Here is a 72,089-nt window from a genome sequence, read left to right on the forward strand (position 1 = left end):
CCTTTGTCAGTAGGTACTGAGAATGAAACCAATTGGATCATGTTATTCAGTCTTTAGTTACTACAGATTTATACAACCTGATGATACTGGCAATTTTAGATGTTTTCACAGTGCTTTTTATAATAAATGGTGTGAGGGGGAAGATATACAGCTATATTTTTGCAGTGGAGGGAGAATATTTCTGTGAAGTCATCCCTTCAAGTCAAGTTTGCAAATTCCTACACAAAGAATAGAAAAACAGGAAATGTTAACATTGGTTAACATTCTCTTCTAGGAGGAAATGTAGTTCATCAAATTGTATTATAAGGAGAAAAATACACTATTTTAATGTGTTTTTCAGAATTCAAATGAATAGAAACAAAGCAATGAAAACGCCAGTCAAAGATTCTGATAACTTTGTGATCAAATTCATGTTCAACACAGGATATTATACAGTTTATCTGAGATATTGTATGTTGAATCACAGCCTGAACCTCTGATTGATCACCTGAGGCAAGCAATGAGTCAGCTGTGGGAGCACAGGTGAAGGCAATTCACCTGTGTAACCAGAAGGGGTGGAGCCTGGCTCCACCTCTCCTAGACCCCATTTAAGGGTTGATTGTCCCTGAGGAAGGCTATCTCTCTGGAGATTGCTCCTTTTGGAGTCTTCTTCTGTGAGCCCAGGACACGGGTAAGCTTTTCCATTCATTCCCATTTCTTTCCAGTTATATATAGATATGTCGATAGCCCTTTCAGCTGTATGCTCTCTAAAAGACCAGCCTAACTTCTCTATATACTTACTGATTTTACATCTGTATATTTGTTGATTATGCAGATACAAATTCAGTTTGAATTCACTGCCTCAGTGAAATACAATGATCTCTTTGTGACTGATGGCCTATGTATAATTTTAATGTGACACTATCTTTCTCTAACCTAAGAAGTGCCAAACTTGTGTGTACTTTCTTTGCAAATCAAGATACTTTCAAGAAAATATTGGAGCTTTTGCTAGAGATATTCTAAAGGACTGTTCAAATGTGTTTCCTGCATACCTGTATAAAAGGAACAGTTGATATCATTTGAAAACAATTTTCTATTTGTCTGCATCAAAGGAAACTGATTCCATCCAGCTTCAGCCATGGAAGGACTCAGCTATGTACTGTATGCAAATTCCAAAGCAACAGTTCTGAAAACATTCCTGCAATATGAACGTGTTCACAGTCCAGTAAATTTATTGCTGAATAACAGATGGTAATGGTAAATTTAGGCACTGGGGTCCAAACGGATTTAATCTACTGGATTATATCCCAAAACCAGTCTGCAGTGGAGTTCCTGCTAAGTCAGTGAATTTATCATATGCATTTGGCACGTGCTCAAGTTTGTTACTGTGTGAATGCCAACAATCCATGTCAATCAAAAGACTGATAAATAGGAAAATGGTGTGGCATTTTAATTTGATGAAAATTTGGAACTGAATTCTGATGTCTAAATTATGCATTTACCATTTTAAGGGAATATAACACTGAACACAAAAGCATTAGTAGGAAAAAAATATGTACCCAGGTCATAAGGAATAAAAACTCCAAGCTATGTAATGATATCTTTCAAATACCACCTCATGAAGAAATCTGATGTTCTAATACAAGGAGAAAACACACTGAAAACACTTTATAACAGATTTGACAGCAGTTTCACAAAGACATTAGGTATCATACTGTTTTGTTTTTTTTTTTTCCTCTTCCCCAGTTGAGAACTTGTTATCAGTCAAATAATCATAATTTTGCTAACTCACACATCCATACATTAGTATAGGAGTGCATAAGGTAAGAATTTTTTAGGATGGCTCCAGCCTAACTTAATTATCTCAGTAATATATTTGCTTTTTTCTAATGTAACCATAATTCATAAAACCAATGGTCGAGGAGGATCTGGTCAAAGAGTGTCCAGCTAGAACCAACTCACACAAATCCATGGGCCCTGATGGGGTGCACCCGTGTGTCCTGAGGGAGCTGGCAGAGGTGACTGCTGAACTGCTCTCTATCATCTTTGAAAGGTCCTGGCAAATGGGAGATGGGCCTGAAGACTGCAGGATATCTGGTGTCACTCCAGTCTTCAGAAAGGCAAGAAGGAGGATTTGGGAAACTATGGGCCAGTCAGCCTCACCTCCATCCTTGGAAAGGTGATGGATACCCTCTCCAAACAATTGGAAGAATAAAAGGTTATCAGGAGTAGTCAACATGGATTCACCAAGGGAAAATCATGCTTGACCAAAGTGGTAGCCTTTTATGATGTCATTGCTGGCTGGGTATATGGGGGAAGAGCAGTCTATGTTATGTACTTTTACTTCAGCAGCACTTCAGACACCGTCTCCCATAATATCCTTTTTATGAAACTTAGAAAATGTGGGATAGATGAATAGACAGTAAGGTGAATTGAGAACTGGCTGACTGGCAGAGCTCAGAGAGTAGTAATTAGTGGCACAGAATCTGGTTGGAGGCCTGTAACTAGTGATGTCAGTGCTAGCTCAAAACTTGTTAAACATCTTTATCAAGTGCAAGAGGTTGTTTAAGGAAATATTCGTGAAAAGTCTTGGTGTAATGATTAAGCTATTTTACAATAAATAACCAACAGCAGTGTGCGTGCTTGTTTTAGAGCTATTTCATCAGAATGTTGCTCTAAAATTGAGCTTCTTAAGAAACCTGCCTGTAGTTACTAAAATGAATGAAGTCAAAGAACCAGATTTTGAGTCAGTTCTTTATGAACAATCCTGAAACTCAGCAAGCAAAACTGGTGGTTTCAGCACACTTCAGATCAGTGTGATCATATCAGTGGAGCTACTGGTGACAATCTGGAGCTATTTAAAGACAAAATTCACTACTGTAGATATGCCATTCAGATTGTCTTCAGTGAATGTGATACAGCTACAGACTGTAGGCAAAACAATCCTTGACATAACACTCAGTACTGGAGTCCCTGGGACCCTGTGGAAGTGGTGTGTGAAGAAGTGGTGAGCTGCTGTAACAATTCTCCATTCTTCATGGCGCTAGGGAATCTTTCAGCCTTCACAACAAAGACTATATTAGGGATCATGCACAAACTTACTGAGCACAGCTATGGAATAAGAGCTCTAAATGGTGCATAATCAAGGAGGCAGAACTTGCTCTTGGATTTCTCACTGAGCCCTGAGCACCAGCAAATGTCATGTTACAATTTAGTTGTTACTGCTCTTTGTGGCTTAGCTGCGTTAGACATTGCGCTATTCTTGCCAAAAATTCCATCTGATCAGCTGCTAATATTTATTATTGATACTTCAGTAGAATATGTTGAGCTGTAAACAGCTTAGACAAATGTATTACTCTTCTCTTGAACAGAGGTAGAACTAAAATATATAGAGATCACTCAACTGCATATGATTTGTTCTCTCTGCCTGTCTTGAAATGGACCTGCATGGATTTTCTTAGTGATGGTTCTGAACAGATAAAAGCTTTTTAGAGCTTGTCAGTATCTCAGTGAATGTATTAGCTCAGATTTTTGTGTGCTTTTTGAGTGCTTTTCCCCTTTCTCTGGCACTGGGAGGAGAAAGGGGAATGGCAGAAGATGAAGTCTGGCATTTGAATGTAATGACAGAGAGTTAATTCTCTCCTTGCATAAGATTTCTTGCTTTATCCTGCTTCAAGTCACATGCTGAACCACTCTGTTGTGGTATCAGTTGATATTATTACAATATCAATTATTTCTCCCTTATTTTTTAATTGCCTATTGCCATAAATATTGTATCTGACTTGATTTTCATCTTAGAGTGCTGAAACGGAATTCTGTTTCAAGAATCTTTACCTCACCTTGGCTGTATTCAAAAGGCAAGTTATCTTGACAAGAAGACATTTTAAAATAATTTTGCTAAACACCTGCAAAGCCCTGCAGATTTTTTTTAAAGGTATTTACAATACCAATTTTAACTGGAACTAAACTAAGTTGTGTTGATATGACCTATTTAGATCAAATCAAAATGTTTATACAGGTTTCCTTGTGGTTTAGCAATGCATTTCTCAGCTTATATAAAAAGTAAATTAGTTCAGCTGTGAAATCAGAGAAGCATAGTTTAAATCCATATATGCTATGAAATTTAGGTGAGGTGTTTGTACGCTTTGTTGTTCTTAGGCAAACACTTTCCTCAGCATATATACCATCACATTTCCTAAATTTTCTGCTTTGTAAATGAATATTGAGGAAATACTTCACTAACAGGTCTTGGAATTAATTTCAGGGAAAAAAAGTGATTTAGTAAAGAAGCCATTGTGGAATAATTCTAGGGAACTTGATAAAAATAAGCTTATGGCTGTTCAAATAAATTATTGCACAAGCCTCTGTAGTTGAAAAAAATATTCATTTCTTTGTAATTTCTCTCACAGATTTATAATAAACACTACAGAAAAATCATCACCCAGCTGAAAATACCATTATAAATCCAGTATTTCCATTAGTGAAAAAATATCTTAATGATTTACATTGCTTAACAATTAGGAAGAATTAGCAGTATTTATCTTACAGCACTTCTAGGCCATTTATTCTTTTAATGTTTGAGATTGCTTGGCTTCACTTCTCAGTTTAATCAGTAGCTTCCTTTTAAAATCAGAAACAAATTTATACATTTTTAAATTACTGTTCTCGTTCTAAAATAGCTATTGATTAAGATTAAAAAACAATGTATACTGGATTCTTAATTGATGTGATAAAAATGTAAAAATAATTTTATCACATAAATAAACATATGTGTTAGCAAATCCTTCTGAATGTGGCTATTTATAAAATATCATACAATTTATGTTCCTTTTACTGGAATTCACCTGGAGTTCTACATGTGAGAAAAGGAGCATTGCAGGACAGGGGTAAAAAAGACTGATATGGAACTACCAACTTGCTTGTTGTTTTTTTACTTCTAAATTAATGTAGCTAGTGATGCAGTAAGAATCTCTAGCTCCAGAGCAACCTAATATACAGACTACACCTGTTAAAATTTCCTGTATGCCTGTATTATCTTGAGAATACCATACAGAGCCCAGAAGTTTAAAGCTAAAATGTTGAAGTGAAATTCCAGTGTCTCTGGGTTTCCTATTGCACGGCTGGATGCTAGGTCACTGTTGCTTAGAATTTATGTTCCCTATTCCACAGAAAAGAAAGGCCTTTTTCTAGGTGAGTCTGCTTCAAGCTTTTTGACAAGGGAGGAAGGGAGACCCGGGGAACTGCAGTGCAGTGATCTTCATGCCTGTGCATAGGAGATCATGGAGTGGATCCTTATGGAAGAGATGCTGAGGCACATGCAAGATCATAAGGCGATCCAAGACAGCCAGCACAGCTTCACAAAGGGTAGGTCATGCGTCATTAACCTGGTGGCCTTCTGTAATGGAGTGATGATGGTGATTGATGGTGGGTCAAGGAAGAGCAACTGATGTAATTTACCTATACTTGTGCAAAGCCTTTGACATGGTTCCACACTATATCTCTAAATTGGACAGATGTGAAGTGTGGACTGTTTTGTGGATAGAGAATTGGCTGGATAGTTGTAACCAGAGGCCCATGGTCAATTGCATCCAGGTGGAGGCCAGACATGAGCAGTGGCTTATAGTGGAATTATAATACAAATTCGTGGACCTGGGAGAGATCTCAAGAGGTCGCATAGTGCATTTTCCTGTCCCAAAGCAAGACACAGTAGTTGTCTTGCTGCAGGTCAATCTTTGTTTAAGGATCTTTGTTTAAACTTCTTTCCACGCCCTCCCTTGATGGAGATGTCACAGGAAGTTATTTGTGTTTTTATCCTATCCACATTGAACACAAGGAACAGATTTTCTCTGATAAAGTAATCCTTTTTGCATTTGGACACAGTTACCATATTCTGCTTAGTGCCCTGAAGGAGATAATGATTTCAATATTTCCCCACACGTAGTATTTCCCTGTTGGCTGTTCCTGGTTCCCTCTAGATATTCATGAAATAGGCCAAATCTTTCTGGAAATGAAATGTGAAGTACCCCGCTTTATATACTCTCCTCTGACTGAAACGTTTCCCAGGAGTAAGCGCAGCATCATTTGCAGGTTACACAGGGTATTATGGGACTTATCTTTCTGACAACAGCGTGATGTGTTGATTTGGGGATTCTTACAGACAAGCACCACTTTTTCTTGGCTGAATCTGTACTTTCCTAGCCAGGGGATGGAGGAGGACAGAGATAAATAGATGCAGTATCTCGCTTAATCTTCCAAAAAACAGCGAGGTTGCAGGAGCATGGAGTGCTGTTGGGAATCCCACAACCCTTCATTCAAAATAATAAAGCATGAAAGCAGTAGAGCTATTTTTACTGTAAGTTTAGGTGGGATGAAAATGTGATCTCATAAAGAAATTTAGTATTGTGAAAGTAATTTCACTATGAGGAAGTAGTTGCTTTCATAAATGAATTATTGTTATTGTGACAGACATCAAAAGAATGTCTAATATGGAATTTATCATTTCCATTAACAATTGTGAGAATTTAAAGGTAATGACAAATCCTATACAGTAATGCAAATGTTGCTAAATGGTCACCTACTGTCAGTGCAATGGTTGGCATCTAATCAGTCATGCGTTTCGTTTAAGGAAGCCATTCTGAGTCCGTTTAGTTTATGGATTTTGCCCATAATCTGATTAATTTATTCAACTTGTCTCATAATCTAGAGATAAGAATAACCTATATGGTGCAGTATAAATCTTCTACATCAAGTAAGTATCTATTTGAAACAAAGTTTCTAGCCAGAATTACTGACCATTAAGACATTTCTGCTGTTGGAAATGACCATGTCTTTGCCCTGCAGAAAGGAACTGTAAAGAACAGGTTCTGGATGTTGTGTTAGGTAGTGAACCTAGGTGCCTGGAAAATGTTAAACCAAGGAATTACACTTTCACAATTTTCATGAATACATTCTCTTTAGGTCAGATCTACCCTATGATAGATGCACATGTCTGTCTTGTTTAACCACATCTTGCTATTTTACCTTCATTTTGATCCACTAATTTCTCTAAAAATTTAATCTGTGAGAAGATGGTACTCTTACCTAAAATCTTTCCTTTGGGCTCAGTCAGGTGCAACATTAAATAGAGACTTCTTTTCTGTAATAATCAGTAACATTCTGTGCATTTAAACTGCTATGTTTTAGCTGTAGTCACATGCTAATATGAGTAAAAAGGTATTTTAAGACAATTTTTGGAAATAAAGTAATAGCGGGACATCTAATCCTGGTAATTAAGATTCTCCCTGTATATCTACTTCTTAAGAAGTGCTACCTGTCTGAAAAAACAAACACTTGAAAGTTAAGATCTATCATATTACTTTTTAAAATTGTTTTCTCATTTTCTTCAGTACACCCTATTTTTCAAGGAAATACACAGGCTCACTTCCACAGGTCAGTGTTAATTACAGTTACAATTAAACCTATTATTTATCTAAAGCAACAGAAAACTCTAAGGTAAGGTAAAACACTCCCAAGCAGCATTGTGAAAGGACAAAGTTTGTGCTGCAAGTAGATTGGAAAGCAAAAAATTATGAAATATGTTTGTTCAATTAAATGCTAGGTATTCAAAGTCTGTATAAACTAACAGTCCTTGTCGGTGTAAAGATATACATTAAGAAATCTATATTCACATATTTTTATTGTGACTTGTCACCACCCGAGTAAACTACATTTCACTGAATTTCGACTGTTCTCTATAATACAGCCTGCTGATGGTAAAGTCAGACTGTTGTAGGACCTACAGGTTAGATCAGTTCATTCTTTTGACTATGAATTTGTTTGCAGTTTTGCTTTCTGCTTGCAGCCGAAATGACCATCTTTCTTTGCAATTGCTATTCTGAATAAAAGTTTTGACGTTTCCCATATTCTCTTCTTCTCTCTCCCAATTCAAGTTGATGAAGAAAGAGAGCAAGAACTCTATTACACTTCTTTTCTAATGTAGCTGCATGAAACTTGATTCAGTAACTCCTTTGAGCTTGATACCAATGACAAATGAGCTCATCTGAAGCTCATTATCAATACCAGTTTCTACCTGGTCTGGATAATTAAAGATCCCTGAAATTGCAGACCTATTCATAACATCTTCTACCCCAAATATCCTGAGTGGGTTAATAATTGTCTTGCTAAAATACATGTAAGTACATAACACATTCTTATATAATGTTAGCAAGCATATACATCTCTCTTCCAAGTGTACACTTTCCCATTAATTTTGTTTCACTTGCATTTCCCTCTGGTCCCTGGTAATAGATTCACTAGAGATGACTTTTTTGTACAGCAGTATATTGAATTTTTTATCTGGTGTCTACATTACTTCACTCTTCTGTTTGTATTAAAGGATTTGTTATATTTTCAGAACTGCTTTCCTCTTATACTTTATTGACTTTCTTTCACAGTCTACAGGAAATTCAGTAATCCTTGTCACTGTTAAAACTTAGTTTCTTCAAAATATAGAATTTCACTGAACCAGAAAAAAATGGAAAGACAGCTCTATTTATAAAGAACAGTCATAAATATACTGCATAAGAAATACCGTGTATAAAGTATGTAAGAATGAATGTAGAGCTCCAGTCCGGACGTTTGTTGGTTTTTTCATCTTTTATTGCCCTTCTGCTTGCTTAGAAGAAATATCTGCATTTCATTTTGTTTTTGTGCAAGCAGAGAGGAGCAGAACTGATGAAGACTCAAATACTTGGATTCTGTGCTATTGAATCAGGCTGAAGCGGTACCAAGAGCAAACATCAAGACATCAAAATAAATGTTGTGTGCATTCTTAAAATACAAGCAATTGAGTGAGATTTTTGGAGCCATAAAATTAGAAGGTAAATATCTCAATAATGAGATTTTGTTTTTTGAAGGCATTTTTCATGTTTCTGTCTGTGTGTGTGAGAACTACTGATTCTGTGTGTAGAGTGTACACGATACTCAGAAAAAAACTGATGGCTATGCAGTGTAAAGCAACAGAAAAAGAAGTTAATATTTATGCTTCAGAGATATGATGTTCCTCATTTTTCAGCAACATCTTGAGGGCTGAATATTCCTGTGTCCATAGCTTATTCTGATTGCCCCTTGCAAAGAACTGGAGAACATAATGAAGCTGAAAACGACTCTGAAAAGTAGGAACCTGAAAACATACACCCTTGACTATTTGTGAAAGCTGAATGCCTTCTTCAGAAGAAAGCTATTATCTGTTCCACAAGAGGTGGCTCAGAATAATCAAACTAGTACTCAAGTATCCATTCTACTTGTAAGGATGCAGGAGAAAGGAATTATGACCAGAGAATAAGGCTAGGAACCATTTACTTTTATTTGTGCTATCTCCTAGAGTGACAGAATATCTTCCTCCAATTTTGTATTAATTTTCCTGATGTAACTACTATCTTTCTCATCAGTAGGTACAGCATCTCAGAGGTCATGTCTCTCCATGTTGCCCCTGTAGAGTTATGATTCTGGATGAAGAGTCTTCACATCAGCCTGCACTGAAAAATGTTCAGTATATTTCAAAATAAATTAGGGAAAAAAAAAAACAAACACAAAAAAACTTTCTATAAATATAATTCAGATCTTAAATTTTAAAGCAGAATGAAATTAGTGTCTTAGAGAGTCAGTACTGAATGACTTCTAAATAATACAACCTTTAAATTTATTTTGATTGACTTGAGGGAAAATTCTGAAAATTCCGAAAGATATTTCTAGTTCTGCACGTAGAAATGCTAAGTCACAGCCTGAATCAGTGACTGAGCACCTGGTGGGAAGGCAGAGCCAACCCAGGGGAGCTCAGGTGCATGCAATGAACCTGAGGGACTTGAAGTTGTGGAGCCAGGATCCACCCCTTTGCAGACCTCATTTAAGGGTTGGCAGTGAAGGCAATGGTATTTCACTGGAGATTCCTGAATATCTGAGGGCTTCCAAAGGTAAGCATCTCTCTTTTTTTTTTCTTTTTCTCCATCTACAGCTGCTGTATTTGTACTTGTCCTCATTTGTTGCAGCCAAATACTTTGCTACCTTATTATTGCTGTACTTTCCATCATATTATAGTGTTACAGTGTGCTTTTTTATTTCCTGAGACATCAGTAAAGTTAGCAGTTGAACATTAACAAGAGAAAGACATGGCATAATTTAGTTCTTCTGGCAAGTATTTTGCCATGAATTGAATGTCAGGCAAAAAGCATGGGAGAAAGAATGATCTTGTTGGGATAATGGATAAAATGGATAAAAAATGGACAACAAATGGATAAAAATGACTTATAGGTCTTGTTTAAGTGAATATCTAATTACTTATACAGCATGTAATATGATCAGAAAAAGAGAAAGAAAGTTTCTGTAATAATTCCAGATTATCCAGTTAAGACTATTGCACTCATGGGAAGCGTAAACCATGTGTTCACATGCTCACGTACAGAAGAAGAAATTGGGTATGGATTCTGTTTTCTATACAGGCGCTTCTTTAAACTGATCTCTAAGATGAATGCAGAGGAAAACATTCTAGTCTTGTGAAAACTCTGTCATAAACTGTATGGTAAATGCTAACCAAGCTCACAGTCTTGCGATTACTAAAGCAGTATTTCTCAACAAAACTGTTGTTCACCTTCACTGAAATAGTACCAGTAATACTAAGTTATGTAAGTAGAATTGTACTATACAAAGAAAACTTTGATTGCTGTGTTCATATATAAAAAGTACCAATTATACTTTAGATGATATTGAACAGTACAGAGTATACATGCATTACTGAATATGTATAAAATAGTGATGTTAGATGTAACAAATGTTACTTAGTGTTACTGGTTTAGGCTTAAGCATTAAGATTTCAGTAAGTTATTCAATAATTTTTGTTATAATATCTTCTAAATTGATATTTCAATGGTATATTATAACAGTAATTAAACATTATGTAAAAGCAACACACAGAACTAGAAAGTCAAATATATATTTTGCCAATTCTATAGGCATGTGATGATAACATATACAAAGCTTCAACTGCTCATCTATGTATACCACCACTAATGAACATCTGTTCTAAACGGTTAGGATTCTCTTATTTCTGGGTTAAATAATGAATTCTAATGTTGCATATGAGCAAACTGTACATTATCACTTGCGTGTGTATTACTTGATGTAAATGGGAATCTTTGTGCATTGCTGCCATTAAGCTGTAAATTTGTGAACAATCTATTCCAGGTTTCTGTTATGGAAACTTTTGAGTGGTTTCTATGTTTTCTAAACTTCCTACATAAAATGTTTACAAAAATTCCTTAAAAACACAAACACCCATTGTTTCTGTTACAAAATAAGCTAGATTGTGTTACTTATCTGTGTAATCAAGGTGTTGTTTTTTTTTTGTTTGTTAGTTTGATTGGGAAGTTCTTCAGGGTCACTCTAAAAAGATAAGGACAGCTGGCAATTTACAAGGCAAGATCACTGGGATTCCTAGACCACATGCGAGGAGATCTGTCTCAGAAATCTCCAAACCATGGTAATTCTGCCTGAGATTAGAGGTTTCCACTCCATATGGAAACGTATCTGCTTCCAAGAAGGCAGATAACTGAGGTTCGATGACTATTTCAAGCACAATGTACTCTTATGTATTGATTTAACCAGCTGTTAGATCAGAGCAACAAAAAAGCAGCTATCATTAGATGAGCTACTGACTTTTAATGAAATGTGTCTTGCTAGTAAAAAAGGAAGGAAATTTGGACTTAACTGAAGCATTAACTGAGTCCAGCGGAGGGTTGCAGAGATGATGAAGGGCCTGGAGCACCTCCCTTATGAGGAAAGGCTGAGCAACCTGGGTCTGTTCAGCCTTGAGAAAAGAAGTCAGAGAGGAGATCAATGTCTTTAAGTATCCAAGATGAGGGAGGCAAAGGGATGAGGCCAGACTCTTTTCAGTGTTGTGTGGCAATAGGACAGGGGGTAACAGCCATAAACTGAAGCATAGGAAGTTTTGCACAAATTTGCGTAAGAACTTCACAGTAAGGGTGACAGAGCACTGGAACAGGCTGCTTGGGGGCTTGAATGTCTCCAGAGAAGGAGAATCTTCATGACCCACCTGGATGCCTACTTACCTAGCCTGCTGTAGGGAGCCTGCTTTGGCAGGGGGGTTGGACTTGATTCTAGAGGCCCCCTACAATTCTTTGAAGCCTAAGAAAGTTTTATTTCAGCGCCTTAAGATTTTTATTCTTAACTGTCTCCCCTCAACACTTTCTGTTTATTACAAGATACTAATGTTTTGTAAAAATAAATTCCCAGGTTTTTATAAATTGTGTGAGATATTTAGTATGTTGGAACTTAAAATGCATTATTATGGTTAATTGGTAGACACTTAAGACTGAATGAGGTCTATGTAGCTATTTCACCTGTCTAGAAAAGAATGTCTAGTGACCAGTTACTTGGGATGTGCCATTAGCTACTATTTCACAAAAATATCCTGTGGTACTACACAAACTATTAGGCCCACAGTGAAGGTACATGTGCCAGTTTATTTTTAAAGTTAGGATGCTAGTACTGCCTTGCAATTCAAAGGAAGACAACAGATATAACAGTAACATTTTAACAATATCTGTTTCAGTAATTTGTTGTTATTTGTAGATGAGGACATATACATTATGTGGTAGAAATAAAGAATTGTGGTTGCTAAAACAAGTAATGTTGTAGGTAATCATTTATTTACTCATTGACGTCTTATGCTATAATGATGAAGAATTTAAAAAAGCAGTTTTGTCAGCTTTCAGCTACATATGCAAGTTTCAGAGGCCACTCCTAAAATTCTTTCTGCTAGCCAATGCAATCAGCAACTATAATAGTAACTTTTTTCTTTTTTCCCAGTACTGATCAGAGTAGTTCTTTAAGGGTTAAAGAATGATATACTGCAAATTGGATTTCTTGAGTCCAGAAATTTAAAATGAAGATAATGATCAAATTCTTTCCTCTTCATGTTCCAGAAATACATCAACTAATAAAAATAATAGTCAAATATCACTGCAATGAGACTAACTTCCAATGAGAGTACATAATATTTGATGGTTGGACTGTTGCAGCTGTCTCCATACTTTCTCCTTGCTTCATTGTAAGTCTGCTGCTATCATCCAAGTTTTGTTTGTTTCTTAGTGTAAACAAAATTAATCACATTGTGACAGCTGTCATAAACTCATTTGGTCATATATTGTAATAACTACAGGAAGTGTATCTGCGGTTCTCCAGCAGGTCTAGATATTTTTCCAGAACAGCTGTTTAATATATAAAATAAGAAGAATATCCAAACTATCTGTTAGTTATGGAAATTATTCAATAGCCTTCACAAGGAGCAACAGGTCAGTTTACAGCCACATCTCTTATCAATTTTACTTTTTTTGTTCAAGATGAATATAATCTTCAGTAGCTGACAATCCAAGTTATTTATAGCACATAAAATACCATATCTTCCATGAAGTAATTCTTAGTTCCTAAGATCAAAATCACTACTTCTATTTTTCAAAAAGCAAGTTATTTTGGAACAAATTTATATGAAATGACTCATTGCTAAATTTTATCTTATGTAAGGTGGAATGCTTTCAAAAATGAGAAGCAGTAGCTGAGGGTTGGAATTATGCAATTTATTTTTAACTCATTTTCTCCTAATTTCTTCTCCCACACTTCTCTGCTCTGTGTATGCACTGTCACTTTTACACCATACAAAATGGAATTACTAATGTTTAGATTTGACTACTTTTTTAATTAGAAATGCTCTAGAATTTTAAACTCTGTAGGATGTAGATATTAAAATAATTGACATAGGGATTCAGGAAAAAATTCTTAAAGAGGAGCACAAGGAACACTATCATACTATGCTGTCCAAATAGTAACTTCCTGTTCACTTGTTTAAGTAATGACTATAGTCTTGAGCTATATATTTTAATATCTGATCTAATATCTTTTTAAAGATTTTTAAAAATTAAGACTAGCACGGAAATAGTGTACATTGAATGATGCCTGTCTTGTGCCCTATGCCTAAAAGCCATGTGTTTCCCATTCCCTTACTGTCTTCTGCTTGAGCAGCTTTGGAAAGAAATATTGCTACTCCTCCCCTTTTCCCCATACAATATTTTTAAGACCTCATTATTTTTTCTCTTTTCCTCCTTCCCTGCTACGGTACTGAAGTGTCCTCCCACCTCTAGTTTGAATTCTTTCATTGTACCCTTTTTATGGAAGCTTGCGTACAAATGTATCAGCTTTTTATATATGTTTTGCTGCATCTAAATATTAACTTAAGTGCTCTCGTGTTTATGATTTTTGGAGTTTAAAATCCTCAGCACATTTTTTGTATGTGTGTGTGACCTGCTGGACTGTGCTATTTTTGCTTTCCTGTTTGTACCTTCCCAATGGCTCACCCCCAGCAAGCCCTATAGCTTGATCCAATTAGTTCTGCATCCTTCTGGGTGTTTCCTTTCCTATTTTTCAGAATTGATGAGCTACCAATTTCTGCTCCACCAGCACTAAAAAAAAATAAAACAAGCAGCAGTTCCTTTAGTCCTTTGTACCTACACAGGGAAGTAGAAAGACAACTTGCTTTTTTTTTTTTTTTTTTTTGGTGATGTTGCTGTTTTGGTGATGTAACCCTACAGCAGCTCAGCACCACGCAGCTCACTGCCCCCATGTGGGATGGGGGTGGCTTCTGGAAACAAAACAGAATGTGTGTATTGAAATAAGAACTGAGACAAAATGGAAATAAAAATGAGTGATAGATCAATCAATCCACCATGCAAGACCTCGTGCCCATCAACTGTCCTACAGCACCACAAAGCAGAAGCTATGCTCCCCCAAAAATCTATACCCCTCCATGCAGTGCCATGGTATAGAATGACCTTGGCCTCATCCAGGCTCCTTTGCTGGCCCTGCCCTGTGCCATCGTAATGGCAGCTCTGCCACCAAGCAGCCTGACCCAGCTCAGGTTTGCTCCCATTGCTCAACAACAATGAATGTGTTGGTATGCTATCAACTGTCTCAGCTGAAACAAGGAGAGATTTAATGGTTTAAATTTCATTTAGAGAAATGGATATTTCAGCTGATAGTTCACAACTTGTGAAACTGAATGGAAAAACTTACATGTCATCATGGCAAGTGTTTGAGCTTAACTAAGGGTAACGTTTGTATGTTCTTTGGAAAGACCTCTTTAAATCACTAACTACAGCTGCGAATGGTATTTCATAGACCTCACTTTACACCTCGTCCTCTCCTTTTGAATGCTGGCCAGAGTTGGTCAATCAGAGATAAATAAGGCCACAAGGAGGTGGTCAAGAATAGTACCAGTTCTAACTCCAGTAATTCCCGTGATCCTTTGTCACATAAACTGGTGTAAGCACGAAGCCCACCCTTGTTCTGTAGTGTTGAGTTTGTAGCTGTGCTGTCCTACTAGCTGCAGAGCAATGCAAGAACAAGAGGTGAACCAATGTCTCTTTTTATTATCTTTATTTCTGTTGGTAATTCAGTATATAAAAATTTGTAGCTTTTGTCCTACTATTAAGTAATGGGGAAGAGTCATGCTGAAAATTAATTTTCTTCTCTGATATCAGGATTATCTATTTCATGTTGCTATGCTATAGATCCTTGATTCTTTTACTTAAAATTGGTCATGTTGCAGTCAGTGTATGCTGTCTTTAATTCAGTAGTTATGTCTAGGCTTGTGGCTATACTACTTTATCTGTCTTCTGGAATTAAGAGGCTTTCACAATGTTGCTCTTTAAAAGCCTGGTTGCTTTATAGGCAGAAATTTCTCATTTGTAAACAGCAAGTAATTCTATCTGTGCCATTGATTAGTTGATTAAGGGTCTCAATCACATGGCATACCCAGTGACGTATCTCTTTGAGAATCACTTTCCTGGAGATTCACTTGGCCTTCAACTCTTACCTGGCATGAAATAAGATTTTGATGGTTTGCAGTGATCATGACCAGTTTATAACATAGCTCTTATTTTCAGCTGTGGTACATATCGCATCTTAAGAAGTTACTGGAGATAGCTGTTAAATTACTGGTATCCAGGAGGGAAGGAAACTTAAAACCCTCTATTAGATGTGTAAAAACATAGTTAATCTAAAATCATGGTTATTCTAAAATATAGCCTCACATCTGTTCATATTAACACGTGAAAATAAGAAAAATGATAATGCGCTGTCACGGAGTTGACCAGATCAATCTATGTCCGTGACAGGGGCGACAGGCCTCTGCCCTCCCCCCCACCCCAGTCCCACAAAAATGGGAAGGAAGGAAGGGAGGAAAAGAGCAGCGGCAACAATCTATGGAGGAAAACTTATTTTACTATAATATCGGAATACAAGATAACACAATATATACAATTTAATTGAAATTGAGATTAATAAATCAGACAAGATGAGAGAGAGAGTTCCCGGGACCGATTCAAACCTGAAAAGCTTGGAACGGCTAGGAAAGCACCCTCCAGCACCCACTGCCAGGCAGCAAGAGAGCGCCCCCCCCACCCAGAAGGGCCAGATCCTGTGACTTCTGTAATGTACAGGGATAGGTAGCTGGGATTGGGCAGTGACACTTTAATGCCCTGTACACTACATGATGTTTTGATGTGGAATACTGAAACCCAAAATAAAATAACAAACAAACAAACAAACAAACAAAAAACATAGAACCATGACATGTGCTCAGAATTTCCCCAGTTGCACCAATCTAGGCTGATAAAGTCATGCACTACTTACAAAAAGGATGTACTATTTCAAAGCCTACTCTGTTGCATGGGCTCAGGTACTTCTGCTTTATCTGGGCAAAGCCTGTGCGTTAAATGTCCACGTAGACCCAGGGAAATTGAATAGCAGAATAACATGTCTTTTTTCACAGCATTCCTCAGTGTTTATATTTCACTATCACCAAATATGCAGTTGAGCGCTTTAAGAGACTAAATGATTAACTTCATTTAGTTTAATGGATTTAGGACAAGAGTTTCAGTGAAGTCTGTAGCAAAGAAAGATAAACCCAGTCTGATTTGTCATCTTGGAATGGTAGAGAGGCATATGATAAGAGTGTAGAATATACTGTCTGAAGAAAAATGGTGTGCTTTCAGTGAGAAGAAATGCCAAATCTATGAATGGAGATTCTGTACTGTCTAACACTTTTGAAGACTATATTTAAAAGCACAGTCAAAAATTTCACAGTGGGGGAAAAGAAATGCTTTGATGAATGGGAAATAATTCTTTAGAAAGTATACAACATCTGCTGGCATAGAAGATGGTTAACATCTTTTACTTTAATAACTTTAGTGTTTGTTTTAATCATTGTATGGAAAGGGGAGAAAATTCCTTTTGGATTTGAAGAAGAAAGTACTGAAATAATTCAGGCACAGGTTTTTAGCTGAAGCATCAAAGCACATTCTTTTTCAGTGCAATTGATTGTCTGTTTAAGTTTTCTTAATTGTTATTTTAATAATTTTTGTAACTGATAAGGTGGAAATGATGGTGCTAGAAAACTTGCAAGCTAACTAGGAAATTAGATCTCCTTCTGCAAAGTCTCTTGTATGTATATGCAACATTGTATACACAGATTTTGCAGGCTTTTTTTTTTTTTTTTTTTTTTTTTTTAAAAAATTTTTTAAAAAATTTTTTTAATTTTTTTTTTTTTTTTTTTTTTTTTGAAATCATTGATCTGAAAATGACAGTAACTTTTCTTTTTCTAAAACTGTTAGATATTCTCTGTGTTGCTGATATTATTGTGATTTTTATCTAGAGAGAGAGAGAGATAAATTCACCCAGCTGTCTCCTGACCTTGTTCTTGGGTATAAAATTCTGAAAAAAACTTACAGTTTCTTGTACTATCTGAGAGTTTATATAATGAGAGAGGAGATCCCTTTTAGTCCTCTGCTTCACTGTTGCTTTTATAGTTGACCTCTGCTCTTCTTGCCTGCATTACTTCTAATGAAGAGGAAGCAAAAGAGTTCTGTAAGAAAAGGAGGAGGTTATCTTAGAAAATTGAGTTCCTGAGTAAAGTCAGAAATATTGATGCAGTTTAGAACAATTGAAAAGGAAGGGAATCTTGTAAGGAATCTGACCGTGGAGTGTGAATTTTTTTTTTTTTTTTTTTAAAGGAAATTTTATTTTCCCATTCTACAGGGAAATAATGCTCATCTTATAATTGAAATAAGATGTGAACTTTCAATCTCATTTAGATTAGACTGAGTATGCACATTCTTTCTCCTTATCTCTTTCTTAATCTAGTTACTTTTTTTATATATAAATTCCAGTTATCAGGAATGCTTGTATCCCATACGTTTGGGTTCGTGTAATCACTTACGGGCAATTACAATCTGAACCAGGCAGATCAGCAAGCGGGAGAAAAAATGTCTTCTGTTCTACTGGGGAATTTGTTAAAAAGGAATTACACTCCAGCAAGTTGTAGTTCTGATAATCCACTGTATTCTTACCATTCAAGATTCCAGCGTGCTGTAAACAAGACATGCTTCTTATCACAGCTTAGTGGAAGCCTCTGCCACCAGGTGATCTCTTTTCCTTGTGTAGAACACAATCAATAAAGAGCTTGTAGAAATGGTTGGGGATTGAAGTGCGAAGCAGAAGTATCAACCAGTTTCATAATTCTGAGAAGTTATTATTCACAGAAAATAAAGGTCTTAAGAAAACCCAAGGTCTTAAGTTAGTGTTTCTCACTGTCTCTTAACACTGGACTAATCCACCAGTGTAATACAAATAACATGCAATCCACAATTCAAAATCAAAAATCTGTATTTACATCTCTTTCTGTAGAATTTTTACACTTACTGAAAAAGCTATATTTTTTTCATAAAAGCAGCACAACTGAGTTTTCTGGGAAAGTTGTAGTAAAATCCTCAGATGCTAGAAGAAAATCCACTCAAACTTTTTCTATGTAAGTGGCTGCTAAGAGGCATCTTGTGGCTCTTGTAGAGTAGCAGTGTATTTTGGATGCCTCTTTTGCATCTGGAAGTGTTGGTTTGTTATGCTCCCAGTAGGAAAAGCACTCAGACTCTGTAAAGTATCACTTAAAATTCTAGCTCTTCTGGTTAACATTATGAAGGGGGAGTTGTATAGGCCATTTGACACGTCCTCTGATGCTGAGAATCTCAAGTCAGCTTCGTCAGATAGTCTCCTGATCAGTGCTTAGTATGTATGCAGGCCTAGCTGTAGAAAGGATTACTTCATTTTTGATCATTCAAGTCATTATAGGATTTTTCATATAGAAAACATCTCTATTCATCTCTTCTACTGTCAAAGAGGAAACATGCTCATATGGGAAATTCTTGCTCCACTTTTAGATAAAGGCAAAGAAACATGGAATGTGTAATTTCCTGTGCCAAGTGGGGGATGCCTGTATTTCTAGTTTTGTGTATTTTCATGGCAGGGCTAAGGTTTGGAAGGGCATTGCCCAGAGCATGAGCTGCTATGTGCTGAGAGGAACTGTGAGGATCCTGTGGGTGCCCAAAGAGCTTTTGTGTCCAGACCTGTGTTAAAGGTAAATGGAATCTTCTACAGTGAAGAAGAGTTAGACAAGAGTTAGACAAGTTTTATGGTAGGTGAATGAATTGTCTAGTTGTCAGGCCAGAATTCATTGGGGATGGAACTGGAAAAAGAAACTAATTCAAAATCTGTTTCACTCTAATTTATGTATGTGAATGCCCCAGAAATACAAGACTTCAAGGGATTTTTCTAATTTAAAACACTGATTCTGTTGCCCTGTATTATTGAAATAGCTATTGTATTGAAGCAGAGCGTGAAGTAGGATGTGAGTGGGAGTATCAGTGCAGCATGAATGTCCAAAAATGTTAGGGTTTGCTATATCTTGGGATATTTTTGTAGTCAAACAGGAAGCAAACACTGGGATACTGTACTTACTGCACAGCATAAATGTATTTGAAAGATATGGCCCAATGGTAAGTTTGTGAAACATAACAATATGTTCCTGGAAATACTGTGAAGCTGGTTTAGCTTTGGCAAGTCTGTTCCAAGTTCCTGCTCACAGATCTGTTTGAAGGCTGTGCTGTTAGCCTTCTCTAGTAGAGCTTCTACGGCAGTGCTAAGAGCAAGTGCTAAGTTTGTGACCACTTAAAATGTTAAATGTTAACATTTTCTGTAAGAAATTTCTTTTCTCAATTGCTTGTTTCAGATTTTAAATTGAACGTGTACTTGTCATCTGAAATATAGAGAATGAGCTTCTTGTATTAACAACTTCCTAAATAAATATCAGGATGTAAATAAGTTGCATCTTAAAATAATAATAATATCTTATGAAATTTAATTAAAATGTTATAGTTTCCTACCAAACTACTTTAACCCTATGGAAGAACTGCAGAACAGCTGTAATTAGTAATAGTAAACTAAACAGTCATACAATCTACTAAAAACTATTAAATTACTACTGAAATCAAAATCCAATTTATGGAATTTCAAATAAACCAAGTAGAAATTGTTTATCGTCTGTCAGGCATTGTTTTTAAAATAGTGACAACTCCAGGTAATTTGTGAGGAGATTTTTGACAGAAATATTAAAGCAATTAGTATTTCACTGCCTGAGTAGGTGTTGAGGGGAAGAGATGACAAAAGGGAAGAGCTTAAATAAAAGAAAACAAACAAAAAAGCACACTCAGCATCTTCAATTGATTTCTCCTGCTGTATTTATGTATATCACAATAGGAATTTGGAAGTGACATCTCTGTTGTTCTGCCTGATAAGAGAAAATATCTCTTAAACCATATAAACAGCCACGTGAGTAGAAAAGAATTGAAGAAAGCTGATAAGAAGACACTACAAATAATTTAACCTTAATCTACAGCGTAGGTAATTTGGGAAATGAGTTCAGATTTGATAGAATGAGAGATTACAGGTTACATTTAATGGTAATACCTAAAGGATTTCTCATTTTAGATTAATAATTTGGTAGAAAAAGGCCATTCAGACATTCTTTATACACTGTATGTGATCCATAATACATAAATGTGGAGGTTGTGGATGCCCCATCCCTGGAGGCATTTAAGGCCAGGCTGGATGTGGCTCTGGGTAGCCTGGTCTAGTGGGTAGCCACACTGCACACACCAGGGGGATTGAAACTAGGTGATCATTGTGGTCCTTTTCAACACAGGCCATTCTATGAATCTATGATATAGCATAGCCTGCGTGTCTAACATTCTAAATTTTCTTGATTTTTGACGGAAGCTTTAAGGCACTTAATTGAATCTCAAGTAATGCAGTGTAGAAGATAGGCAAATGGATGGTGTCTTGAGTCATAAAAAGGACTATTTGTCACATGAAAAAAAGCCAAATAATGATCAGAATCATGTTTATGCAATAATGGCACCTGCCTGAACCCATTGTCTTCAGGGTCTTGGTTCAGACTATGGTACAGGATGATAGTTGGCAATGGGGGATGATCTCTGATAACTGAAGATGCCAGAATGTGTATTGGTGAATACATCATGCAGCACTGAATACTTTCTTTTATGCAAATGTCATTTTCAAATATGGATGATGCAACATTAAATAAATTAATGATATGTTGTAGTGTGGCAGTTTTCCAATTTGCCACCTTGTTCCTTTCTTCTCCATTGCATAGTGTAATCAGCAGGAGCAGGAGATCTTTCTGTTTCACCCATGCATTCCTTCCCCCCAGCAAATTTTCAGTGGCTTTGCTTTGGTGAACAATTTTAAATACTCATCTACATCCATTGCCTTGCTATGTAAGAGCCAGTGTCTGATTCATTTCCTTGCTTTTACAACTACTGAGTGGCATTTTAGCCCAACCCTGTTAGCCCAAGCTTTTTCTTCTGCCTTATCGTTTGGTCCAAGCTACACATGGCCTAGTTTAGCTCTGACCTACTTGTAATTAAATTGACAGCTTACTCTTTGCATAGGCTTCTTTATTAAAATCAGACTGCCCTCAAGCCACCAAGATTTGAACTAACCCCTTAAGCTGTTTTAATATTGTTGGTGGAATTGCAGGGCAATTGCAGATATGTAGCATTTCTAAAGTATTTTGTAAGAGAGTAAACTGTAGCCAAGTAAAAAAGCCAGTATACATACCATAAATATTAATATAGGAGTAATTCTCTATGGAAGAATATTCTATGTAAGAACATCAATGTGAAATATGTTGTAATCTTTCTTTTAAATGCAAAGTAAGAAAATATCCTTAATTAGTGTGGTTGGTTTTTCCTCCTAGAAAACATGACTGAGAATTTTACATAATAGAAATGGCTAACTTTCAAAAAATAATTTTAGTTTTCGTCTTGCTTCAGAAATATCACCTATGATATTTGTACTTCATTTGTTTTCTTAGAGAATCTTAATTGCTAATGACCAATAAAATAATTTCCTTACATCTAGTTACTATAATTTTTTGCACGGTAGCAATGCTTTTTCTATTGTTTCTCATTGTTTATGTTGTTTTTTTTTTTTCCCCTGAAAAGTTACTGATGGGTGAAAAACCAAAAGTACTGTACAGGGCATCCAGTGTAGTAGTATTTTTATCACTATTTGATTTTTCTAAATTGCATAAGCCAGAGGATTTTTGTACACAGATTGATTGTTAGGATTTTGTCTTTAGTTCAGTTCTCATTAGCTTTTTTTAAGTAGTTAACCACTGGCAATTGTACATTCACACTCCTGTCAAATAACAAGAAAATAAAAACACTTCCTATGTAATTTTTTTTTTTCTTAAGTGTTTCCGTGTCACCTAAATTTGTGTATGGGAGTGTCTCAGTTACTAGGTGGAAAGAAAGTCATTTTAGGTATCATATATATGAAATATATATGACTTACTCTGTGTGTATGTGTGCGCATGTCTACAGAATAGACTTCCCAGGGAGGTGATTGTCACCATCCCTGAATGTGTTTAAAAACTGCTTGGATGTTGTGCTCAGGGACATGATTTGGCAGAGGGTTCTTAGAGTAGTATGGTGAGGTTGTTGTTGGGCTTGCTGATTTTGGAGGTCTTTTCCAACCTGAGCAATTATATGATTCTATATCACTCTCACTACTGTATTCTCTCACTTCTTCCCAGGAATATGTTGAACTGTGTTAATTATATTTTTGTATATATTTATTCCTTTATACAATTCTGGGGAAAAAAAAAAAAAAAAAAAAAAAAAAAAGGTACATGTAAGTACCATGTCCAGTTTTCAATGTGAAGGGTTACAAGTTTGATATTTCTTTAAATTTAAGTGGGAGAAGGAAAGAGCAGAGAGAGATGTTATCCCCTTGAATTGATGAGGTTTTTGTGCTCCCTGACTTCTGAGTGGGTTGCCTAATTAAGCTTGCATTTGAAAAGACAAAATTTCTTATTTTGCCTACTGGCAAAAATCTTATTATGAAGAATCTTACTGTACCATAGAAACACCAAAAGCCAATGGTTTTTATCTTGGAGTTTCCACACAATCTTGATAGGCTGTGGTTCTTCCTCTGTCCATCACTTTAGAGGGTCCATGAGGAACAGTATATCTACACTGCGCTGTGATTTCATTACTAATGGAGAGGAGGTGACACTGAAGAATGTTAATATCTTGTGTGGTAGCATCTCCTTGCTTCTATAATGAGCTGAAATGCAAGAATTTGAATGCAGAACTGCTGCTTTGCCCTGCCTCATGGAGACTACAGGGGGTGTGGAAGCAAAAACATCTTGAAGTCTGTCTTACGAGAAATTGAGAATATCTTTAGCTTTTTAAAAGCTCCAACCTAAGCAGCAAGCATAAGTGTATTGATATAGATGGGAGTGTCTGATGCGCCAGGGCTTATCAGCCACCTGCTTTGTAACTGTAGGGTGTGCTAAGGCTCTCTGAGATTTTTAAGGACTTTAGGCCATCAAGAAAGGGAATTTGTAGATTTCAAGTTGTAGGCAGAAAGGACCTGAAAAGAACACAGAAATTAGAAATAATTCTTATTCCTGCACTGGTGACAATAGTGTCAGAAGACAAGAAGAATATTGCAGCTGTCTGTAATTTTAGAGAACTAAGCTAAAATCAGCTTCAGTGATGTTTCTAGTGCGAATTTTATTTTTGCTTTTCATAACAGATTCCACTTTATCTAATTTTGAGAGTAAGGGAATGGTTCTCTTTTTATTGTACCATCTGTTCATGACAAGGGAGGGAAAGGCTTCAAGAACACACAGCTTTTGTTGTAAATGTCAACGTAATGCTACCTTAGGGAAAAATAATTTGAAAATATTCTTGATCCTACCCTGATGGATCAGAATCCTAAGAAGCGCAAGGTTACATGAGACAGCTGACAGGCTGTTGACCTGCTTTGCTGAAATAACAATTAGAGAAGCTATTTTCAATTGTAAATTTAAGTTTTCTGACGAGTACTGATGTTGAGAAATCCAAGGTCAAAGTTGGATAAAAAGTTACGATATACTGCTTATTTTCAGAGATCCACCAGCAATTACAGATCAAACTCTAATGTCTTTCTCTTCAACTGACAACTGTTTTTCATTAGTGAGATTCCGCTTATCTTATAAAATTATTCTTATTTGCACCTCAAACTTATAGATCTAGTCTTCTGTTTTAGCATAGGGGCACTGAAGTTTGCCCTTTTACAAATCACTACTGATGTTACTTTATCATTAAAACTACCATCATCTACCTGAAAGCTCAATTTATTCCCCTACCAATTAACATGACTACTAATTAAAAAAACATAAAAGATCTTTTCATTATTTTTCTCATTTCCTTCATAAATGCACATTCTCTGATAATCTTTTTCTTCCAAATTTGTAGGAGACAGTTCCATTTCTGTTTGTAAGGATGTTTTTTACTGTTGTTTATTTATTTATTTTTTTTTTATTATTTTTTGCATACACTGCTTTCATGCCATTCTACTGAGCAGTCAGATGCAGAATTTTGCAGTCGGATTAGCTTTATCAAGTACTTACATTTTTCTCCTAGTCACTTTTCCCCCTTTCCCTGTTTTGTTCACTGCAAATTCGTATTCTTTTCAGTTCCACTTTTGATTATGTACCCTTTCTTCACCTCAATTTTTTTTGTTTCTCAAAATCAGGCTAAACTTTTGGATAAATGTGCTGAAATCTTTTCATTTGAGATTTTCTACTTGATTTGAAAGGAGGAGATGACAATTTTTATTCTTTATTTACAGAACTTTACCTTTGTAGTAGGTAGGAAATATGACTCACAATATCCAAGTCTTCATCATTCATCTGAAAATCCTTAGGTGCTCTGAATTTAATTTTTTTCAATCTTATCTTTATTGTTTCATTTCCAAGACAAATTTGAGGTTTTAAAGAACTTTAAATAACTATGTACTGCATCTCTTTCTCTTTTTCTTCTGTTTGTTATGCAAATTCTTAATTGCACTGCAGTTTGAACCAGCTCCAGGTGTTACTTAAGAGGGAGAAGATTTCATAGAATAATTGTGATGTCAGGATGCAGCTGAATCGAAACAAATGTGTATTACGTATGTATGTTTGGCATTCTCTAACTTTTATATTAACGAGATTCTAAGTTTTGTAAAACTACTTGAGGACCTGAAAATACCAGGTAACTCTCCTTGACTTTAGAAAAGCAAAATGAGAATAAGTATAAAAACTTGTGTAATAAATAACTAAGTGGATTTCTGGATAGTGCAGTCACAAAAATCTGTGTGGATGAGAGAAGTTGGATCTGTTTTCCTTTTCTCCCCCTTCCGCCCCCCCCCCCATACAAAATTTTTAATGTGTTCATACATAAACAGTTTAAATAAATTTGACTTTATGCTTAGGAAAGGGATTAAGACTGAGCATCCCTTATCTGATCCATTTCACAACTCTAAAGCGAAGATTTAGGAATGGATGTTAAAGAAGCTCAGGCTTTCCTGCCCCCTGCCTCCTTTTTCCTGGGTTTGACTTCAGATTATATATTGTAAACTCCAATTTGGAACTGCAAAGACATTTACAACTGAATGCCCAGAGATGCATCATTAGCACTCCAGTCTTCATTCTATATATTGCATATGAGTTATTACAGTTTATACTGAGTCAGTACAAAACACTCAGAAAGCTGCATCAATAAGCTGTCCCAAGCCTGCACAAATCTAGAAGGAAATTGCATTTCAAATGCAGTTCATTGTTCTGGGCAAGAAATAACTGCCTCTAAGCCTTTACTGCTGAAGCTGGTTTTATCTCTATATACTGGTTCAACTCCATCAAGAAAAGAGCAAAGTAAGCTCCTTTTTTTCTGTATGGGCATATTTCTCTATTGTAAGGCAGATTGTGCTGCAGGCTTCTATTACAGAATGTCTTTGACTCTCTAATTAAATTCTCTCTAATTATCTGACTTTTTTGAATATAAATTTTTCAAATGTCTTTGAACATCTGGAAAGAGTTCAACAATTTATTAGCAGTTTAGCTGCAAATTACCAGATTCTTAACATTAGAAATAAATATGGCTTGCAATACTGTAGGTTAAATGAGTAGTTTCGTGATATACTTGATACAGAGTTAGGAAGAGCATTGCAGTATGATGTTTTTCCTTATTCGTTGCATTTTCATTGTTCATTTCAGAGATGATTTGGCTACAGTTTATTGTATAGACATAAGGTTGGTTATATATGGAATACCTTAATACAACAGAAACAGTAATATTGCAGTAATTTTCAGTGACTAAAATTATTAAGATGGTGAAACTTCTTGTAACAGTAGGAAAAAAAAAAAAACACAACAAAAACTTCAAATAAAAACAAACCCTACAATCATTAGGTCAGAACAAGATCTGTTTAACCTACTCTCCTGTATCTGTCTATAAATAAAAGTAAGTATCTTTCGAAGAGCTTGGTGACTTTTTGGTAATTTGAGCTGGAGTGCTTTATCACCAGGTAGTCTGATTTGAATTTTTGATTACGTACTCATTCAGCACAGGTGGTGATGGACAATGAGGTGGTGATAGGAAATAATGACTATTTCCTATCTACTTGTTCCAAGGCATTGTTAGCATGATTCCACAATTCGCTATTTCAATGCTGGGATGGTCAAGAACTCTTTGCTAAACACCTTTGATTCTACTGACTTTTGTTATTCATTTTACCACTTAGAGTTTGATAGGTTATGTATTAAAATCCAAGTGCAAAGAGCTGCACCTGGGTCAGAGCAATCGCAGACATATGCAGACCAGGAGAAGAACTCGCTGAAAGTCCTGTGGAATAGGGCTTGGGATTTCTGGTGGAAAAAATACCAAACATGAGCCAGCAGTATGCACTTGCAGCCTGGAAAAGGCCAAGTGTATCCTGGGCTGCATCAAAAGAAGAGCGGCAGTAACGAGAGGGAGGGGATATTTCCCCCCTTTGCTCTGCCCCTGTGAGTCCTCACTTTCCAGGCCTTTGCTCTCTAGAACAAAAAAAATGTAGAACTGCTAGAGCAGATCCACAAAGATGATCAGAGTGCTGGAGCACCTGTCCTAGGAAGAAAGTCTGTGAGAGGTGGGCTCCTTCAATACAGAAGAGACACTTGAGGTAGTGGAAATAGATCATTAGTAAGATCCTTTCCAACTCAAACCATCTGATTCTATGAATGTCTGATTGTCGCTTTCTTATTTGTAGATGTGTGTATATTTTCCCAATATATGTGTGGGTGCCTGTACTTACAGTTACATATTAAAAACACTTATCCTGAAGGAGCCCTCCTCAATTCTAATAACTTTTCTTTTCTTGCTCATTGGCCATAGTGACAGTTCATAGAATCAGAGAATGGCCTCTTGGTGTGCAAAGTTTTTCTGGAACATGCAGCATATTTACTCAGATTCCAATATCTGGTCAGAAAAAGTCAAAAAGTCTGTGAAGGAATAACAACTCTACTGAATTATCAACAGTAAAAATAATTTAAATATTTAAAATATTTAAATATTAAATATACACTGCAAAATGCTGCTTCAGGAGGGATGTCATGAAGGCACATCATCCTTTCTAGAGTTACAGAAGTTGCTTCAGAAGAGCTTATTTTAAAAGAAGGGGCTATGTAAGATTAAAGAATATTTCTGTAAGAGAGACTGCAGCCAAAAGGGTGAAATTCTATCAGATTTCTGGGATGCTTTTTAATAAAATTATACAGTATGTATCATGGTACTGGCATACAGCAGTGCTATGAAGAAGTTTATTTGTGAGGAAGTAAAGATTTCTAAGGCTACTTAGATGGTTGGTTGACTTGCTTATCAGGGGTAAATGCATGAGAAACTGTAGAACAGAAAAACAGTAATCCCTGTTTGAGTTCAGTGAGAAGCAGTCTACTTGCAGATGCAAATCTCTGTCTGTAGATGAATAGAAGAGCTATTAACAAGCTATTGTTGTTGGTGGTGCAGAGTCCGGTTGGAGGCCTGTAACCAGCGGTGTTCCTCAGGGGTCGGTGCTGGGTCCGGTCTTGTTCAACATCTTCATCAATGACCTTGATGAGGGGATAATGGCCACCCTCAGCAAGTTTGCTGATGATACGAAGTTGGGAGGATTGGCTGACACGCCTGAAGGCTGTGTTGCCATTCAGCAAGATCTGGATAGGCTGGAGAGCTGGGCAGAAAAAAAACGGATGAGGTTTAACAAAAGCAAGTGTAGAGTCTTGCATCTGGGGAGGAATAATTCCATGCACCAGTACAGGTTGGGGGATGACCTGCTGGAGAGGAGCTCTGCGGAAAGGGACCTGGGTGTCCTGGTGGATGACAGGTTGGCCATGAGCCAGCAGTGTGCCCTTGTGGCCAAGAGGGCCAATGGCATCCTGGGGTGCATTGAAAAGAGCGTGGCCAGCGGGTCGAGGGAGGTGATCCTCCCCCTCTACTCTGCCCTGGTGAGGCCTCATCTGGAGTACTGCGTCCAGTTCTGGGCTCCCAGTACAAAAAAGACAGGGATCTCTTGGAAAGAGTCCAGCGGAGGGCCACGAAGATGGTGAAGGGCCTGGAGCATCTCTCCTATGAGGAAAGGCTGAGTGAACTGGGTCTGTTTAGCCTTGAGAAAAGAAGACTGAGAGGGGACCTGATCCAGGTCTATAAATATCTAAGGTGTGGGGGGCAGAATGGCGAGGGCAGACTGTTTTCAGTGGTGAGTGGAGACAGGACAAGGGGAAACGGCCGGAAACTGCAGCATAGGAAGTTCCGCACAAACATGCGCAAGAACTTCTTTACAGTGAGGTTGACGGAGCACTGGAACAGGCTGCCCAGGGAGGTGGTGGAGTCTCCTTCTCTGGAGATGTTCAAGACCTGCCTGGATGCCTACCTGTGTGACCTGCTGTAGGGAACCTGCTTTGGCAGGGGGGTTGGACTCGATGATCTCTGGAGGTCCCTTCCAACCCCTACAATTCTGTGATTCTGTGATTCTGTGATTATATGTTCATATGCATGGATTTATTCATCGGTGATCACTTTAACCATTGTAACCTTATCTGTAACCTTATGCATCTGTAATCCATCTGTAACCTTATCAGTAGAGTAAAAAGAAATGAGAGCATCTCTATCACAGCTTATGCTGTGGAATTAGATGCAGGCTACTGAAATCATTTACTGTCTATACGAAAAAGGAGGTAATATTGTTGGATATGGAAGCATCTTCAATTAAACTCAGATTTGATGCTAAGATTATTTCCTTTTATTAATTATTAGTTCAGTTGCAGTTTATTGTGGAATTAAAACTTATATGCATAAGTACAGTAGTTTTAAATAGTTTTAAAGCTATATTTCAAGATAGAAGCTAATTCCATTTGTAGTGATATTTAGTAGGTGCTATTTAAATAGAATGGCAGAAAGTTAGTTGAATAATATGTGCAGAAGATACTTTATAACATTACTCAATACATAAAAGCTTTAAATTATGGCACAAATAACAATATCAAATTAATGAATGGAAACCAATATGTTTCCTAATATGGGCTCACTAAAATAATTGCCTTTATGGTTATTAATGGTCTTTAGATTAATTATTGTTTAGTCATGTCACACTGACAGTCTGTGTAGTGGTTCTTCCTCTATTATTTAGTGCTTCTTAAATTACAGGTTTAGAAAAAGACTCTTTTCTGCCTGTTTCTATTGCAATATGTCATACAGATAACTTCTGTTGTTGGTATGAGTCACTTCTACCAACATATTACGAACTATTTAAAATCTTTGTAAATTGCATATACATTTGTTATGAAAGTATTGAGACAAGACATTAGTCTTGTAGAAAAAAAATTTCTTTCTGATTTTCCTATTAATCTTTCTATTTCAATCATTCTCACTTGGTAAGCAATTTGACCTCTCCTTACAATGAAAAACATTACACAATAATTGGAATATGATGATTTCAACTTATTAAGTAGGTAGTGTAAGTATGAGAAGAAAAAATGTTGCCAAGATTTTTAATTTTTTTTAATTTTATTTTTTAGGTTATTATTCTGCTAGTTTTGCTGTTAGATATTCCTGGCTTAGCGTCGCTTTTCAGGGCAAAATAGAAGTGGGAAACTTATGGTTATGCGTTTTTGCTGCTCTTCACTTGGATTGAAAGTGAGAAAGAAACGGTTGTTATTTTGGAAAAGAATTGGAGTGACTGAAAATCTAACTGATAGAGAAAGCCAATAAGATACGGTGCTGTTAAATATTACTAAAATTGTGTACATTTAGATTTTTATTTTTTTTTTAGTTTTGCTAATGCTTTAAATCTAGATGTAAAATGTGGCAGTGAGTTATTTAGCCTGATAAATTCTGTTTTGAATTATTCCTTCTTTCACAAGTCATCGTTTGTATTGAACTTCTCCAGGTTTTGTCTAATGAAGAAAAAAGTCCTGTTCACTATGACTGGACCGTTTCTCAACTTTTGTGTTGCTGGTTTCAAGGAAGAGCAGACAAAAAAAAAGAAAAAAAAGGAAAAAAGAGAAACTTAATGATTTTGTGCTCAATAGATTTTTATTACTGGTTTTATGTGTTGACTGCGATACATCACTGGATGCTGAGCAGGAGTATTGCTATATTTTGCTCCCGTGTCTAGAAATGTGCCACTCATGATCTCTAGAGACATGAGAGTGGGCTGGATACAGCTTTGTTCTATTTGGGTTTGTAAGCTTGTGTGTTGATGGCAAATATTTACACACTTTCATCTGTTTTTTGTATTCCCAATATCAGTTGGAAGTGTGTCTGTGAATAGTGGAATCTGGTTCTTTATTTCTCTCATATTTTATTGAGATTAAGTTGTTGAAAGTTCAGAAATGGACTTAAAAGACAAGCAGGTTTAAATAACAAATTCTAAACAGTGCCATTGTCTGTAGTAACCACTGAAATGTCTCAGATTCCTGCTGTTGGTGTAACGCTGGAGTATTCTATTTCTACAGAATCAAGTTGTGGATATGGGGGAAAAATAGAAAATGTAATACCCAAACTTTTCCCTGCTTAGCACAGCAAGATATTGCATGTTTTATTTCTTCATTGAGTTAATTTTTTTTTTGTAGCTCTAGTTTTAACTTGAACTTGATGGTGAAAGTACAGAAGCAAATTTAGCTGTTTTGTTTTTGTTCTTTTTTTCGCTCCAACTAAATTCCTTGGCTAATGCTGGAGCTACTGTAATACATTTTAAAAGGGGAAAAAAATATCTCGGCCCAAGAATAACCATGCTTTCCTCCCTCCACACCTTGTTTGGTCTGGCATAAGTGCTTTATCTGAGTTTAAAAAGCAGTTCTTGAAAATCTGTTACCTTTGAAGATACAAAGAATGATTTAATTTTTTTCCTGTATATTTTCTGCTGTGGATTATACTTAAAAAGTATCTGTCCTATTTTCCTTGATTCTTCTGGAGTTGTTCTGACTTATAACAATGACAATATTTTAGAAATAAGAGGAGGAGGCAAACAACTATCTCATCCAAAATAAATACTCTGACAGAATAACCACCCCATTGATTGCTGTTGTTTTGTGAAGGTTTTTTGTCTTTTTGGTTTTTCCCTGGTTACAATATTAAATGGTCTAATAAATTACTTAATTTGTTCACACAGCTTTCTTGTAAGTTCAGGACATCTGTGTTTGAAACATATCTGATTTCACTGTACCTATATCTCCACAGATATTCATGGAGATAAGAGAATCATAGGTGTTGAAAGGAACCTCTGGGGATCATGAAGTCCAACCCTGCTGATAAAGCAGGTTCCCTAAAGTAGGTTGCAAAGGAATGCCTCCAGGCAGGTCTTGAATATCTCCAAAGGAAAGACTGTAACCTATTATTGTTATTATTATGGGTTTTTGTATACCAGTTAATTAACAGTGGGGGTGTGGGAGGAAGTGATCTAACTGTTCAATTTATTTGTTTGTTTGTTTGTTTGTTTGTTTTTACTTTAATTGGCTTGTTTTCATATTGTGATAGTGTTACAGTCTTAAACGCTTACTGTACCTGTCTTGCTTTAAAATTGAAGCGGGTTTTAAGGCTTCAGTAGTAGATACAATTTATCCGCTACGTGCCCTTCTGTAAGTGATATGATACTTTCATCCCAATGCGGAGAGATGATATAAACTCCCTTGAAAATACTTCAGATGTTCATGTCAACACCTGCCTTGGGATGACAGGAAGACTTTGAGCACAGCAGCAGATTGAGATCTTTGAATATCAGGGATTCTCAAAGTGCTAAAATACATTAGTGTTTATTTCCACACTAATATTTTGATGTTTCATTAAGAAGTGAAGGACCTGAATGTGGTAAAATTAAAAATGTAGCTTTGAAAGCCTTACCTCCAGTCTCAGCTTCATAATTTAAACTTAACTACTCAGTGTAACAACTCTAAGTCAAATTATCCCATTATGGGCTAGTTTATTTTCTATATAATGCTTTAGTGATTTACTACATTCTGTTACTTTGAAGGAATTAATGTAAAGTATCTTTGTTAAAATTATTGGTATCGTGCACCGAATTTTGCTAAGTGCTTACATTATATTTTGAAATAAGTCATAATAGCTGCTCTACAGTTATTTTTTTTTTAGTCCACCACTCTTTCCACATAGTTAATAAAGGCAAAGTGCATATAAAGAGAAGCTGATCTCTGTACTGTCATGTTTGAGTTATAATTTCACCATTTTTTAACAAAAGTTTTCATAGAGGCATGTAGAAAACTGTATCAGTTAATAATTTCATGGCCATGCTCTTACTGCCTTTGACCAATTAGGTCATTGTTTCTAGCATGTTCATTATGTAATATTCAGTCTGTGAATACTGCCAGATCCGACTGAGTGATGTTGAACACCTGGGCAAAATCATGTTGTGCTCGTCTGTTGCACAACATGTTCAGGGATGTTAAGTAGCAAATAAATTCTGCTAATGTTGATAAGGGTGTACCCAAAGGAGCGTGCACACTTTTAGACTCAGTTTTTAGACTTGGTAACATTTCCTCATTAGAGCATTGCTGTGTTAATTGACAAACCTTCTTATGGCAGTGAGAAAATAAAAACAAAAACAACTAGTAATCTGTTAGGAAAATCCCTCCACTTAGAATTCCCATAGTGAAGAAATTGTTCATGTTATGATTCCCAAATAAGGCTGGCCCAATTATGCTTTCTGCTTCTCTATGTTTCTCAAGGTATCATGTTCCTTGCAATTCTAATTCCATTGACTATGTTGGTTGAGATTAGCAAGAAGGATGAGAGGTTACTACTACCCTGATTACTACAAGTTCTATAATTTTAATCATTCCGGTAGAGAAGAGTAATTAATAAGATTGAGCTCGTACTGAAACCTTGCCTTCCTTAAGCACTCAACTTTTTGTGAGCTGGACCCAATGAATGTCCTACCAATAATATTTCAGCACCTACTAAGCGCACATTTAAAACCTAAATCATGTTTCCCTTTATAGTAAATCAGTCATTCTTATTTCTTTTGCTTGCAGAACTACTTGTTTTCTTGGAAATTTTTCAGTGTCCAATTTTTTTTTTTTTTTTTTTTTAATAATTAGGAAAAATGTTTTATTTTTAATAACTAGGAATATAGATAAAGAAGTCTCATGCCTTTAAACTCTTCCAAGATTAATGCTGTTTACCTTCATGGTTTCTGGAGCTTTATTTGAAGGGGTGGGAGGACTGCAAAAAAAAAAATGATGCTAGCAGGTTCCTGGGTACTTATGAACATCCCAGTGGAGAATAGGATTCATGACCAAAATAAGAAGCCAATCTTAAAATTATGTTAAATCAGTCAGATTTAGTATGTGAACTGCAGCTCCAGGCCCCTATAAAACTAAGGGAAAAAATTATTTGAGGGAGTGTGCTCTATTCCTCATGGGAGGGATGGGCCTGCCTTGTGATCCCAATTATCTATTAGATTTGTATCTATATAATTTGCTTTGTCTGTATAATCAGCAGGAACTGCACTGCCTAAGAAGAATGAAGGTAAAGTTGTTCATTTTTAGCAAATGTAAGGTATAGTTATTACGTTTAAAATGTGATTTTAGTATACTTTATTTTTTCTGTTTAATAAAAAAAGTCGTATAGCTCTCTGCACTACAATTATGTTGAACAGGTTTTAAAGCATGCACTTTCAGAAAGGAGTTCTTAATCAGTGTTGGCAGGTGGAGAAATCAAATAGCTAGAACTTAGACCTCTAACTTTTTTCTATCATGCTAACAATATTATCTGTTCTATTTTTTTTTTTTTACCTTGAAAGGCCTTTTTTTTTTATAATGCTCTCTTTCTAAATTTCTGTACTTGCTGCTCTCTGCTGTGTACATAAATGAGAATGTAAGATTCCCAAAATAAGATTCTTCTGTTTTCAGAAAATTAGCAGTTATAGAAATACTTAGCAGTTATACAAATATCAACAAATTAAAAACAGCTGTAGATATGTTTACTGTTGTGTTCAAAGATGATGTGCTGTATGCTGCAAGATACAAATACAATATACAGAGTTAAAATTGAGCATCTTCAGGAGAAATATGTGAATTGTTTAAAAAAAAGCTTTCTTCCAGTTCCTGATGTACAAAATCTTCTGTCAGCACAACATATATGCGTATGTAATTGTGTACGTACATAGATGCACAGATTTATGCACATGTTCAGATACATATATGTGCATTTATAGGTAAAAAATATATAGTTTACAAGTTTCTGAAACGTACACTTTCAATTAGAAAATCTGGGCTCAAAATATCTTGCAGGTTTGAGACTTTATGTCAGGAATTTGTTTCAAGGGTGGTACAGCTACCTCGTCCTTTAAAATAAAGTTATTTATTTAGTTGTTTAAACTGGCTAATTATGTGAGTTATGTTTCCTCCCCTCTCCCCCCAATCCACTTTGAATGTGCTTGCTCTACATGAAACTGTTCCATGTTTGTATAGTATAGCAGGTAACCATTTGCTTGGAAATACCTCAGCAAATGTAAGAAATAGTTTTAATTACGTATAATTAAAACTATGTTTTTTAATGCAAAATAGGAATCTGAATATATCTTTGAATTACCTTATCTTCACTTTTCAGTTTGTTGAGAGATAGAAACAATGTCTTTTGGAAACTAATTTAGCAGCTATAGTTCATTTGTTCATACCTCATTATGCTACTCATTCTGACAAGTTTTTTTTTGTTGCTTTGATTGACAGTGGGCATACAGTATGTCATTATACTTACGAATCAGTATTTGTTGTCCGTATTTCTTAGTGTTCAGATTTCATAGAAATTTTTACTTTTCATCCTCCTTTACAAAGGAAGTGGGAGAAGAAAAGAGAGGACCCAGCTCCATCTTTGCATTGCCAGTAATATTAGGAGAGTTAGAAATATCTTATGTGTGAAGGAAGGATTCAGCTTGCATTCAAGGCCAAGCTGGATGTGGCTCTGGGCAGCCTGGTCTAGCGGATGGCATCCTCTACACAGTTGCGGGGGTTGAAACTAGATGGTGATTACAGTCCTTTCCAACTCAGGCCATTCCATTCTATGATTCTATGATATTTTTTTTTTATTCTACCTATTGCTCAATTTTCATCTCAAGTGAGCATTCAGAGTTTTGAAATACACTTTCTGTTTTAAGCCCTAAAGATTCTATCACTAGCTCTCCTTTTAAGTCTCCCAGTACACACCATCATTTGGATTTTCAAAGAAGACTGTATGCCACTAAAGGTTCAGCAGCTTGTTCCTTTTGAACGTCTTTCAAAATACTCACTGAGAACCAATTTTTATCACTAGAGATCCTTGGTTACTTTAAAGGAATTTTCATTTTTACTTTTTTTTTAACTATTCATACACACCTTTTCATGACACCTACTCAGAAAGCTTTAGTTTATTCATTTGTTATTTTGACTTAGATTCCAACCTCAATCCACAGATAAGCTTCATTCTCATTTTTATCTTTTTTTCTTACATCTAGTTTCTTGATAACACTTCTTTATGGTATTATGAAAAGACAAAATTTCATGAATTTTGTTTGCTATTATTTACAGAAATATTTGCAAAGATTATAGGGTTATAGATTTGGTTTTGTGAAAACAATATGTCTACAGCTAGTGATGGCATTTAGAATTAGGAAATGCAACAGGTTTAGTTGTGACTCTGCTGAAATCTATATATATATATATAGATTTTTCTTCCTGGACATTCAGATTGACACATTTTAACTTGAATTGGCACTGGAAGTATTGCCTTTTCAAGGATGTGCACAGCACCACTGCCAAGTATGATCCAAAAGATTACTGTGGGATTCCTGGAATGTGTCAGCACTGGTTATCACTGCCAACAAATTCACATGACCAGTTCAGTGTGCTAGGCTGCCTCATGTGGGATCTTGTCAAATTCTATGCCCTTCTCTGTGCTGCAGTATGGGAGCCAGGACAATGTAAGAACAATGGCGACTGGCTCAAGTTCTCACCTTCAAGCCCTCACTGGGCTTACTTCACTAGCTTCTCCTTTGTAATCAAGTTGATTATCAACTTAATGGAATCATTTGATTTTTCTATGAAGTGCTTGGACTAGCATATAAAATTTCTTGCCATCTGACTAATTTTTATAAAGCTGTTAAAGACTGTAATGAAGATAAACAGTTGAAAACAACAACTATAAAAATACTCTTCAGCATTATGATTAATTTACACCTCATTTAGGTCTTGCATTCTGACTAGGCATAACTCAGTGTTCTCAAACATTGCACTTGAGAAGTGAAGCAGGAGCTGTTTGTGTTCTGGTGGTTCATTCATTTATTCTTCCAGACTGTAGAGAGCTGGTTGTCATAGTGAGGCAGCCATAGGAACCCCTTGATTGGGGCTCTGAGGAGAAGGCAGAACTGATGGCATCTGCCCGGGGGTCCTCTGGGAAGCTGTGGTAGCTCAGCAGCTCCTTCCTTCAGCAGTCTGGAGGAGCACTTAGCCAGAGTCTCTAAGGGCTGTAGAATGGGTAGGTGGAAAAGGGTTCAAGCGGAATAGATACAGACAGTTAGGTCTCTCTGCAAAAGGAATTGCTGGTCTGATTTATATGTCTGCCTTCTCTAGAATTATTACACTAGAAAACCAGATACATTAGCTCTAGGTAAAATTTTCTGACTCTCAGTTTTCAAGTCTAGGCTAAAAGAACTACCAGTCACGTGCCATTATTTATCTATTAATCTTTCTTTGGGCTTCAGAGCCATCCACATAGAGTTTACTTTTTCCTCATCTTTATTGATGAACTACACAGATATTTCCCCTACTATATTAAATCCTACACTTATCCTAGATAGATTTCATTTTCTTGCTGCCTTCAGGCTTGCATCAGACAACACAGCAAATGATATTGAATAAATATGATTGATTGGTACTGATCATAACAGAAAATATCAGCTTTATACTCTGGCATGGAAACTGAGCAATGCAAACACTACAAATAGATCTTTAGAAGAGGCACGCTTTGCACTGGGTACTGGCCTTGTCACAGAATTGTTTAATGCAACATCACTATGATATACTAACTGTCATACTGAACAATCTTCAAGATTCTGATTTTATGCATTGTGATTTTATGGGTCTTATGCTCAGTATGCAAATTCAGTAAATAGCAAATATTTGTTTCTACTATCAAAATTGCTTGCATGGGACTACCGCATGTATGCATTTTGTTAGTATTTTCTCAGTTGTCTGCACAGATAACTTCCAACTCATAGGGTGTTTCAAAGTTTTGACTGGGATATTTTTGACACTTTTGGTATGCAATTGATAGGTATTTATTCTACATATGTGCTAATGATGTACACATTTAAAAACAAAAATGAAAAATAATGGATACCAGATCACAGAGGAGACAGCTTTTGTCATAATGACAGGCTAACGAAGAACCATGTAATGATGTAGGTAGGGTAAATGAAAGGTACGCAAGCTGATGCTTCAAATTTAATTCCTCTGGGATTTAGGTTCAGTACAGCTAACAAAGTAGCTGTATGTATATCAGTGGAATAGGAAATCCCAAGGGCTAGAAGTATTTTCTGAAACTACATGCTTAATCTTTAATGAATTATCTAAATTAGGAGGTTATTGTGGTTTAACTTGGCAGACAGCTAAATACCATACAACCATTTGCTCAGTCCTCCCCTCTACTGCAGGAAGAAGGGGAAAACAAAACTGAAAAGTGCAAGGTTCCATTGGCTGGCGAGATAAGGACAGTTTAGTAAGCAAGAAAAGGAAAGAGGAAAGGCCACAGTAACAACGAAAAGAGTGTACAGCCAGTGATGCATGATGCAGTTGCTCACCATTTGCAGACTGATGCCCACCTAATCCCCAAGCAACAGTAGCCCCAGCAGCAAACTCTCCTGGGTTTATTGTTTGATGTGATGCCATATGGTACGGGATATCCCTTTGGTCAATCTGGGTCAGCTATCATGTCCCCTCCCAGCTTCCTGTGCACACCCAGCTTCTCAGTGTCAGGGTGGTGACAGAAGCCGAAATGTTCTCGACTCAGCATTAGCACTACTGTGCAACAACTAAAACAATGGCATGTTATCAGCATTATTATCATCTGAAATTCAAAACACAGCACCATGACAGTTATTAGGAGGAAAATGAATTATATCCCAGCTGAAACCAAGGAGTTAGAATCCTGGGGACCCTGAAAAAACAGGCTGATTGCAGGCCCTGCTGATATCAAAAATCAAAGCAGAGATTTTACCACTCATTTGTCATCACTCACTGACAAAAGGTCAGTTTCTGGAACATCTGATACGATTAGAGTTTTGAAGACCAAGGATAATTTCTGTTACACCCAATATTTCATTCAGAAACATCTTTGGAATGGAAATTTACTGTTTCCTTTAGATAAATAGGAAAAATCTGACGTAGGCAGATAAACCAATTATCTATGTGACTTTTTTTTTCCCCTTTCTTTTCCCCCTTACTCCTTGGGATATTGTTGTGCATCCTCTTTTCTACCAGTAGCTGAGGTTCGGTGCTTGTTCTCTATTTCCTTTGTGAAACTTCCCATGAAATCTACTATTGTTAAGAATTTGGTGTTTGTAATTCTGACTGACCCTGACTGAAGTTGTGCTGTTTCTTGTTTTAAAAGTATGATGTCTAGCTAAGATTCAGTGTCATTCTCACCAGGTCACTGGTAATGGTTCACTACCATCCTCTAAACCCATGTTTTATTTTCCTTCCATGAAATTGGAGCAGCCTCATAGCAAGAAAGTACTCTGGGTTCATCATCTAAACTGACACAGGAAAGATCCGCGAATAGGTAGTGTCTAATGTGGGGAGATATCACATGGCTTTTCATAAGATGATGCTGTGAAATCCAAACACTTTAATTTGCAATGATTGCTGTAGGGGAAAAAAAAAATAGTTCTGAGTATTTTTCAGAACTTGATTTCTGATACACTTATTATTAAAAGTGAATACCTAAATAATGAGAGAATGTATCTAATAAATACAGCAAGTAAGTACTACAGGAAGTGTTATTTAAACTGCATGATGAATGCTGCAGCTGAATCAGGAACTCCATCTCCTCCAAACCTTAAGCTAGGAAAGCATTCCTATTATGGAAAACCACACGTACCTGCCAAAATTATGTCATATACAGTATCTCTCATTTTCATCCTTTGTATACAGTTTTGTCCAGAATTAATTAATTTTGTATGATGCTATATTTTGGATTTGCGAGCAAAACAGTATTCAAAACACACAGATGCTTTAGTTGTTACTGAGCAGTATTTTCGCTGAGCCGAAGACTTTTCAGCTTCTTGTACTGTTCTGCCAGTGAGAAGCTGGGGGTGCACAAGAAGCTGTGAGGGGACGCTACCAGGATAGTTGAACTAAACTATCCAAAGGAATTCCATAACATACGGCATCATGCTCTGCAAAAATCTGGATCATAAGCAGAAGGGAGGAGAGGACATCCAGAGTGATGGTGTTTGTCTTCTAAGTAATGGTTAAGCATGATGGGCCCTATTTTCCTGGAAATGGCTGAGCATCTGCCTGCTGATGTGAAATAGGGAATGTTTTGCTTGTGCATGCAGCTTTGCTTTACCATTGGTTAAAAACAACAATTTTACTTTTGCCATTGGGCAACGTGGTCTAGTGGGTGGAAACCCTGACTGTGGCAGGGGAGTTGGATCTGAATGATCTTTAAGGTCCCTTCCAACACCAGCAATCCTGTGATTCTATGAATGTCTTAATCTGAGCCCATGAGTTTTTACACTTCCAGTTCTCTCTATCATCCCGCAGCTGTGGAATTCAGTAAGCAGCTTTGTGCTGCTGAGCTGCCTGCCTATTGAGATTAAACCTCAACAGACACAAAATATGCTATTTTCTGTTGGACTATAAACTGGACTGAAATAGCTGGAAAAATTATATAGTCTTGGAGGGCTTGAAAACTATATTTGTGTCTGAAATAGTTTTTTCTTTTCTTCTCTTTGTAGTTTTTTGACTATCATCATTTCAGATGGTCCCGGGAGCTGTTAAAATGGTCTTACATGCTCAGTTATTCTCCTAATTGTACCTAAAGGACTTCCTGCACTTGAGATTGTCTTTGATTACTAGTCCTTAATAGACTTTTCCTCTATACACTTCTTCCAGTGCTTTCTGAATACAATATAGACTTTCTGCATTGCTTAATACGAGATTTCAACTGATAAGCTATGAGCTATGAATTATTTATTTGTTTGTTTTTTTTTCCATGTTACCAAGTAGATTCCCTTGATGTCAGAAGTGTTGTATTGACTAATCTGTCCCTTTTTTATCTTATTAATACTATGCATAACTTTCAGTAGTTATTATTTACCCCATATTTATTGGAGGGGAGGTTATTTGTTGTTTCTCCTCTCATGCTGAATAACCATTTTACTATCCTTGATTACTCTTTCTTATTTTTGCCTGTTCCCTTTTGAAATGGAGGGGAGGGATTGTGGGAACTGCAAACAGCACTCAGGATAGGTTTATATGCTATCATATAACATTATAATATTTTCAGTATTGTTTTCCTTTTCCATTTTAAGTCTTTTATATTCTGTTTTTACTGCTTGTGAGTATTGAGCTGACACTTTCATTGAACTATTTATTACAAGCTCATTCTAAAGATGCCATTCCTACATGGCAAAAGTAATCTCAGAGCTTGTCACCTCATCATTAGTATGGTTTTTTATTGTGTGCATCACTGTACATTTACCTACACTGACTTCAGCTGCCATTTCATTATCACTTCATTTCTTCTGCAGTTCAACTGCTCTTGTTTTTATTACTTTGAATAAATGAGCATCACCACCATACTTTGTCTCCTTGCAGCTGCTTTTTCTGCTTTTGCAGGTGATTTATGAATGTGTTGAACAGTTCTGAAATTGCAAAAATCCTGTATGACTCTGTTTGCTTTATTAGGTAAATTAATTTAAATTTCAAACACTGAAAATACATTAGATTACTTATTTGTGTTGACTTTTGACTTTCCACATTTTTTCATCCACAAGGGCTGAACTGTATTCAGATGGTCAGGTACTTCATAAAACAAAAAATTAACCAGGTACCAGTCAAAGCTATAATATGACAGACCATGTAAGATGTGAGCTTTTCTTTTCTTTTTTTTTTTTTTTTTTTTTTTTTTTGCATGGGTTGAACCTTAGCTTTTTTTACAGGAATAGTTGTTGCTTCATGACTTTCTAGAGATTTTATTTATCAGCATATGAGAGGATAGGATGGAAAACAGTTACTAACAACGTAAATGTAGAAGTACATGTAAGTACTAGCATTCATACTATGTTCAGATTTCATACTGTGTTATTGTGGGCAGAGCTGCTCTGTGTACTTTCATTCCAAAGGTTAGTGAAACCATTAGGAGGCTTGCTTTGTAAGGGGCTGGACTCAATCTCTAGAGTCTACTACTATTTTGTGATTCTGTGACTAGAAAGATTTCAATAGTCTTGATCTCAAAAGTATCATGATGTTTTAAAGAAGGAAATTTCTCCTCATCTAGAGTTCCTAATTAGTGAAATGGACCTAGGAAATCAGATTGGACAGAATTTAAAATTTCAGACTCAGTTACAAAACTGTTTCTCTAAAAATTCTTATGAGGGATGCATTTAGGTACAGGTTTTGTTTTTGTTTTGTTTTGTTTTGTTCTGACAAACATTCTGTAATCATAATAGTACGGATAGAGTTTACTTATTGTTTGATGTTTTTAGTAAGCAATTCAGAAAGCTATATGAAGATGATGATGAACTTTTGGAGGAAGGAAAAATCAATAATATCCTGTGAAACGTCGGGATATAAATGAGAAAAAGTAATGGGGAAGCAGATCCTGAGGCCTCAGTGAAGGACTGTGTTTGGTCAGAGCAAGGCACAATAGTGGAGGAATTGGCACACACAGCATGGGGAAAAGGCCCCTTTTATCCCAACAAAGGACCTGAACTCAGCCCAAAATTCACTCTGCTAAGGCTGCTAAGTGCATTGAAGTAGTACTGTAAAACTGTGCTCAATAAACACATGAACATATGTGTGACAGAGGTGTGAGGTGTCTGTGTGCATTACACAACACCTACTTTGAAACAAGCGAGTTCATCCTGTTACTGTGAAATATCACTGGTAATACAGACCTCTGGCAGATAGACTGTAAAGCACCATTAAGGGGGTGAGGGATTGTAGCATAAAGCAGAACAGGGTGGTCGAAGGAAGAAGTGGTGTAGGATGGTAAGATGCGAGGAATTTAAAATATATATGGGACTTTGGAAGTATGGCAAGTGCTCAAACATGGAGTTATTGAAAAGATGTGTGCCAAAAGAATATCTGAAAGTTCTTTTTTAGACGATCTTAGTTTGACTTGTTTTTCCTGTAGGCAAAAGTATGGAACAGGGCTTATAATGACAATATCAGCTACAAATTGGATCACAGCTCAGGACCAGGACTATATTTCTGTATGACAGATGATTTATATTCTGTAATTTTTTTTAGCACTTATACATCTGGGTTTGAGTGCAGTACTATTGACTCTACCAGATTAGACTGTTACGTTAAAGTTTGACTGTGAATGCCATCTTAAAATATATATTTTAAAGTAGCTGAATTTGGCAAATACCCAAACCCTTACGTTATCTCTTTCTTGTAAAGCTTTTCTGTTTGCAAGTAGAGCATAGGGTAATGAAGCACTGGAATAGATTGTCTGGAAAGGCGGTGGATGCCTTTGAGACATTCAAGATCAGGCTGGAAAGGCTTTGAGAAACCCGATCTAGATGTAGACATCCCTGTTCATTGCAAGCAGGGGACTTGAACCGGAAGACCTTGGAAAGACCCTTTCAACTCAAACAGTTTTATGATTCTGCATCAGTAAATATCTGGAAATGAAGATTTAGGGTGCTCATAATCTTATTTGAGCAATAGAAACAATCAGGTTCAGTGAATGCTCTAAGAATTATAGCGTCAATCATTTTTAATACTTTTCTGAAACATCTTTTTACACTGGAGAGGGTAATAGAGCACTCATTTAGTAAAAAATCACTGTTGCAAAACGTTTTCATTGATTGAAGCATCCTACGGGAATATGCTGATTTCATCAAAATTTCAGAGATCAATGGTCTTTTTTTTTTAATGTTTGTTTTTCTGCATGACATCAACAAATAAGGTTTAAAACAGTGTGCATGTTATTGGGTACTTCTTTGTTGTACCTTGTCCTTGCTTTATATCTGCGCTATGAAAACAAAATACTTTCTCAAGCTGTTGCTTCAAAATTGAACTATTTGAATTAATCATTATGCAATGATAATTTCAAATTCAATAAACTGATGTACAATGATTTGCAAAGGTTTTTACACACTGTTTTGTTTTTTGGTTTGGAGGGTTTTTTTCTTTAAGCCATTAGAGATTTCATGAAACATGAGAATATTTTTCTAAACAGTTCTGTATGTAGATAACAGACTATTCAAAATATTATCTTCCTAAGAATTTGACAGTGTTCTTAAAATTTGTAGAATGAGAGAAAGATGACTTACAGTCCCATTTTGTAATAAACTCAAACTCAGAAAATGATACCTAGTGCACAGAAACTCGAAGAATGATATCCCCTGGGCTAAAAGAGACTATCTCATATTTTTCTAAGGACTTTCTCTGTATTTACACAGCTACTCTTTTTGCTATTTTAAGTTAAACAACATCTGTTTGTCTGAGGCATTTATTATGTGAATATATCCTGTGTTGGCCAGAGGAATCCAGATTCAGAACTGTGAGATCACTTGTACTTTGTTCTGATTGCTGGCCACATTCCCTATCATAAATTTGTGTGTTGTTTGTCATTAGCTTTTAAACATTCATTCTTGTAATGACTTATTCTACTAGGTTAAAAAGCCTTTTAGTACCTGATGGTTTTAGTACCTTATGTCTGAAGTATTTATCCACTGCAGTCACTCCACTTCTTAATGTCCTGATAATCCAACTGGATTAAGCTGTAGCAGTCTCCTGCAAAAATGCATTTATCTACTTCTCAAGTAATATTTGTGACTCTTTTCTACTTTTTCCCTAGTTTATCAATCTCTATTTTAAAAAATATAGAAGACAGGACTTCATATATTCTTCTGATATTTCTGACCAATATTGTATAAATCTAACCACTATCTCCTTCTTTATATAATCGCATATCACGTTATGTTTTCTTGCAGAGGAGGACTCTGTGTCTTATCAGAACTTCACTAGATTCTTGCATTAATGATGGTGGAATGCAGAAATAGTGTTTCTGTGTCATAGCTTAAAAGCATGTCTAAATGAGATATAGTATTAAAATTCCACTGATTTCATGACTAATATTTACTTTAAGAAATCTAGTTGTATATTAATCAGAAAGGTCAAATTTCTATTTTTTTTTTCATTTATGCATGTTAAGTAACACTATATATTTTTGTATCTATTTTTATTGCTTTGGAAAGATGAAGGCCTCAGACAACAATCAAATCTTACGGAATAAAAAGTATTCATTTTGAAGATTCTTTTAGGACATCCTTCTGCTGTGTGTTTTAGTGGCATTGAAATGATTTCTTGAAGCACTTAATGTAAGTAATGTAAGTCTATGGTGATTCCTTTGCCTTTAAACAGCAATCTGTTCTCTTCTAGGTTCATCTTCAAATATAGAATCCCACATGTCTACCTTGTCACAATGATAAAATGCAAAGTATGCACAAATTGCATTAGACCCAAGCATAAAACAATTCTATTGCCTTGTATAAAACCAGCTGCTAGGTAATATTTCCTGTGGTGTGACAATCTAATGTAATTTAGGGGACACATTTCTTTTTCAATAAAATATCAACAAAGAACCTAAGAACACCAAGATATTATTTTTAGTATACTTGGTAGGTAACGCGAGTCAATTTTTTAAATATACATAACGTTTCTCAAAATTATTTTCAAGTTAGTATTGAGTTGGTGCAGATTTTTACTGAAGAAAGCAGTTTATGAAAAAATACTTTGTATTAAAAATTTTGTTTTTGCACTTTGACCCTCTGTCATCTTCAGTGATGTTTTTAATAAGTCAACATCTTACCTCAGATTTAATCTATAGATTTATATGATTATATAGTTGACCAATCCTTTATTCTGAGGTCTCCATTGATGATGATAGTAAGGTGATTTTATTTTAGAGTATTTTTTTAGAGCAACCAGCCCTCTACATCCCAGCAGTATAAACATTTTCCACATAGAATTTAATCAGGAATAGTGAAATCAAAGGGGTTAAGCAGATCATAAAAAGATAGGCATATATAGAAATACTTTTGTTAAATTAATACCTGGGTTTTTATTTGTTTACCACAATTTTATTTTTGCTTCCTTTTTCCATCCCTTTACGCATCTCTCACAGACTAGAATGTGAAGATATCCTATCCTACATAGACAAGAGATAAGAGGATGGATAATTATGCAAACTATTCAACTATTCATTATTATTAAAGGAGTACTTTGTATCAACAGGTGTTACTATCTGCCAGTAATCTTTGCAGTGTTTCATTTAGATGTAACAGAAAAGAGATCTCCCACTTGAGAATCTTTAATTGCTTTTGCCTTTAGGCAATGCTGGAAGCTATAGCATCTGTCAGTCTTAGAAATACTCTTTTCCTAACTGTTTTCATTAAAAAAAAGGGAAAACCGGGGAAAATAAAAAAAAAAAAAATTAATACTGATCATCAGTATTAATAAATGTTCCTAAATAAATGTATGTGGTGTAAAAATTCTTTTTTTTTTTTTTTTTTTTTTTTTTTTTTTGGTCTTGTTGCATATAAAAGATGATCTGTGGCTACTTCTATAGTAATAAAATGACAACAGAAAACAAATGACCTTATTTATGGAGTGCCTCCCTACTTTTCTACTTATTTTTAATATTTTTTTGAACAATGACTTACAATGAATTATTGAGTCATGGAATAACATTCACTGTTATATGTTGAATAATTTGATGAACAGTATTCAACCAGCCATAAAATTAATCAATCAACAAAATGTTTATCAATTTATTCAATGGTAAATTATGTTTATCCTAATTGTAAGTAGCATGCAAGATTTTTTTCTCCTATTTTAAGTGTATTGTTCTGCAGTTGAAAGGAGCTTTCAATACATTAAAAAAAAAAAGTATATGTGCTTGAAAATTGAACAGTTACTTATAACCTCAAAGTTGCTCTGATTACTAATATTTATTTATTCAAATGTAATCAATTTGAATGAGAATAATTGATTCCATTAAAGGAGAGCTCAAATTAAAATCTGGCAACCTGCAGAATTGCATTTAATTAGAAAAAAACTATGCTATAAACATTCTTCCAAGTTTTCAGACATTAGCTCATTAGAGTTCTCTTTAAGTTGACAAGTACTACATACATATATATTTTTGTGTGTGTGTGTGTGTCTATGTATGTATGTGTATATATATATACATACAAACAAGCCCAGCTCCCTCAGCCTGTATCTGTATCTCTCTCTCTCTCTTTCTATATATATATATATATATATAGAAATGTATATATATATATATATATATATGTATAGAAATGTGTGTGTGTGTATGTATATATATACACAGGCTGAGGGAGCTGGGTTTGTTCAGACTGGAGAACTTAAGAGAGGATGATACAGGTGGGGAATCACCTTTTTACAAGGCATGGGGGAATGGTTTGAAGCTCAAGGAGAGAAGGTTTAGATTCAATGTCAGGAGGAAGTCCATCACAGAAAGAGTGGTGAGGTTCTGGAACAGGCTGCCCAGAGAGGTTGTAGATGCCCTGTCCCTGGAGGTATTCAAGACAAGGTTGGGTAACCTAGTCTAGCACCAGATAGGGAGGTTGGTGGCCCTGCCTGTGGCAGGAGAGCTAAAACGTAGTGATCTTTGGGGCCCCTTCCAACCCAAGCCATTCTATTGTTCTATAAGATATTTATTCCTCAGCCATGGATCTGTTATTTGAGATTTCATGTTTAGGGAATTTGGGGTCAGATGTGAAAAATCTTGTGTATTTTTGATTGGATTTCTATTGTATGTGAATGTTAATGAATATTTGTTAGAGCCAGCTGAATTTTCATGTCCTGTGAGTATTTACTTAAGTTGGGGAAAAAAAAACACAATCTTGCCAGTGCATCAGCAATTGTATCAAGACCAAGATTTTTTTTAGTCAGATATCTCTAGCTGCTACTTGATCGAGATTTAGCTTAAGATCCCACATGCTGGTATTGTCTTCCTTCATAGCCCATATACGTGTTGCATGGAGGTACATGCTCCAGAAAGCCTTGAAATACCAGGTTATTAACAATCCACTCAAGGTAAGCAAGCTAATCATCACTTTTGACCTGATCTTTCCTTATTTAGACACTGGGGGGGTTGCAGGGCTGTATTCACCACCCAGCCACGCTTCCTGTTGGCTAGTCATGGTAAAAAAAAAAAAAAAAAAAAAAATCCAGAAAGAAAAGGACCACCTTGTACCCAGCAAGTACCAGAACTTACTACAGCTCCACATAAACTTTAAATTATCCAGTGTAACATCATTGATGATGTCTTCAGCAGGTAGTCTCCCCAGCTGTTCTGTAGCTGTTCTGACCAGTGGGAGCTGTTCAGGTGTGAGTCATGAATGAAGCATATGGATTAAACGTTTATGGCATTAAGAGTCTTACTGAGCCAAAAGGTGGCCTGTGTAGGCCTATCAGGGCTGGAGTTGGTGATCCAGGAAAGGATGCTATACTGTATAAAGTAACAGAATAAGATGCAAACAAACCCAGAAACCATAAAGGAAGGGGTAGTTAGGACCTTCTTTCTAGTTATAGTCCCTCAAACTATCTCACTGTTTTTTTTCTGCCACTTAACTTCCTGATACTTTTTTGTCTGAGCAGTACAAATCATTTAGAAAGGAGACATAGCCCTCCTCTCTCTTTTTGCTCTCTTTTCTCTTTTCCAATTTCAGTAAAAGTGGCATTTGCCCATATAGCTCTAACATCTTGAAGTTGCTGAAGTTGCCCTGCTGGTGGAATAAGCAAAAATTTGTGTTAGACAAGTCATACCTGTTCCTAATTTGCCATTTTAGCTTAACACCATTCAGTAAAGCATGCTTGAAAATGTTGGAAATCCTACTTTCATATACAGTTTATAATAAAATAACCCCAAATTGTAAGACTTTGTATTTGTGGTCAAAAATATGTCTATTGCATCCATAAAATAGCAGCAGACTAAGTAAGATATAATTAATATGCGTATTTGCCTTGCCTATTTAAGAATGACCAGACTTAATCAAAATATGTGTATAAGTAACACTATAACATCATTATAATGCAGCAGTTAACTGTGAATATACGAGTAGTATAAATTATAATAGTCATAAGGGCAGGAGGGCAAATGGAGATGTAGTATAATTGCACAAATAAGATATTGATACAGGCAGGAAATTAGCTTGATAAATCAAAGCAATCTTGGAGAATAAGCGAAAACATTCCCAATGGAATTAGGATATGTCCTCAACCAAAAAAAAAAAAAAAAAAAAAACTTGAGCTATATCACAAGTATATGAAAATGCCCCCTTTTCTTTTGGGGAGCAGAAAATATAAAATGGCAGTCATGACTAAGGATAAGGTAGTGTATGGGAACTGCTGAGTCACGGCCTGAACCTCTGGTTGATCACCTGAGGCGAGCCATGAGTCAGCCAGAGGAGCACAGGTGAAGGCAATTCACCTGTGCTGCCGGAAGGAGTGGAGCCAGGCTGCACCCCTCCTAGACCTATTTAAGAGCTGGCTACCAGTGGGGAAGGATCTCATCTGGAGATCCCTCCTTCTGGTGTTTTGTGGTGAGCCCAGCATAAGGGTAAGCCTTCCATTTATTCTGTTATCGTAGTCCACTTTGCCTAACTCTCTTGTTTATTTTGTGATTGTAACATCTTGATATCCATCGATTATACAGGTGGCAAAGAAAGATGTCATCTTCCTTAGTTCCATCTTTCCTCCTCTGAACTCTGTCCAGCTCTTAAGCACTGAGGCCATCAAGTGAAAAAGCTGTCATCAGCATCAGCTCTATGATATCTTATGCTCACACTAACTTAGAATAAATTTGTTCAGGACTACTTGTTTGAGTATACAAAGAAGGAAGCTGTAACAAGAAAGAACTAACCTTGTACAGTGTCTATTGCCAATGAAAGTCAATCTAGTGGTGTTCCCAAGTTTGAAACTGGCTAAATTTTTCAGTCTTTTAAACACTACTAGTGTTTAGAAGTGTTAGCTAGTTGTGTATATTTGCATGAATACACACACACATGCACACACGTATTTTCAGTTTCAGTAAGTTTAAGATACTGTGGTGATTCACCAAAGTTAAACACTGCTAAGGAACTGGATGTGTAAGATTGAAGTTAAAACACTGTTAATGATGTGGCTTCTGGTTCCCTAGGAATGTGGGCAAATTTTGCATAGGTCTGCTTCTGTAAGGCTGCATAGATACTGCATAGATAGATGCAGGAATTACGCATTTTACAAGGCAGTGTGTATCCAGTACCTGACATATCAGAATATTATGAAAAATTTTGTCCAAAAAAATAATATAATAATCAGAAAAGCTTTAAATACAGGTTTCTGTTTTTCTAAATAAGATATTAGACTGGAAAATCTTTCAAAAGATACAAAATCAATGGAAATCATTTTTTTTTTTTAAATATGACTATATTTGATAAAATAAGGTCTGCTTTTTAATAAGTTTCATTTTTCTGAGAAGACATTTGACAAATATTTATGATATACAAAAAAAATGTATCACTGTGGAATAAAAGCAACCACTTATAACTTAAATGCTCATTATAATCATACAGCATTTTAATAATTAAATGCTTTGATTTCATACCTTTTGGTTTAGAAAAAAGATAAATATGAGGTATTAGAGAATTTTTTTTGGGTAGAAATTAGCCTTCCATCTCCATATGCTATCTAATTCACAGAAGTGAATTAACATGTTATTGTTGATCATGTGATGCTCTCTGTACTGTATTTTCTTCTAGTATTTTATGTCCTCTCATCATTTTTAATATTAATTCATCAAATGCAATGCATCATAAAACAAAACAAACAAAAACAACAACAACAACAAAAACCAACTTCAAATATCTAGGAGAAAACATAGCCCAGTTTCAATGGTTTGTAGGGTCTGCAGTGGCTAAATAAATGGCAGTTGTGTAATGATGGCATTTAGCAGAGACTTTGAAAACAAAAAGGAAAATACGTCACCAATGGTATACTCTTCAAACAATGAATTTATACACATAATGTGTTTGCAGAATTTTTGGTTGAGTATAGTTCAGAGTATGGGTAAGGTAGGGAATAGTGAATTTGCTGGTATATACACAGTTCAAAACTCTTAATGTATAATTAATTAGGTATGTATTCACATGTACAATGCACACATATAGCATTACTGAAACTGTGTCACCATTACCATTGTATTAATACTAAGATTTCAGTAGCTGAATAGTCATGATATACAAATTAATTTACTGAGTTGTAAATGCTGTCAAAAGCTAGCTAAGTAGGGCCAGGTAACTTGTTATTGTACATTATTATGTGATTAGAACTGGTTTCATTATAAAAAGAATCTTGCATCTCTGTTTTCACTCTAAGATGGAAATTCCCTCTAACTCCAGAAAGGTAAGGTAAAGTAAACCAAAACACAATCAAAATCTTAATGAAGAAAAAAAAAAAAAATATCTCAGCTGACAGTTGCTGATAGCTTGATTGCTCGATCATTAAACTGATGTGTCACTTAATTCCTTTTTTCTTGTGCTTTTCCCTCTCCATCCATTCTTAACCAGTGTTGAAACTAAGATGTTGGGAAATGACGATCATTGTCCAGACTCCACTTTTCACAGCTCTGTCTTTCAGTATCTTCTGACTTGCATATAACTAGTTTTTTTGTTTGTTTTTTTTAATTTCTGTTTTTCAGTAGCCTCCTAACAAAACACAGTGTTGTTCTATTTAAATTGAATATTTATTTGGAAAAAGAAGTTGCTGTTCTACAGTTGTAAAAGCAGTTTACTCTCAAAGGCAGGAGACAAAAAAGATATAAATGGAGGCTATTGTGAAAGTGGCAAGATATTCCCTTCAGTGATCATATTGATAAGGATGTATTTGCTCACATTCTGCTTCTCTTTGCCACAGATATGAAAGGCACAGTCAGAACATGAAGCATATACAAAGCACTGTCAATATCAGCTCTATTTGTTTATGAAATCAAGTGATAATCTAGTTGACTACAGATTAAAATAATAAGTTCCATAACTGCCAAGAGTAAGTTCATTTTGTATGATGTTATCACTCTTGGTTAGTAAAATCCAAGAATTCATCTCTCCTTCCAGAAGGTCGTATCAACAATAATTGGAATTCTAAGCCATGCTGATACACTTCTGCAATTATAGATGAAAATTTATGTTCTCTGAGTAGCATAATAAAAAGTCACTACCTAGCATAACAGTAATAAAATAATAGATGAGAATCTAAAACTAGGAGTGTACTAAACATTGTGAATTAATTTTGTTGTTGGCATTAAAAAAAAAGAAAAAAGAAAAAAAACTCTGAATTTTTCATATCTACTTATAAAAAAAAATAAAGAATATATGGTATTATTTTCATTTTCATGTGGCAACTTATTTGTTTGCATGCTACATTGATTCTCATGCTCAAAATGGAAACAAAAACAGAACTATAAGGAGCAGTAAACTATTAAAATTAAGTAATCTAAGGGAACACAGCCAGACATGAAGAACTGTATATACAGATGGTGACTGTATAAATTCACAAACGTGTTTTTCATCATCAAAGGAGCACTTTTATGTGAAAAGATGCAAGCAAATTACTTGGTGTTGCTTATATTCTCTCTCCAGTTACTCTGAGCAGTTAGAGAGGCAGCTACTTGTATTGTGCAATACCTCTACTCAACTGCCAAATTTAAAGTAATTTGATGTTCTCTTTCAAAGCATTATTCAGTGTTTTCTGAAATGTTAGAACTGAAGTTAACTAGCATATTTTATAAAAGATTACAGTTACAAAACAGATGGCGTCTTATTAACATTTTGTTGTTTTGTTTAACCTTGTGTTATTTTTTTTCTTGTCTGAGAGTACCTGCTGTACTTAGCACACTCTAGAACACTCACACTCTAGATCACTCATGTAGCAACTCACAGAACTTGGTGTTATGATGGACTGCTCTTTTGTGCATATTCATCATTCAGTTATAATAATAGTGAAGTTTGATTTCTGATTTCTTTCATCATCTTTGCAAAGTGGGTTGTGTGAATTTGGATAGTATGGACCAGAAAAGTAATGGTCTTCTGATCTGTTTTCTTTATTTACTCCTGAATTCAGTCTTCAGATTGTTTCGTTTTTCTTGTTACTTTTCTTGAGGAAAATCTGCTAATACTGTGAAATGTTTTGATTTATGGTGATGAATGTCAGGCTTTAAACATTTTACCCTTGTTTAGATAAGAGGTGGATGAAAAGTATGTTATTATCAACTGTTGTATACCACTTATTTTGTTAGTTTAACATATATATATGCAGAAAATTCTCTAGTATTAAATGCCTAATGCTTTACTGCTTCTTAGTATAACAAATAGAAAGTTATTTAGGTGGTATATCTCAAGGCCACAGCTGGACAATAGTAATAAAGACCTGAACTCTTCCTTAAGGTTTTGGGCACTAAATAATGTTACTGAGGAACAGAATTCTGACTGACATATAGGCATCTTGTTCTAGTCTTATGTCTGCTTTAGAAGAGCAGAACTCCAACAAGACATCAGTGTGGCCAAGAAGGCCAGTAAGATCCTGGGGTGCATTAAGAAAGAATGCAGCCGGGAGATCAAGATTTCCCCCCCATTCTCCCCCTTTACTCTGTCCTGGTGAGGCTAAATCTGTAGTACTGTATTCATCTCTGGGTTCCTCAGGTCAAAAAGGCAAGGATCTTCTAGAAAGAGTTGAGAGAAGGGCCACAAAAATGATGAGGGGTCTGGAGCATCCTCCTTCTGAAGAAAGGCTGAGAGACCTGGCACTGTTCATCCTGGCAAAAATTGAGAGGGGATCTGATAAATGTTTATAAATATCTAATGCATGGGAGTCAAGTGGATGGAGCCAGGCTCTTCTCAGTAGTGCCCAGTAACAGAATAAGGGGCAGTGAGCACAAACTGGAACACACGATCTTCCATGTGAATGTTGAGGATGAAAGGGCACTGGAACAGGCCAACCAGAGAGGCTGTGGAGTCTCCTCTGGAGTTACTCAAAACCTATCTGAATGCAACCTACTCTAGGGAACCCGCTTTAGCAGGGAGATAGACTGGGTAATCTCCAGGGGAATAAATTACTTTCCTACAGTAAGATCTCTGTGTTTGAGTTGGGAGGAGGATACCATAATTGCTGTTCTTTACTGGATGTAGCGTTAAACAGCAGCAGCTAGAGCTTTCCTTTCTTTATACTTTACTGAGTAGATCAGAATCTTTGATCTGCTTTCTGTCCTGAATTGCTGTTTTCTCATATTACATCCCCTTCCATTTGGCTTCTTTGTGAAGAGTTCAAGTTTGCTTTATGTTCTGAAATTACTTTTGACTTCTAAACTTTACTGAGGTCACTACTCAGGTTCTGTTCTCTATTGTATTCATTGGAAAAGCACAGTTCTCAGTTTTCCTTTATATCCACTGTCAGGCTTTATGCTGTTCTGAAGGTAGCTCTGGGGAATGGCTTGTATTTATTTTAATTTTCAAAAGTGTCTAGTGATATAGACTTATAACGTTTTTGGGTCATCGCAAGTATAGATGGCCACTTGTATATGGTTTGATGCTGTCCTGTACACTGTGGCAATTCAGTGCCTGAACAGGATACTGTCCAAAAAATGTCCCCTTGAAACGAGAGAATTCTAAACAAAGTACAGTCATTTGCTAAATCTAGATACAATGCTGGAGAAAACAAGTTTGCTTTGAGGTTAGAAAACATGTACTCATGTCACAGAAAAATGTCCTTGAGTAGTGAATGCCAACAAAACTCTACTACTAACTAATAAACTTGTGGCTACAGATAAAGGAACTGTAGGCTTCAGAGCCATGTGAAATAGTGTATGCAGGATTCCCATGGAGAAATTCAAAGTCTTTTCAGTCTCAATGCGCATACTTTAGTTCATACTTTCTGATGCTCTGTGTGATGCCTGCCTAACCTTCAAAACCTAACACCCATGTATTAAAAGATATAATTCCTTAATTGGTCCTATTACTTTTCTAATAAATAACTCCTCAAGGTGGAATACTTAAGAAGTTAATAATGAAGCTGAAGTCCATGTTATGCTGCATGCCTCCTATTCCCAGCCAAATGTTACGTATAACGGTGGCTGCCTGCTGAAGCAATAATTGAATTGTCTCAAAGAAGGTACTTTTGAATCGAAGGCAACATATGTGAAAAGAAGGAAAACAAACAGAAAACAGGCAGAAATTTTATCTCCGGACATATCTTCCCAACATTCTGATTTTATATTCAATAGATAATCTTTAGGTTTTCTGGGTTTTCATACAGTATTTATCATTTTCCTGTTCATACCATCCATTACCTCTAAAATATTTCTAAATCCAAAAATAATAAGTAAGGCAGCGGACGTGAGGCTGAAGAAAGGCTAAAACAAGTCATAAACTATATATAAACTTATAAAGGTGCTTTCTTTCAAAAAATGCCCATTCTACTATGTGGAGGAAAAAAAAAACAACAGGTCGTAGTGTAAATAAAACCCTTTTTGTAATTACAGGTTACAAGATAATGTACATCTCAGTTCATCAGTAGCAAGTTTTCTTGCTGCACAAGTTTTATATCATGTGTGGAAACAAAAGAACAGTTTTCCCTCCACACCAAATTAAGCTAGCAATAGAAGTCTGAAATAAGATATTTTATTGGACAATGATTCCCTTGTTTTGTGTTCCTCCAGAAGTGACTTAAGGCATAAAATCCAAACCCAGAAGCATTTTTTCCTACCAGGAAGCTGGTAACTCCTTTGGGTGACCATGAAAGTTGTGATTGTATGGCTGAAGCAAGGCTATTACTCTAGGAAACAACTATTTTTATGAACGGTGTCAGAGAAGAAATATTGATTAGAATTTCAATGATCAGTGAAAAGCTGAAGCTGCATTTGATCTTGTTTGTTTTCAAGAGAAAACAATATAATCTAATCTTATTTTAATATCTCACTACATTGAGCAATCTGTAGTTATAAATCACTTTGAGGTGCAGGTCTGTATCAGTGCTGTTATTTATAGATGGCTTTCTTAAACTGGATATTTTTTCCCTGTTGAGACTAGAAGTAAATCCAATTTCCATGTCCTTATGTTGTTATATTAGTTATGCTTTTTAGATACAAAAAATGTATGGCAAGAAATACTCCTTTTTATTTCCTATTCAAGCCATTTTCCACACCATCCTCGGGACAAGTGTGCCAGTTGTATTCCCTCCATGGAGACCTACTAGTTCATTCTCTGCTGCAGTCTTTCTTTCCACTTCTCCATGTTTCATGTCAGGTCTCACCTCTTTGCCAGTCTCCCAGCAGCCTTTACTGATTTTAGTGACTGATTTATGAGCCCTAAGAAATATCGTGCCCTAAAGTACATTAAAGAATAGACATTGGAAGTGAAAAGGAAAATTCACAAGGGATAATCATCACAGAATTTTTGTTCCAGATACACCAGAATAAGTAAAAAATACATTTTGAGACTATATCAGGCCTACATTGGTTAGGTTGAAACTGATCACCATCTTCCTCCCCACAAGAGACATTTAAGTTTCATTGTTTATTGTTCATATTCATTTTTTTGTGAGTTCAAAATAATTGACAAATAAAATGGGAAGAAGAAAGGCAGTGGTGGGTTCTGACATGCAGAATTTCCACAAAATCTGGCAATGTTATTTTGTGAATATTATATAAAATGCTCTAGAAAGTGATTACTTTTTAAAGTTAATTTCCAAGACAGACTTTTTTTCCCAATTAACTTACAATTTTTCAGTAGTCAAGAACTCATGCTATTTGGCTGAATGTAAAGAGTAGTCTTTTACTTGACAGTACATGACCGTTGACAGTGCAAGTTTAATTACTAAACATCTGGTTTCTACAGTAACAGAAGGACATTCAGTACATAAAAATAAGTTGCACATTTGTTTCAAGGCTAAAGCACGTCTCATTAAAATGCAAGTACCCAGAGACTGGATGAAACCAAATGAAAGTAGGTAAGAGGGTACTATGTCTGAATGAAAGCAACCAGAAAGCATCTAGAAAGAACTGGCATTTTTGTGTTTGTTTAAAGTTGGGATTTCCCTCTATTTGGATCAAAGATCAAGATAAATATATCTACAAGTAAGAAAATTTCAAAAATATACTCTAAGAAGAATTCCCGATGCACAGCAATTTGTGAGTTGTTTTCTAAGTTTCAGTTCTTCATGGAGGAAAAAGGACTCAGAGCGTCTTTTAAGTCATATTCTAACTTTAGCCAGTCATTATCCAAGCAAAATTACTGTTAGGGTAGTTTTGTTTGGAGTTATTTTTTTTTGAGACTGGAGGCTCAGTCTGAATCACTACTTTACAGTGACTTTACATCAATGATTGCTGTAGGGTGTATAGCTACAGAATGCATTAAATGCAAATTCAGCAGTTCTAAATTCAGCTGTCATAAGGTTAAAAAAGGAAAAACACAGACTCTTGAGTTGCTTGGGCTACTCCACTGGCATAAGCTATTGTTTTGTAACAGAAAATGATTAAAAACTAAGGATTTAGCCTGCATAAACAAATTCTCTTCCTACACAGTGCAGGAAGTGGTAATACTGTACGTAGGTTCCACCAAAAGTAATGCCTCCTATTTATTTCCTTTTTTTTCTGCAAGGAGGAATTCATTGACACAACTTTGCTTCATATGCACTTCTGTGTCAGACTCCAATTTGTCAGACTGTCCCTCTGCTGCCTTCTGTCACATGGCAACAAAATATAATGGGATATTGGCAGGAAGGTTCAATCTCTACTGCCATACCACTAACATCTGCCTCTGACGTAATTGAATAACTATTTTATTAATGGGAGGTGTTATTTTCAGGGTGTTACTCCCCTCCTATAGGGTGTTACTGCCTTTTTATAATCACAATAATAAGATCTGATCTTAAAAATCTTTTACGTTCTTTGCCATTCAATATATCTACACTCTAATGATAAAAGTAAAAATTAAATTGCAGATTGTGTTCCTCATGTGGAGAAATATTAGTTGGCTGCCTTCTTTTGTTCAAGCTCTTGTGTAATTGCATGTGTGAGAGCAGGGAGAGCATGGTTTTGAAATGAAACATTTTCATTTTGCATTCATTTTGCTTCAGGTAGTTTCAGCTGATGAATGTTACACGGAAGCAAACAGTAATAAAGGTCTAAAACATATGGTACTTTCCAGTCTGAAACCAACAATTTGAAAGGCATCTAGAAACAAACTGGCAGTAAATCTGTAGGCCCTATACTGGAATGCTCTCCTTGCTCTGCAAAAAGACAGACGTTTTTCACACCTGGTAAAACAGGTGGCAAAGGTCTAGTGCTACAGGCTCCATAAGAAGGTCTTACAAATTTGTGTTGAAAAGCAGAAAAAGATTTATGCAGAAGGAATTGCTGCTGCAAATAGAATGATTGTGGCTAAACAGAAATTACGCCTTACTGCAGAATACTGAGAGAAATCATAATTAAAAAAAATTGATCCGTGAATGAAAGACTGGCCTTTTGAAGTTCTGCGTTAATTCAGAAATAGTATCTCACTTTGCAGCTTTAAAAGAACTCCTCTTAAAAACAAATAGACAAGCAACAATCTGGGGTTAGAGCACCAGATTATGTATCCAACTGTCCAGGCAGTTGCCAGGCTCATCTTTGCCTTTCTGACCAGTAGCAGTTCCCAGCCCTGGCACTCGGGGCACTCTCAGGCAGTGACATTTGTTGTGGTCTCTGCTGGGTGCTGGTGAGCTGCCAGTCTATATTGTCTTTTCCAATGAAATAGAGCTGTAGAGGTGACTGACAGTTACCAAGTTCCCACAGTCAGTGACAAAGATTAGAAGGGACAAGTAGCAAAAATAGAGATTATTTTAAAGGCTGTCTAGCAAACTGTTGTATTTCAGAGATACTCTAGGGCTTTAAAATTCAGGAGACTCAATCTTTGGGGAGAGAATGAGGCAAACTGAAAATGGTTCAGAATTGATTTGTTCTCATGACAACAGTTTTAATGGAAATGGGAAAGGAAATTAACCCATTCTTCTTGTGAAATGAAGATTGTAATCATTTTATTAATTTCGATGTTCTGAAGCTTTTAGTCAAACAAATCAAACAGAAAAAGCAAGTAAGGTGATTATGCTTTTGTTTATATGCTTCACACAGTCTTTTCAGGGCCAATGTGACACTTATGGTATGCTGTTCTGCACTAGTTAATGGCATACTAGTTAATGGCATAGTATGCCATTTTTTATAGAGCTCTTTTTTATCATACATAACAAGTAGACAAATCTGTAGTTAAACATTTTCTATTTCTATAAACATTTAATTAGAATTGCTCTACTAGGGCTGTATTTTTACTGTTTCATACACTTACTGTTCCCTCCCCCCATTTTCCCATAAGAGATAGAATCCACCCTGTAACTTTTTCATTCTGATAAAGTGAGGCACTAAAAATTGGCTTTCCAGCTTTCCATTCTTCTAGAAATAATCAGCTCTGCAGGTACTATTTTTTACTTGAATATTTTTGGTATCGCTAATTGCTATTAGATATTAAAGCTACTTTTTCATTTATTGAGCCTAACTTAAATCTCTTTTTTTTTTTTTTTTTTTTATTCCTAATGAGTTTGTCTCTGAGATTAAAAGAAGCCTAGAAAAAAATAAAAATAAATTGAACAAAGCTTTAAAACAGCTTTGATCTCCTAAGGCAAAACATATTTTTGGGCAAGACTTTTTCCTCTGTGGCAGGTTAACAGTTGAATTGATCTGGAGGGGAAAGAAAAATGAAAAAACAGGTGGGTGAGAAAACAAAGAGGAAGGAAATGTGGGAAACTTACAATGAAAACTGAACTGCTTATGTTCAGGTTGTGCTAACAGCCTTTTCCTACTTTTACGTTTAACATAGAAAGGATTTAGTACTCAATTTTTCTAAATTCTCTGAAGAGAAGTAGCTGATTTCCTGAGCACTGGAATAACAATTTGGCATGCCAAAACTTTTTCTTTTGGATGGAAAAAAATGTTCTTTTAATTGGTTATTAATTAATTAAAATGAAATTAAATTTTACATTGAATGCAAGTCCAAATAATTTTCTGATTTGTCAGAGACTGGTTAAAACATTTAAATGGTTGTTTGTTGCTTAATGTCATGTAGAAAGATAAATCTGAGAATAGTATATAAATACACAAACTGGGATTATTTGTTTGTTTGTTGTTCCTAATGAGCGTGATTTCCCTTTGATTAAAAGAGGCCTTAGGGATTTTTTTTTTTTTAAAAAAAAAAAAAAAAGCTTTCAACTAATTTTGATCTCTTGAAAGTAAAGCAAAGAGCCTACAGCCAGATTTTAGCCAAAGAACAGAAGACAGAGTTAAAGACACAAAATGGTGTGGTAACCTGACAGGGGCAGTAAGCTAACAGGTTTGTTAAAAGAAGCACTGTGTGTCTCCACACATCTGTTAAAGCCATTGTCAATTGCTGTTTGTAATTTTGGCAACAAATAATATTTGAGAAAGGATTTTTTTTTTTTTTTTTTTTTTTTAAAGCCACTCCATGTATTTCCTGGAGTCTCAGAGTTAGGGGAGGAAGAAAAGGCATTATGTTCTTTGCTTGCTTTGTTTCTTCGGGAACTCTTCTCATGCATGGAAGATGGATGAGTTTTACTTGCTTGTAAGAAGAGAAAGACTTGAAATTATGTCCATTACATACCACAGCTTTACTTTCAGTGTTGGTGATAATTATTTATAAAGGCTTAAACAGAATTACACATCTGACTGTCCTTGGTGCCTTTAAAAATCTCAACCTCCATACATAATTTAGTGCATATCAATTATTTTTTTCCAAGTTTAATCTGGAGATATGAAAATAATGCAAAGGAAAGAAATGGCTGCTAGTTTTGGGATTCTTCCCCTGTGTTGTCAGAAATTAAAGTCATAATTTCCTTTCCTTGAAGTGGGTAAATACAATCTTTATTTTAGTTCTGTTGCAAATAGTACTGTATTAGTATAAAAATTATATGGCATTCTGCATTAGATTTTATTTTCCTGACCTGGGAGCTGTAAAGTTAGTACAACCTCAATGGTCATATTAAACCCCAGACTGTGCATTCAGAATTAGTAACAAAAGAATTTTAGGCTTCTGTCGTTATTGCTTGCTAGGATAGGTTAGTTCCTGCTCTTTTTACACATTGCAGTTTCAAAGTCCTCTTTGTTTAAATCTGGAAAGTGCCCGAGCTTGACCAATCCTCATGATTCATGATACTGCATGTATTTTAAGAAAATAAGATCTGATATATTTAAAAAGAAAAAATAATCAGTGGAAGAAAATAAAATCAGTGTATAAATATGTTACCAGTTGTCATGTTTACAGAGCCTAAAAATACGTAATGATAAATCTGAAATTCAGGAAATCCTCCCCTTGTTATTTCTTCAAATTTCACATCTTTGGAGCCTAAGTCATCACCCTTACATGCCTAATGTTGATGTTTCTGTAGTGGTTATTGATCTCAGAGCTCATGTCTGCTGAAGGAGGCAGGGAAAGGGGAAGGAAATGACTGACAAGGACCCATTACTGCATGAATACAGAGAAGATCCTCATTTGTCAGGAGGATCTGCAATTGGAGAAGTTGGAGCCTGATGCATGCTTCTCACAGCAAGAGAAGCTGTTTTTTCTTTCCTAAGGAGCAGAGGGGAGCTCAGGAAATTTCTTTGTGTGGAGATGCAGCTGATTAAAGCTATATGTCAATGCAGTCTTCAGCTGAGCTCCTTCCATCTCGGCTTTCCCAACTAAAATAAGGCTGCACCATCAGCAAGTAATTAAATTCTGAAAAAAATGAAGACCATGTTAAAGCAACACAAAGAAGAATAAGGCAAGTTATTAGGGATGAGAGTACAGTACAGGTTATGTCAGAAAGGGCAAAGGCTGGTGGATCTTTTGATGTAAAATTCTGCAAACATGTCTTGCTGAGAATTTTTTTTTTGCCTTTTTTGAGAATTGCTCATTTACCGTGGAAATGAGCAGCTACATTTCAGTTTTACAGCTAACTAAACATGTATTTATCTCTCCTAATTTCAATAAAAGCATAATTCAAAGATGGATTGAGAAAATGCATTGAGGAAATTTTATGCAACTACCAAGTAGCAATTTAATTTTATATCAACCAGCAGAGAGCAGTGCTACTTTGCAGTCTGAATATGATTGCATTACAGTCCTTAAGACTTCTTCTGCAGAGAACTTAGTAAAATTCTAGGTAGAACTTTTATAATTCTGAAACTTGCATACCAGTTATGATCTCATTTCAGTTTCCCTCTGAAATTAAGCAGGAGTATCTGAAAGAATTTTGGCAAATAGGAAGTGCGACCTGTGCGACCTACTGTACACCTGTGCGACCTACTGTAGGGAACCTGCTTTGGCAGGGGGGTTGGACTCGATGATCTCTGGAGGTCCCTTCCAACCCCTGCAATTCTGTGATTCTGTGAAGAAGAAAGTAAAGAAAATAAATTTTTTTTCTTTTTCTAGAATTTATTTTGCATAACTCACATGTTCAAATTTTCTCCTTTATTCATTTAGAATTTACGTTAAATCACCATAGGAAGATTTAAAAAAATTAATCATCATTTTAAATTAAGCAGTAAATAAGTAGAAGAGGTCTCATACATTTTTGTCAAATCAGAACAGACCACACATACTAATGAGGCCTTGTGATTCATTATTACCCCCACTGTTTGGATGCAGTGAGGATGTCTGATATTCAGTCATGAAATGGAGCATTACAAAGGTGCAAGAAGAAAAAAATGTTTAGAAAAATAGGGAATATTCATGGGAAGCTTTCTCCCACCATTGTCACGCAGTGAATACAGCTTCAGTTGATCCACTTAACAGCATTTCTTCTTCTCAATATTTCTGTCCAGAAGTTATGGATTGCCTAAACAAAGTTGTTCAAGGTGAAAATGAATAGCTTGATCTTTGCAGGGTTTGTTTGCAGTATCTAGACCTTAAGTAGTACAGAATTCTGCCCAGCATGAATTACCATACAAAACAGGTCGCCAAATTAATCTGATTAAATGCACAATATGTACATAAAACAGAATGCAGATAGAGCTATTGATCAAGGTTTTTGGGTGTTTTCTTTCCTCATGGGAGGTAAAACTTCCAGCTGTGTTTTGGACTCTTATTTTATATTCATTTCTTCCTGTTAATTTTTTTAAAGCTTCAGCCTAAATTTGTAAAATGGGAAGTGAATTTGATTTTTCTAAGAGTACATCAATTTTTCTAAATTTTCTAAGAATACTTAAAATCACTTTTATGATCAGTATCTTGCCTTCATGATTTTTATTTATAGGAATCAACTGTCTCGCTTATACTGAGGAGCCTAGGACACTAAATATTTTTATAGATTCTCAGTAACAATGTAATTAATTAAAAATAATAATAACTGCAGGATTTCAAATTTGTGCTACTGCTCTTGATCTGACTTCTAAAAGTAAAAGAACCTTTAGGCATGAGAAGAGGTACCCCAAGAATTCTGAGAATCACCATCATCACTTGTCACATTCAAACCTGCATGACTGCAGTATTCAGGTGCTGTGGACATATCAGAAATCCAGTGATTTCTCACTGTTTTGTTTGTCCTTTCAATAACTTAGGACACGGTAATTTGTGGAATCCAGTGAAGCAATAGGGTATGTGTAGATGACCATAAAAACATAGCCCCAAAGAACTATCAAGCTATCAATTAAATACTTGGCATCCCCACTGCAAAAGTAAGGTTAAGACCCCATTAAAGTGAAGAGTGAGCTATAACTCATGCCTCTTTCTGAATTAGCTAATAGAGACTTAAAGACCTCTTGAGATAAGTTCAGAAGTTCATTTACACACCTGGCTATAAGATAACTCTTCTGCAGAGGCGTACTCTACAGCTGAAACCTGCAGGGGGATAAGGCCATGACTTTGCTGTTATTAATGGCTGCAGAATTAAATTTTTTGATAAATTTTTACATAAAGAGATGTCTTTATATGAGTGAATATCAAACCTGTATTATTTTCCTTCCTTATTGTTGTGCAATTAACAGTAAATAATTTATCAATTTAAGAATTGAAGGGTGTTCCAAGGAGGTGTATGTTTCCATGAAATAGCAGAAGCTTTGTGAACCTCTTTATTTGGTAAACAGAGATGAGTATTACTGGTTGGAATGGTGACAAAATAAACTTCTGGCAAGTATATGATATAAAACTTGCTAAAGCAGTGATCCCATACAAGCCAAGTTGCATGTGGATAGTGTGTGAGCAAACAAGGTATTTCTCCTTTTTTCTCATTAAACCTGTCAGTGGTACTGATGCAATAACAGTCAAAAAAAAAAAAAAGAGTAAAATAAAATACAACTGTGAAGTACTTCAAAGAGAAACACACAACATTTGGGTTAGATGCCTATTGCCTGACAGTGTGTGATTTTAAGTGCAACAACAGAGATCAAAGCTCTGAGTAGAGGAACTGTTAAATCATTTGCCATGTGAACTGTTCTGCGAATTGGCTGGCTAAATGTAAAGTTGTGTAATCCTCTTTTTCTCTTAAATTATCTCTGATACATAGATGCTAATGTTTTGGCGTGTTTTTTTTTTTTTTTGTTTGTTTGTTTGTTTTCAGTGACTGTAGCTATATGTAATATAGTTCTGAACTGGACTGTGAAATTAAATAACAGTAATGCTAGGATTAGGAAGACAGTGGTCCAGACAGAGGGTAAGCCAAGGTCAGCTGCTGTCACTGCCCTGCAGCTGCAAACCTTTTCAGAGAGGTAATGGATCAAGGAAGGTGATGAGTCATAAAGCTGTAAGAAAAGAGAAAAAAAATCCTCAGGGATATAGACTCTGCTGCTACAACGTTATCAGTGAAATTGAATCTCAGTTCTGCAGTCTGACCCAGGTATTAGGCTGGATTCAACTCTCTCTTTCTGCAAAGTGGGCATGAAGACCTTTTCGACATCTTTTTCAAGCATTTAGAATGTCCTGCAGATATGAAACAAATGAGGTGAGTCCTTCGACTCACCTGCTTTGAGTTTGTAGCTTTTCTGATCCTTTTGTTGTTGTTGTTACAAAATAACAACATTCTCAGTGAGATTATGAATTTAATCATGTCCCAGAATCTGTAGCATGTCAATTGCTGTGTGAGCTGGTCAGAGAAATGTGCTACATGTTCTTCTAACACCTATGACTCAGGCATGTACTTCTACTAGGTGTACAAAATGATCTGATTTCTTACCTCATTGTTTGGTCCTGTGGTCAATTACTTGAAACTTAAGCTGTTCTAACTCTTCAAAAACCTGGTGACAGTTTCTGAAACCTTTGTGGAAAGAACTGTACATTTAAAAATTTCCTTTCTGTGGTAAACCAAATAAAGCCAGTGACATATCAGAAATAGCTTTGTTTGTGTGTGTCTTACACTATTGAATTTTGTTTCGTGTTTGCGTACATTGTGTCTCTACTGAAACAACATTAAAACTGAAAAAAAAAAACAACACTGAAACATTTTAATTGGATTTAAAGGACTTTGTGAGAATCCTACTATACACAAAACCTGGTGTCCATCAATAATGAAATGGCTCCCAGCTTCACCTAGTCAGAATAGAGAGCAGTGAAAACTTCTGATGGTTTCTGTAGATCAATCTCAATTAATCTCAATCAAATAACCAGCAGATGAAAACTCTCGTAATGATCAAGTTCTCTAGGAACTGCTGCAGAGGTGCAATGGAATCAGAAGCTGGCTGAAAAGAGTATTCAAGAAATAAACTGGAAGATTATTTTCTGAGATTAATTGACAGATAATGTAGAGATGCCATTTCTATCTAATTCAATTAACACATGGTAGCATTAATGTGAAAAATAAAAAGGAAGGAAGAAAATTGTCCTTGCTAGTGATAAAAGAAAGTTCTTCAGTGGTTTTTTAATTTTAAAATTTTAAAGCAAGATTTAAAGCTTAACTTCTTTAGACCTAGACTATGAGGTGGGAATGGATTTTCTGATCCTGTAAGCATTAAACTGACTCTTACATTTCCTTGGTAATTTAAGTCCAGGAAGTCCAAGAAGTAGGAAGGAAATGTGGTTTTGATTAATATATTTTTTCTTATCACTCAGACTGAAATAATCAAATTTTTTGAGAATGTAAATTTTTTTTTTCTTCCTTTAGAAAATTGGCATTTTCCAAATGCCACTGTTTTTTGTTTTTGTTTTTAATTATTCTTTGGACCTAGAACTTAGTTTGCTTGAAAGGGATGTAGATGGCTTATTTTGACAACAAAAGATTTGGTTTTGTTAAATATGAAGAGATTATGTATATTCTTCAGTATGAATTAAGTCTTCTGAAATGCATTAAAATGCTGTGAGAACCCTTCTTTGTTTTCTTGCTCAAAGATTGCTTCCTGAGGTATTTCTTGTGATAAGACTCTAACTGATTTATTGAGGAAGCAAGTGATGGGTGCTCCTGTGTGACAATCAACATCACTTTGTGGACATTTGAAAGCATCTTCCTTCAGAGCTGCATGGATCAGCTCTGCAGTGTAGTCAGTGGAATTTTGTATTTTTTTTTTCATGTGGAATGGCTGCTGTCTATCTAACAAAGAACTTCATTGCAAATAAACATGATGGCCCTATGGCTTTAGTAACCTAAAGAATAGGTATCTACTCTGAACTGGTTAGTTTTCTTGATTGAGTCAAGGGAAAGTTATAGGTTCTTCCAGTGGGCAATTCATCTAAGCTGTTTGAGAAGAATAGATGACTGATTTAGACTAGAAGCCTAGTATTTAGGTATCTGAAGTGTGGTAAAGTAGATTCCACTTGGTTATACAACAACAAAAGAAGGTGGAGTCCATGAAGCCTCAGTGCTCATCTTTATTGTGTGTTCAGGACTTGGTGAAAGCTGAGTTTTTCCTACTGATTGAGGCTTGATAGCCTGTGCTACAGGAGTCCCTCTTGCTGTAAAGAAACATAAATCTAGGTTTTGAAATTCAAAACATCAAAGTGTTGGCAGAGATACACATATCTAAACAGTGAAAGTGCTTTTGTTGACTTTATTTCTTTGTATTATCAAAACAAAATTCCTGCAAAGATGTCATAGAAGGTACTTTATTGCACAGACAACAATGGATTATAAAGGAATGAATAGTATCACAGAGCTGGTTGAGAGGCTTAAGTGCTTCACAAGTTTCTTATGAATAATGTTTTATTTTGGTTTTTATACTTGACTGAAAACTTTACCTGTGATTGGACAGACAGTCTTATATACACAAACTCTTTCCGAGTCTGTGGTTATGAGACAAGGGGAAATGTTTTCAAACTTAAAGAGGAGAAATTTAGGTTGGATATAAGAAAAAGTCTTTTGCAGTGAGGGTGGCAGGGCACTGGGACAGGTTGCAGAGAGTTGTGGTGGATACGCTGCCCCTGGAAACATTCACGATGAGGCTGGACCAGGCTCTGAGCAACCTGATCTAGCTGTGAATGTCCCTGTTCACTGTAGAGGAGTTGAACTAGCTAATTTTTAAGGGTCTCTTCCAACTCTAAGGATCCTATGAGGGGAAAAAAAAAAAAAGCACAGTATTTAAAGAGAAAGAAATGACCCAGAGCCTGTACTAGATGGAAGAATTCCTACGATAACTGAACTCTTCTCCTTAGAAAAGTATGGTTATTTCTCTTGCAATATACTTTAGATTGTGGCAATGTGAACATAAAATTCAGCTTTGAAATGTGAAACTGTAACTAAACCCAGAGAAAGACTCATCTCCCTCCTACCTATCTTATTTTGAACAATATACAAGCATACAATTTGAACACCACATTCTTACAAGTGATATTTTCTCACAAATCAGTTTTCCTTATGGCTTGAGCTGACTTAAGGCAGTATAGATCAACCCAACTAACAAAACTTTTGCTGAATTTGACAAATATGAGAAATGTAACACATCTTTAGATTATTTTTAAAGTATTTGATAGAGTAAATCAAGTTGTATTATCAAATAAATAGTCACTGCAGGATAGTCATGGACATTATTTAAGCTGACTGATGTCTTATCTAGAGAGAAACAGACTGTAATATCTCCCACGAGCTCTCCCACATCAGTTTTTGCTGTGATGGGATATTGCAGAATGCTGCTAGGAATGGGACAGAGTCTCTGAAGGCAATTTAAGAAGGCAGTGAACTAGCATGATCTCACTCCCAGAAGAAATAAAACCCTCTTTGTATAGCCTCTTTCTTGTCTGCAGGCTCTAGAGTTAGGAAAATCCCACTGAAATATTTTAACATTGACTTATCATCAGGAGACACCTTTTCTTTAGAAAAGACAAAACCTCTTGTGAATCTTTGATCTCTTCAGGTTATTATATGAAGTCTATGAATTCTAACTCATTAAAACAGTATTATTAATGCAACTTTATTTTGTTAACAAATGCTAAAGAATTTGTAATGTTCTTTAGGAAAAGGGAAATGTACAGCCTTTATCAGCACAAGGTGATTGAATAAGTTGAAGTTTAGTGCATAATAGGACTATCAAGTTGCGTATCATGTAACTAGTCAACAGCCAAAAGACAGTTTTCAGCTGGGGTAGACTTAATTATAGCTGGTATAGTGCAGAGTTTTGGATGTATGATGAGAATAATGCTGATTACACATTGATGTTTTAGCTTTTGCTGATCAGTGTTTACACTAAGTCAAGGACTTGACAGCTTCTCATACTGTCCTGCAAGCATAGAGCTGGGAGGAGACAGAACCAGGAGAGCTGTCCAGAGGGATATTCCATACCATGGGAGGTCATGCAGAGCAATAAATCTGAGTTGGCTGGGGGAGCAACAGCTGTTCAGGGACTGGTTAGTAATTGGTTGGTGAGCAATCACTTTATATGTCACTTCTTTTGTATATTATTATTATTATCCTTTCATTGTGTATCCTTTCAAAGTGTCTGTATCAGCCCATTAGTTTTGCTTTCTTTCCAGTTCTCTCCCCATACCCACTGTGGGAAAGTGAGCAAACATCTATGTGATGCTGAGCTGCATGCCAGGTTGAACCACAACACAGGTAAATACATTTCAGGATTGTGAGAAGTCATTTAGACTTTGTTTCTTATGGATGCCCATAGTAAGTGTTGGCAGAATAGAATTCTTCCTTCTTCCTTTCTTCTGGTCATACTTATAGCTGTAAACTATTACATTACATTTCTTCCCTCAGCCTTTCTATCTTCAACCAGGTTCTTTGAAACTTGCTGTATCTCCCCTCATTTCTAACTTCTGCACATAGCCAGAAAAGTCCCTTCTTGAAAGGTTGATGTCACAATAGGTTTCACTGCTGTAGTCAGCTCTATTTTTGCCATTTGCAAAGTAATTAAGATCATCCTTTGGACTTAGATATTTCTCCCATACAGTAAATGAAGGGTTTTTTTGTTTTGTTTTGTTTTTATTTTTTTTTTTTTAATTATTATTATTTTTTTCTGTATGTGTCTATGAAACATCATTTGTAAAAAACAATCTGAAGTGCCTAGTGAATGGTGATTTATTCAACAAAGTATAATAATGTATTAACAGTTAAACTTTAAGTAATGAATTTCGGAGAGTTTCTACTGTCAGAACACTGTTCAACTGAGAATAGTTTTTCAGTGTTATAGTACTGAGTTCATAGGAGTATTTAACCTTGTTTTCATTTTAGCAGCCAACATATGAAAAATGTCTATATGAGATACAACAAACAACTAAACAATTGTTTGCCATAGCAGGAAGAGAACTGAGATTACCAAATTATTTTACTTTTATTCTTTGTTTAATGACTAAGTTAAACAACTAGGCTTCTGTTTAGATATGTGTGAAAAGCTTTACATTACATTTCTGCTATTTTGGTGAAAAGTGACTTAAAGTTGTATCTCAAAAGAGGTAGAAAAACATTTCAAAATGATCTAAGTTGAAATCTACGAAATGCTTTTTACTTATTTGACTTCTTTTTAATATTTAAGTCACAGTAAAAATGGTCAAAGCGAACTAATTTTTATTAGAATGATAAAAATAAAATGTTTCCATCTAATGATATTTGAAAATTCCTATGAATTGGATAAGGATAATTACTTTTAGATTTTAACTTTTGGTCCAATTCAAGTCAGGGTATTTTGAAATAACTCATCCTATTCTATAACTCACCTATATAGTTCACTCATATTTCTATAGTAACAATCAAAGATTTTCTAGTAATTAAAACATTATCCTTGATGGATTATCCAAATATTATAAATGAAATCCTGTAATTCATTTTATCATTTATTCTGTCATTATTATGTATTGAAAAAAAGATTACCTAATATTTTTTTTCCCTTTGGAACACAGATTAAAAAGGTTTCATATTTGTGTCTTTTGACCCAAAATGGATCCAGAACCCGTTTTACTTTGGGGCACTAATATTCTGTATTTCACATAAACTCAATCTGCTTAGAACAAAGTATTTTTTAGAATAAATGCATGTATCTAATGACATGAATTAGTATTTCAATTCACACTTTGTTAGTTTTCTCTTGCTTACATAATTTTCTTATAATTATTTCCCAATTTCTCTGAAAGTTCACTTATTCTATGATGCAATAGTAATTGAAATTTCTGGCTGCCATGTAGCTGGTGTGGATTGCTGGTGGAGCTGATCAATTCAGATTTAAATATAATGACTCCTTCTACACACTTCTCCACCCTCAGTGTTCTAGAGCATATCTCATTTTTGGTAGTTAGCTTAATAAAGATTTACTAGGGTAAGAGGAGAGCTAATTACCTGTCACTGTATAAGTGCATACTGTGCAAGGAGCACTAGGTTTTGTGAGTCTAGGTCTGCTCTTTCGCTAAAAAGTAACAGCTAAAAGAAAAGGGTGGGTGGGGGGTCACAGATGATGCCACAGTAGTGAGATGTTTCAGAGTGGGTGCCTGTTCACTGTGACAACTTTGTGGTCCTCAAGTCTTAAAGAAGGAGGGAAATAAGCTGAAAATGAAGGTATCATCTCTGAGATGAGCCTCCAGCTGGTGCTGCTTTCACTAGAGGTACTCATCAGCAAGCTATTGAATGAAGCAAGTGGTGGTGCAAAATGTTACCATCCACTAGCTTGCACAAGTAGGTTTTATGATAAGTCTTGGTAGATAATTTAAAGGTGCATGGGAGTACTCAAGGATCACAATCTGAGCTGTTATGAGTGACAGGGTGGTGTAAAAGAGATACTCTGGAAGGCTGTTTGAGCTTCTTAGTACAATCATAGAATGGCTTGGGTTGTTAGGGATCTTAAAGATCATCTAGTTACAACCCTATTGCTGTGGGCAGGGTTACCAACCACTAAATCAGGCAGTAGATCACAACCCTATCCAACCTCTAAGAATGAGCCACACAGCTTGTCTGGGCAACCTGTTCCAGTACCTCACCAACCTCTGAGTAAAAGAATTTCCCCCTAACATCTCACCTAAATCTCCCCTCTTTTTGTTTATATCCATTCCCCTTTGTTTTATTACTATAAGACCACATAAAAAGACAGTCTCCCTTCTGAGTATAAGCTCCTTTTCAGTTACTGGAAGGCCACAGAAGATTGAAGGAATTTTCACTGAAGCAATTGCCAAAATATTGCCAGTTATAGTGCACAAGGAGTAAGAGGCAAGCAAGAGTTCTGCATTGCAGTACATAGGTGAGACTGTAGCATAAAGAGAACAGGAATGTCAGCTTCTCAGGAACTGGGAAATATTTCAAGACAAAAGGAGAGGAAGAATAGGCAGTATATTTATCAAGGTGGAGACAGACTGCTGGCTTTGAAAATTAAGGTCATACAGGATTATTTAAAATAGGAACTGGGAAAATGTTGACAAGCATGGAGAAACACCTTGTTCAGATTGATTCAACTTGGCAGGATAACCTGGATGATATTCACAACACTCCTAAAAAAGCCAGGAGGGAAATAAGCAGAAACAGGAAAGGTAAGTCAGTTTGCCGGTTATAGCTACCAACCAGCATGGCAAGGCCCAAAGAAGGGCACAACTAACAAATT

Source organism: Lagopus leucura, unplaced genomic scaffold (genome assembly GCF_019238085.1).
Source record: "Lagopus leucura isolate 7727_CA_CO unplaced genomic scaffold, USGS_WTPT01 Super-Scaffold_100002, whole genome shotgun sequence".
Classification (NCBI taxonomy): domain Eukaryota; kingdom Metazoa; phylum Chordata; class Aves; order Galliformes; family Phasianidae; genus Lagopus; species Lagopus leucura.